The sequence below is a fragment of the Dendrobium catenatum genome, unplaced genomic scaffold, assembly GCF_001605985.2.
Source record: "Dendrobium catenatum unplaced genomic scaffold, ASM160598v2 fragScaff_scaffold_1564, whole genome shotgun sequence".
Classification (NCBI taxonomy): Eukaryota; Viridiplantae; Streptophyta; class Magnoliopsida; order Asparagales; family Orchidaceae; genus Dendrobium; species Dendrobium catenatum.
In genome coordinates, this window is record NW_021320026.1 from 161,823 (window position 1) to 230,133 (window position 68,311).

The 68,311-nt window shown below is 33.3% G+C and overlaps 1 protein-coding gene across 3 annotated transcripts; it reads left to right on the plus strand.

The window, feature by feature from the left end:
* Positions 1-13,783: 13,783 nt before the first annotated feature.
* On the plus strand, positions 13,784-44,504 carry LOC110102891. Of its 3 annotated transcripts, none has more exons than XM_028700638.1 (13): positions 13,784-14,000; positions 14,196-14,733; positions 17,622-17,947; positions 18,134-18,226; positions 18,324-18,414; positions 19,409-19,502; positions 20,475-20,572; positions 20,770-20,839; positions 21,735-21,838; positions 42,982-43,086; positions 43,199-43,275; positions 43,406-43,450; positions 43,545-44,504. In XM_028700638.1, exons 2-13 carry the CDS (start codon positions 14,401-14,403, stop codon positions 44,062-44,064), a joined length of 1,956 nt encoding a protein of 651 aa, XP_028556471.1. In that variant the 5' UTR covers positions 13,784-14,000; positions 14,196-14,400; the 3' UTR covers positions 44,065-44,504. The 3 variants fall into 3 exon arrangements, with proteins under 3 accessions (XP_028556471.1, XP_028556470.1, XP_020687057.1); XM_028700637.1 differs by having other exon boundaries at positions 20,770-20,830; positions 42,982-43,098; XM_020831398.2 differs by having other exon boundaries at positions 13,785-14,000; positions 42,982-43,098.
* The last annotated feature ends 23,807 nt before the right edge of the window (positions 44,505-68,311 follow it).

A 68,311-nucleotide genomic window follows, 5' to 3' on the forward strand; every position in this document is an offset into this window, starting at 1 on the left:
GAATCAGTCAATGAATCATGTTCCAAAATAATATATACAATATAGTCTTCATAGGATATAAAATAATATACATATACTAGATGAACTAAAAGAAAACTAAATTAATAGTGCAGAAAAGAAAAACTATACATGATGTCCAGTGCCTCATGCCATAAGGTGCTTACCCTTTTTTGAAATCATATAAAATTCACACAATGAGCAATAGCCTAGAAAGTACTAAAAATGTATAACCAAAATCAATTTAATGAAAAAAAGAAATAATATGATTTGAAACATATAAATAAATTTATATTACATCAATATCTATTAACTATGTTGTTATTATCTACCTCATAACCTATTCTAGTGACTTTGATGATAACAAACAAATTTTTGGATGTTCTAATTTGTCTACTAAGTATTTCATGTGTAATAATTTAATGGACGTGAATGATAATTACTTATATGTGACATACTTTGTACAACTCAAGTTCAATCAAAATTTGAACTAAATGAACTCAAGATGGACCAAGATGGATAGATTGATGGTTTTTATTTTAACATAGGAGCATTTTACAGGTCAATTGATATTTATTTGCATGGTTTGATTTGCTCAAAATCTAAATATATATTAAAATAATTTACATATTATTATTTAAGGATAATAAACCAAATTTTGAAATCTATAATATTTATTTATTAAATATATTTATATGCTTCATGATTACATAAATGTTATAAAATATAAAAAGATAAATAATAAGGAAAATTAAATATAATAAGTTTACATGGTAAAATTTTTATTATGAATAAATCTAGGTATATGTTAAAGTGAGTAAATTTAATATTAAATTATAAGTAGTAAGGTGATTGAAATTAAATTGTAAAAATCACCTCAAATATTTTGGTCATTTTTTTGCAGGATAAATTGAGATTGTATTATTACATCAAAAATATATTTTTCCTTTGCTTAATCTAAGCCATTTGACTTAATAAAATTTAAATTGTAAATAGATTGGGTTATACTCACCCGTGTAAAAGAGTACTTATGTGGTAAACAGCTTCTTTGGTTTAAAGAAATGGGGTTTGTAAGGCAAATCTAGGATTAGTAGATTTTTGCCCAAGCCTTGGCTAGCATGGAAGTAGACTGGATTATCCATGCCAAAGCACATAAAAATGTTGTGTATGTTATTTTCTTTTCTTGCATCTATTTTTGCTTTATCATTTTTATAAAAAAAAAATCTATGATAATTTATTCTTTGCCAAATATCATCAAAATAATTTTAACTACTTTCTTTTAATCAATTTTTTTTAAAAACTAATTCACTCCCCTTCTTGGGGTGCCATATTCATTCAACAATTGGTATTAGTGCCATAGAACCTTTTATTTTGGCTTAACAATCTATAGTAGGTCCACTTACACTACAGGAAAATGCTCTATTATCGGCGGACCAAATACGCCTATAACAATCAAAATCCGTCAGAAATTCCTTTTTTTGGAAAAAAATTAGTTGACGTTAATTTGCACGTAAAAAAAATATAAACCGATGAAGTTTTTTCAAAGGAAATGTTTCTAGTGGAGTTTCCAATGAAATTCAAGAGGAAAAATTATGGGAAAATGACGTCTTTCCATCAATATATTCTGGTGTTTAATCAGCTAGTATTTTCAGCAAAAAATGTATGTTAGAAATATCGACGGATAATGTGCCGCCTTAGTCCATCGCACTATTATCGATGGAGATTACCGTTAGAATATCCGTCGAAAATTTTGGCATAAAAGTATTTATGCAAAAACCTTTATACTCTAAGGTTGACCTACATAATTTAAGTTTACCTTCAACTCCCTCTCTACTATTATCAACAAGAAGAATATCATCAACAAAAAGAATGCACCAAGGTATATTCTCTTACAAATTATTAGCGAGAATATCCATAACTAAAGTAAAAAAGCATACACCAAAATACATTCTCTTGCAAATGACTAGTGAGAACATCCATAACAAAAGAAAAAAGCATACACTAAGCAAGGTGCATTCACTTGCAAATGTCTAGTGAGAACATCCATAACAAAGCAAAAAGCATACATCAAGGTACATTCTATTGCTAATGTCTAGTGAGAACATCCATAACTAAAGCAAAAAAACATACACCAAGATAGAATCTCTTGCAAATGTCTAGTGAGAACATCCATAACAAAAGCAAATTAAAAGCGTACACCAAGATACATTCTCTTACAGATGTCTTATAAGAACATCGATATCCATAACAAAAGGAAAAGCATACACCAAGGTTCATTCCCTTGCAAATGTCTAGTGAGAACATCCATAGCAAAAGCAAAAACTATTCACCAAGATACCTTCTCTTACAAATGTCTAGTGGGAACATCCATAACAAAAGCAAAAAAGCATACACCAATATACCTTCTGTTACAAATGTCTAGTGAGAAACATCCATAACAAAAGTAAAAAGCATACACTAAGATACATTCTCTTACAAATGTCTAGTGAGAACATCCATAAAAAATGCGTAAGCATACACTAAGGCTCATTCTCTTGCAAATGTCTTGTGAACACATCCATAACAAAAGCAAAAGGCATATACCAAGATACCTTTTATTACTAGAGGCAGCAACCTTTTCTTACTGAAAGCGACAAGTAGAGGCAACTGACGGAGATGAATGGTGCAATATGGTGGAAAAAGTTGGCGAGGTTCTGGTCATGTTCGGGGTATATCTCGGGTGAGAGTCAAACTAACCGAAGGAAGATGGAAAGAAATGAGAAGAAAGATGGTAGAGGGGTCAAAATAGGTCCCTTTCTGTCAAATATTATGGAGGATTATCCATTGATCATACTACCGATGAATAATACGTTAGGAACTATTAATCGAGTTTAAGTAAGTTAGCATAATTTATGTCGATAATTCCATCAGCAATAACCTGCAGAAATTGCGCTGAAATATTTTAAATACCGATGAAACAACCGACAAAATATACACCGGTACTCTAACGGTGGAAATTTTGCCAGAAATTGCACCGTTAATTTACTCGAGCATATTATGTCGGCTAGCCTACCTCTTTTCTAGCATATGTATATCCACCAAAAAGTTTGATGGTAATGGAAAATTTTGATGTAGTGTTATTAAATATGGCACGAGGTTTTCCTAAGGGTTCACTTCCCAAAAGATAATCCACTCATCAACCACCATTATTAGATCTTGTCCCTTTTAATTATTGAAAAAATATAATTAGTACATTCTTAAGAGGCCAATACTCATGTATGTGGCACAAGCTTACACATCAATATCATACAACCACTAAAGAAATTAATGGAAAAAAAATAAAAAATCTTTTGATGAATTCACTGCATTAGAGAGAGAATTAGATGAGTTAAATACTATAGCATGTAATACTTTACATTGTGCACTTATTCTAGATGATTACATGAAAATTTCCATGTTAAATTCAGCAAAAGAAATTTGGGATAAATTAATTATAACTTATGAAGTTACTATTAACGTTAGAGATGCTCACATAAATAAACTTATTCATGAATATGAATAATTTTGTATGCCTTCTTCTGAGTCTATTTTTGATATCTATACTAGATTTATGAAAATATTTAATTCATTACATTATCTTGGAAGAACATATAAGAATCAAGACTTAGTCTATAAGATTAGATGCCTTCCAAAAAAATGAGATGCTAAAGTAACAACAATTAGTGAGGCTAAAGATTTATCTACTTATCCACTCGATCAACTTTTGGGTTCTTTAATCATGAACATATTATAGCTAAAACAGATAAGTTCCTATAGCTCTTATAAGAAAAGAAAGAGAAAAGAAAAACCATTTCCTTATAGTTTGATGATAATAATGAACTTAGTTCTTCAAGCTCTAATGAAGATAACAATGAGGTGGCTATGCATTCAGGAAGACTTGAAAGCTTACTAAAGAAAAAAAATAAAGTTATAAGAAATCTAAAATTTATAAATTTCAAACTAAGAAATTTCCTATAGGATCAAGAATGGATTATTTCCTACCATTCCAAGAAACTTGGAAATATAAGAGGCGATTATCCATATCTTATTTATTCAAAAAAAAAAAGAGATGAATGTAGAGAGAAAAAGTGGCAAGAAAGAAAATAAGCATTTTAAGAAGAAGAAGAAGAAGAAGAAGAAGAAGAAGAAGAAGAAGGCTCTATGGACCAACCTAGATTCAAAGGAATTAAGCTCATCAAATCAAGAAGTGAACATTTATCTTATGGCAAGAGGAGAATCTAATTATGATTCTCAAGTGGTATGTATTGATATATCTTATGAAGATATCAAAAATGCATTTAAGGAATTAGTTGTTGAATATAAAAAATTAAAAATAAAATATAATATTTTAGAAAAAGAATATAAAATTTAAATATGCATTTTAATGATTTAAAAAAATGAATGTGATGATTTAAAAAATAAAAATAGTTCTTTATTAGATCGTTCGTTACTTATTTGTAAACTTGAAAGAGAAAATATTCTATTAAATGCAAGATTAGATTTATGCATGGAATCACAAGTTTATTATAAAGTTCCATTAAGTTCAACATCAAATAAAAGTTCATCTTATATGTCACATAGACATCAAGCAAAGCCTTATAAAAACTCTAATATTCGGTGTAATTATTGTGGTAGAAAATAATATATCTCATTTGATTACTATGCTCATAGATCACAAAATACTAAACAATCAACTTTTATATGCTTACCAAAAAATACAAGCGCTTTATTTACCATACAAAATAATATATCACATTTAGAATGTGGACCAAAAATATTTGGGTTTCAATGGTTAACATTTGATTTTCTTTTGTAGGAATGCCTTTAAAGTAAAATCAATGAAGGCATGTGGTACTTGGACAGTGGATGTTTTTACTATTTATAAACTTTACTACTACTAATTGTAAGTTTTTCAATTTATGAATTGATTCTTATTAATATGATTATTACTCTTATGAATTGGTTGATGACATGTATATTGCTTCTCTATTGTGCTTTGAATTCAGTTATATGATTGTAATAACCTATTGTAATGTTTAGCTAGTTATATGCAGTTTAAATAATTTCAAGTTAAGGCAAAGGATCAGGTGTATGAGATTGATCATATCAGGCTTCTCCAGGTTTATTGTTAGTTTTATTTTTCTTTTTATCTTTTAGCTATTCTTTTATACTAAGTACTGATGATGATATATTTTAATAGTATATTTTTTAAGTATTATATAAGATTTTTGGGTCAATGAATATAGATACATATGGATATTTTAATCAATATAAATTATTTTTATTGATATACAATTTTATTATTGATAAATAAAATTAGATAGTACTAATTATTATTTAATAAAAGATAAAAGAAAAATTTTTCTAAATTAGATTATGGGTCATGATAAACTTGGTATCAGAGAAATGTTATTGAAAGAAATGATTTTTATTAGATCTAGAAGAATTAATTATGAGTTGGGTAAGAGATTGGGTAGATTAAGATGCATTATCTGGAAATAAAGAAAAAAGGGAGAAAATAACTTACAGACATCCCATAAGTTGAAGCCTTTGTTATTAAAAAGAGTTGTAATACCTCGGACTATAAAAGACTAATTACTGAGGATAGAAAAGATCTTTGAAAAAATATAGTATTTAGAGAATGAAAATGTACCATTTATTGTGATCCACTTTGAAGGAGAGGCTGAGGATGAGATGGTGGGTTGGACAACAAAGAGAGAAATTTTAAGTGAAGATAAATACTGAGATCACTTGAAATGAGTTCACTACAGTATTCAAAATGTGGTTTATACTTCCCTTAATCTAATGATATATACAAGAAGCTTTTATCAATTTGGAGTAGAAACACAAGGCTATGTTGTATTATGAGTTTGTGTTTACTACATTGGTTAGGTACACTCTCCTTTTGAATAGGGAGTTGCAACATCTGTTAGTGTTTCTATGGATCAAAATTTTTTTGGGTTTGTGGAGCGAGATAGACTGATAGAGATAGTACCAGTATTGAGGTATGATGTAGGTTCTAGATATTATGTCAGTAGGACGTAGACTAGAGAGGATATAAGTAAGGACAGAGTAGTGTTAGTGATAAGAAAAGAAGATACAGTGATTTCAGGAGATCTAGATCGACAACATCTTCTATGTATCAAAATTTTTTTGAGTTAGTGGAACGAGCTAGACTGATAGAGATAGTACCAATATTGAGGTATGATGTAGGTTCTAGATATTATGTCAGTAGGACGTAGACTAGAGAGGATATAAGTAAGGACAGAGTAGTGTTAGTGATAAGAAAAGAAGATACAGTGATTTCAGGAGATCTAGATCGACAACATCTACCTACAACTATGATGAATATGTTCAATATGGATGAAGATATGCAGGTCAGTGCTACCTTCTTCTAATCTAATATTTTCAATGTGGATAATAAAGACACAAGGGAGCGGATTATCCATAGATAAAAAGAACTAATTTAAGTGCAAGACACTCAAGGCAGACTAAATGATAGAGGACTACAAGATTTAGAGTTTTTAGTGGAAGATCAATAAATAGGGCTGATGATAGAGTTATTAGTGGTAGTTAAATGGATTTTATTGCACAAGTATCAGCAATATCAATAGCACTGATAACACACCTATGCTAGTGATAATACGAGTTTACAACAATCAGTATGAGTTGGACCAGCAACAATCTAAGTTTGATTGGTATGAAATTAATTTTAAATGATTGACTTGCATGCCATTTTATTGCATAAATGAATGGAATGTTACTAAATGAGTTATATGATTGTATGCATAGGAATTAATTTCCTTTGATGAGATTTAGATTTAATTTTGACTTGACTTAGATTTTTATATGAATTTATTTTGAACATAATGTTTTGTCAATTTTATGCCAAATTCTTAAGGGAAAAATTAGGGATAACATTTTTCTAATGTGGGTAGATTATAAAAACTAAAAAATATATAAAGTAATGATTTAAAATTTTAAAAGGGTTAGATTTAAAATTTTGTTATTTTGACCACATTTACATGTGTTTGGAAGTATTTTAATGCTTTAAAATGATTGCATGTGTTATAGAAGAAGTCCCAAGGGTCTAGTGCAAATTTTGACAAAATTAAAAAATATTAATATTTTAGCAACCCAATGTTAGGTGTTCAAGCCCCTTAGCGTAGCTACAGTATTAAACACCAAATAGTGACATTGCAGCACTCTAGATTCTAGAATTTGATAAAATTAACTAGATTTGTAGTGCTAGGCTATTATCTACTTTTTTATATATTTAAAAATCCACTATTCCACTCATTCCAAGCGTTGTATGCAGCTAAATTAGAGAGAGGAATTTAGAGACATTTTTTAGAGAGATAGTCTATTTTGAGTGACATTGGATCATTTTTAGTAATTAGGCGAGTTAGAAAAGTTGTCTGAATTGAGGTAGGTCATATTATGCCTATGCCAATTTTTAAAAATTTGAAGTTTTTCTTAATTTTAAACTAAAATCTTATTTTATGTTGCAAAAAATATGGATAATTTTGCAGTAGAAAACTTTCATCGCATAACTTATATATATTATGGAGATTGAGATTATAAATATTTTCTAGAAATTTTATACTGGGTATATTAGAATTTGTATGATTTTAATTGAGTAGAAAATAATAGGACTCTAAAAAATAATGTCGTTGTACGATTAAAGTCTTGAAATGATGTTTTACATAATTCTTGATAATTGGTTATGTTTTAAAATTATGTATTTTATTTAATATTTATTTAATTAATGCAAGCATTGGGAATGTATATGAATATGTGGTTGTGCAATAGCTGATTATTATCTCTTTTATTATAATGTGTGTAAGAAAGTAAAGATTGATTGACCAGTTGGTTGAAGATTGATTGATCTATACATGATGGTGGGTCGATGGACTTTCTTTTAAATACTGTTGTTAGGTATTAATTTATATTGATTCATGTGATACAATGATTGAGAGTTATATGGAGTTATTATTGTACTGACAAGCAAAGAGTGACAACTCTATTTACTGAGCTAATGGTTACTAATTATTGATTACTAACTACTGAAAAATATCATGATAGCTAGAACTTATTACTTATTTAGTGTAACTAATGAAATATATGTTATGGAGTCATTATTACTACACAACTTTATTAATACTGCTCGATTTATTATCACGACATAGATTATTATTATAGCAATGATTTAATGTTACTGCCACTAAATTTACTTGTATAGATATGAACATTCTTAATGAACTAATACTAATATTACTTTTAATTCACTGTTACTATTAATATTTTTGATTTATTATAACGATTATTGATACTGAGCACGTGATATACTGAGCATATGATTTATATATTGATATAGACTAATTAAATAGTAGTTATAAATTATTATAAGATTTTATTGCATTGATCTCAATTTGATAATTCTTTAATGATGTTTTAGTTTTATTACTTTATATGATTGCTTTACAGATTGATATTATAAATATGATGACTATTTTATTGATTTGACACTCATACTATTTAATGTTTATAAAATCTTTGATTTCTGCATATGAGTTTTACTAATTCTGGACTGATTCCTAATCATATGACTGCTATTGTTATAAATTGACTAATGACATGCATATTGCTTTTCTATCATACTTAGAATTTATTGATAGGATTATATTGACATGCTCGATTATTTGACTTATTATATGTAGTTTAAATTATTTCATGCCAGGGCATGGAATTAGGTGTACGATAGTGATCAAATCATAATTCTCCAAGTTGATTGTTAGTTTATTTCTAACTATTTTTAGCTATTCTTTTGTATTTAGGACTGGTGATAATAGATTGTGATAATATGATTCCTAAGTACTTTATATGATTTTGGATCAATAAATATAAATGCATATGGTTGTTTTGATCAATAGAATTAACTTTCACTGATAAATGATTTTATTACGGATAAATAAAATTAGATAACTCTAATTGTTGTTTAATAAAAGATTAAAAAAAAAAGAAAATTTCTAAATTAGATTCTGGGGCATGACACTAAGGTTGTTCTTGTATGTACACTAAAGTTTCTTTATGCATATGTTGGTCTCTTTTTTTTTTCTTTTGTAGCCATGGTGTATTTATCATGATTTTTTTTTTGTACTGGTTGAGCTTTATGGCTATTATAAATATATTATTTTAGGCTTCAAATAATATAAATATTTAATGAATAGAAATACATTTATGTTTTTCCCTATTTATGCAATTCGTCAAGCTTGGGTTGATATGCAAAATATTTAGATTGATGTAATTCTTTTGACATTAGATCTTGGAGCGTCACATGATTACTGTGCAACATATATAATCTTAGGGGTGTCAATTTCGAGTTATGGGTCGGGTTCGGGTCGAACCTGAAACTGACCTGGTATTGTTTGACCCGACCCGAGCCCGACTCATTTTTGCAAACGGGTCAATTTTATGGACCCGAACCCAACCCGCTTTGGGTTCGGGTCAACCCAAACCATATCCGCCAAGTTGTTGTTCGACTTCATTATTCTACCTGTTAGCGTTGTTCGCTCCTTTCAGTAGGATCGGAAGTTACAACATTTTGATTGGAAGAAACGAGGGGAGCTCACAGTCGCTCACTGTGAAGGAGTTGCCGCTCCTTCGTTGCTGTTAGACTTCGCTCCTTGCCTCGATGATGTTCCCTTCCACTTTTCCAGTTGGAATTGGAAGTTAGAACGGAGCAAAGAGGGGAGCTCACAACTGCTCACTATGAAGGAGTCGCCGCTCCTTCGTTGCTGTTCGACTTTGCTACTTGACTCGATGACGTTCCCTTCCACTCTTCCAGTCGGAATCGAAAGTTAGAATGGAGCAACGAGGGGAGCTCACAGTCAGAATCGGAAGTTGGATCGAAAGCAACGATGGGAGTTCGATGACGTTGCTATTCGACTTCGCTCCTTTGGCAACGTTGCTGTTCGACTTCACTCCATGGAGGCACGGATGACGTTGATGTTCGACTTCACTTCACTCCACCAAGTTTGCTCGCTGTGAAGACTGAAGCATGGCCAAATCCCGTAAATACGCAAGACTATAGTAAAACGGCTCAGAGACGGGTCATTGTCGTGTTTCCGGGTCAACCCGAACCTGACCTGGAATTCAAAACGGGTCAAAAATCTAGCCCGAACCCGACCCATTTCGGGTTTGGATTGACCCGAATCCGAAATTTTCGTGTCGGGTTTGAGTCGGGTTTTCAGGTCGTGTCAAATATTGACACCCCTATATAATCTTAACTTCATTAGGATTACAATGAGCTCAATAGGGATGAGGAATTAATAATATTATGATTCTCAATTAAAATTTTGTAGACTAAATATGCATGAACATAATTACCAAATAAATTTATAAATTCAAATTCATGTTAAAATTAGAAAACGTTTAGAAAGCACTATACTTTTTATTTTACTGTTTTATAAAAATACCAACTTTTGGTAAAACAAATTGAGTGATATATAAAAATTAGTACGTAACTTATTAAGGATATCAACTGATTCCTCATAGGAATGATGCTTTCTTATCACTCAGGGCTTATTTGGTTGCATGAATAAGGAATATAGTGTAAAATGTGTGTAAAAGAAATATTTTTGAGTTGTTTGGATGAGTATAAAAGGAATGTTTGACTTAACTTTTTTTTTTTTGAAGTAAAATGAATACAAAGTAAAATATAAAAATATAAAAATGTTATGCTTGGGGTAGTCAGTGGTGGACAGTGGCCAGTAATGACGGCAATGGCGGTGTTTGGTGGTGGCGACAGTGGGATGCCGATGACAGTAGGCGGGTGGCAATGGCTGCGATGGGTGGCCCATGATAAATGTTGTGCTTGGGGTGGTGGTGGGTGGCTAATGGTGAAGGTTGTATCTGCAATGGTCGACGGTGGTCGGCGACCGGCATTGGAGGGTGGCTATGGTGGTAGCAGGTGGTGGCGGTGATCAGAGATTGTTGGAAGCAGTGACATTAGGCGGCGGTGGCCGGAACTGGGTGCTCGGTGATGGTGGTCAGTGGCAGAGGGGCGGCGGTGGCCAGTGGTGTGAACGATGGTGGACGTTGGTCGCTGATAGTCGATGGTGCCGATTGGCGGCCTACAACGGGGTGGCAGTGGAGTTGATGGCCATCGATGGTGGTCAAGCAACTTTTGGAGTTATGTAAATAGTTCTCTCTCAAAAATAGGTGAGATCGATTTACCTTAAAAGTGAATTAGAATGGAATAAACTTCATTCTCTTCACTTTACCATGGATTTACTTTTCATCCAACCAAAAACTGAACTTCTCAAACCCTTGCATTTACTTTATCTTATATGCACTTTACTTCCACACAACCCCTTAATTACTTAAAATGGCACATGCACTTGCATATCAACATTTCAACTAGTCATTACCCCTTATATAATTGGAGTTATTCATGTGTTCTTCATAACTTGAATTGTTTTTCTTAACCCTTAGATATATGAAGAAAAAGAAGACATCACCTTTTTATTAATTTTGAATAGCTTATAAAATGGGATTGTAATATGCAATTAATGCTTTAATACTGAAACATCAATAGGTGCACTATCGTTCATAGCATTTATTTTCATAATATCACCCACCTTTTGATGTTGTATGCCCACATCATGACTTATTTATGCATATGATATGTCCTTATTATCACCTTCAATAACAAAAGATGAACTAAATGATTTGATATTATCCTCATTTGTACAAAAAAATTGTAGTTGAAACCTTTTTGGCACAATAGATGCACATATTAAAAAATGGTGCTGAATAAATAGTAATATCTCATTTAAGTAAAAAAAATATTATAATTTGTAAGTAGACTAGCTCGAGGAATTAAAAATTTGGAATATCCTCCATAAAAGTAATACATTACCTCCAATTTGCGATAACATTCGTTATTATCGACATCTTTCATTTTATTTATAAGATCCATAGATATTTAATGAAAATATTTCTTCATACCATCAATTATTTGTTGCATTTTTATCTAATGTCTTACATAAATACTTTTCTTCTTTCTATTCCCCTTCATATAGTACAAAAATATTATTATTTTATTCATCTTAGAAAATAATTGGTCAATATAAATAAATTTACTTTTGTTCGAATATGAATCAAATAATATTTGAACATATTTGTACCCATGTTTGAACATGTTGCAACATGTTCAAACATGATTCAATCAATGCTCAATTAATGTTTGAGTTATGTTCAAACATTGCTTGAACTATACTAAAAAGTGATCAACCAAGATGAATCGAATATGATTGAAATATGAAACTTGGACATATATTCTCAGGGATCTCCAGATACTTAACAAGTTCTAATAAAAGGACCCATACATGATAGATGCTAACAACAATGATTCATCCAGGAATGATTGCTCTCAACCTTTACTATATGAAAAACTAAAGGATTTAGCCGAACTCGACAAAGTAACTCGAGGAAGATTGTTTGTAAGATGAATCCTAGGGGGTCAGACAGGAATCCCCAAACTTTGTGAATGGCCCCCTTCAGTAGGAGACACACTCTCAAAGCTACTTGTCATCACCGTTGTCGGCAAGCGATAAATGGAATTCCCCAACAAGGCGAAGGAGATGAGGAATGATCACCCCAAGAAAGATGTAACAGACTTCCTCGTGCTCACCCAACCATGAAATTCACTACCCCCATAGTTCACACAAACTCACCCTTCATTTTCAAATGCCCAAGAACTTTATCCAAGAGATTACCAGTGCGGCCAAACGAACTCGTCGATAGTAGTCATTCCAGCTCACCTAAGGACTCACCCCCAAATACTCGGCACAAGGGAACTAGTCCTAAGGCCGGAGAGCTAAGCTAGAGAATAGCTATCATACAAATCTTCTATTTAATTGAGACACATTTCCATGACAGTCTGTATTAAGTCTTATTTATTATTATTATTATTATTATTATTATTATTATTATTATTATTATTATTATTATTATTATTATGTACTCTTCCTTGTGGCGTTTAGACTCCTATAAAAAAGGAGAAGATGCACATTTTGTCTTTTGGCACATCTTTGAAGCATCATAGAGTTAGTAAAACATTTATAAAAAATACTCACAATTTTTCTTCTTCTTTCTTTCCTCGTTCATTATAAGCTCTCAAGTTCTAGTCTATTGAGCTTGCTTGCTATTAAGGTTGGCTGTCTTCTATAGATAAATTTGGATCTACTAAAACATATATTTAAACATATTTGAATTCATAATATCTTAACATAATTAGCATACATATTTTAAAATGGTTCGAAGCATATTCTTTGTTACGCTATTTAGTTTGATGCTAAGCTTAATTAAAATGTTCTAATATATGACATGATATAAATTAAAAAAAAGCATTTGTGTATGCTGAATTATCGATGAACAAAATATATGAAACTCCTTAGCAAAAAAAATGTCGAGCGAAAGTACAATGATAATAATAAAAGTGAAAAAAGGTAAATTAAAAATTTTAAGATATTGAAATTTTTATATTATGAGCTATAAACATAATAAAAATATTTTAATCTAAATTAAAATTTAAGACATTTTTTCAAAAAAAAAAAAAAAAAACACATTTCTCCAATTTCCCCGCACTACGTCTAATTACCGGTAAAATCAAATCCAGATCGCTGGCGTAACACGCTAAGGCTATCAAGTCTTCCGAAGTCCGAATCAAGATGCCCGCATAACACAATAAGCGCGGGTCTCAAGTCTGCCCTTTGACCAACTTTCAGACTTCTTTGCTCTCTGCGTGTCAATTTTATTTTCCCGGAGGGTAACTCGGCGCTCCATTACTTCTGGCGTTGAAGGGATAACTCTCTCTCTCTCTCTCCCTCTCTCTGTTCTTCATCGGAGCTTTTGGTTGATAGATCGATCCATCACCAGGGTCTCCTTTTCGGCCATCGGAAGCTGATCTCCACTCGAAGGTTTGACTGATACCACAGTTCTGTTTTCTTGAATTCTTTGGCTTAGAGCTCATGTTTTTTTTTATAATTCGCTTTTGGTCTATTTGGCGCGATTAACTCCGTTTTGAGTCAGTTAATCGTTTTTCCTGTTCAGTCCATTCTTCCTTCTGCCTCGCTCACTGCTTTCATCTTTTTTATTTTTTTCAAAAAATGCAGGGGTATTGTTGTATTGGAGCTCTTTCAATAGAGTATAAGCTAATTGGACTTCTCCGATTATCCTTGGCTTAGCAGGGACATGGATGTTTTTTGCTCAGAATCATTTTTTGTACAATTTGCGTTGAAATTTGGTGTTTGACTAATAGGTAAACTCTCTTGGAGACAAGGGGAAGGCATATTGGATCACTTAACTAGGGTCAGCAGTATGGGTGGCCTTTGCTCGAAGAGATCCGCTGTAGATAAATCTCCTAGTGACAGTACCCTAAATGTCGATTACCTTGGAGATCACGACCCCAGTTCAGATAATTCTCGTGTAAAGATTAAGAGTGAATCTGTTGCTCTTCCTGCTGGAGAAAATAAGGACAAGTGGTTGCCTCAACCTCCTCTATCTTTCTCAGATCGGTTGATGTCGACGTTTGAGCAAAACCCAGATGACGCTGTTGATTTGCAGGCGCCCCAGATATCTAGGGTCCATTCACAAAAGTTCATGTTAACAAAGTCAAAGCCTGCAGCTTCTGCAAAGACTGGAACGATCAAAGTAAGTCATCTTGGAAAATTTCTCTATTTATCCGCAATGAAACTATGGGATTTGTAGAATTTCGTAAACTTATGTATTTTTAGCATAATTTATTCTTTTTTCGACAAGGCATAGGAATCTCTCTCTCTCTCTCTCTCTATATATATATATATATATTGCATCCAACTAAAGAACTCAAACATTTAAAAAATACATATATTTCAATTACACTGTATATCCAAATTGCGTGCTTTTAAAAAATACCAATTGTGTGTGTACACACACACACTTGTATAATTTCTTATGCTTAAGGTAAATGATTCTAAAACTTTATAATGTGAGTAATTTAATCAAATAAAATGTTTTGGACATATATGCCCTGTAGAACAATTTCAATGGTTCATATATAATATATTAATTCTAAAAGAGAGAAAATTGCTCATCATATTAAAATTCTTAAGAGAAATTTGGATAATTGAGGATTTAAAAATTTTTTAATAAAATTTTGATGTTGCTTATAATTTAATAAATAAATAAATAATTATAAAAATGCAATTTAAAATCATTTTCTGAATCTTTTCATTGTCCACACCTTATTATTTACTAGGCTCATTTTTTAGTGATTGTTAATCTCATAAAAAGGAAATGGTAAGAATTAGAAATTATGTGATATATATTACCTTTTTATGCTAAAAACTTATCAGCATTCCTTTTGTTATGAAATTAAGCAGGACATTGAGGGTGTTTGGTGGTAAAAGTTAGTTAGTTGGGGTTTGTGTGTTGAGTTAGCATTATGTTCTATTAACCTCCCTAGTTAGGGAGGGTAAGGATATTCAATAAATAAATAAAAATTTCTATTTCTTATAATAGATCATTTTTTTTACTTTTAGGAGTTTGAGCAACTTGAAATGCTCAAATAGGATTTATGATCTTATCAAAGGGTGCTTTCATTGTATCATTCAACATATCATCTTCTTGTCAAGAAATTTTTTCGATGTCTTTGTGCCCTGTCGCTGATGTTAGATTCATGATCTTCACCATTCTAGTGTTCTTGTCCATGCCAAATTGCTTGAAGGATTCCTATGTCCTTCATGCCCCTATTGGCACTATTCCAGATGTTGAAGCAATACATCTATAGTGACTCCAAGTTCTCTATTAATTCCACCAGATCTCTGCTTGTGCTTTTCTCGATTATACCTATTATCAACTACACAATGTAGATTTTCCTCATTGTGATTCCACCAATGCCCTTCCCAAAATTCCACCTTATAGACCATACAGACAACTCCATGACTTATTTTCTCCAAATATTTCTTTTTCTATCACGGCTAACAACCATTTAGCTTCCCTACAAGAAATTGCCATCAATCTTTAAAGTACAATTCACCAATTTCCCCATTTCAAATCTTGTCGGCATCTCTACTTGTTATTCAGTTCTTGAGCTGTCATTGACCTTCCACTATCCTAAAGAAACTTATTTTGCCAACCTATCCTTCCCTTCACCATGTCTTCATTCCTCCAAGAAAATTGCCTAAATCCTCTCTCGTGTCAATATCTATTGTCAAGGACCACCATTTTGATCATCTCCAACTTACTAAAGCTTCCTGATCACACCTGTTAACATCCTCAAAATGCCAGACTTTTTGTGTTTTTGAGCGCCATGCTTTGAGAACATGCAATCCTCCAACTATGGCAACAAAATATTGTTCACAAGAATCTATAATGGCTCTCAATTTTTTTTGTTCAGCAGTAGTTGATTCATCAATTGATTCACTTTGCATTTTAATGAAGGGTGACATTGGTTTGATTGAGGAGTCTTATGTAAGACTCAATAATTTGGATTATAAATTACCCCCTACATTTGTTATATTGAGAGATATTAATTGGAAATAATGAATCTCTAAAAGCATTGACATCTCCTTTATTTTCTATATCCACTTCTCCTTCTGAAAATGTTTTAGATGAACTAATTCTAATATCTTTCAAGGAAATGATAAAAAGGAAATCTTTGAGTACACTTTGCGAGTCTCGGTACCAATTCAAGGATAGGCTCTCTTATGAAGTTTGTGCACTACTCTGGATGTGCTAATGATTGAAATGATTCTTGATGTTAGGCATGTGCAAGCCTCCATACATTATTAGTTTTAAGCATCGAGTACTCCCGTGCCCATCATTCAACATTTTCTTTTGCGACATTATTGTTGATTTAATGCAGAAGAAGGATCCCGCTCAAGATATTGTAGGTGAATGGATGGAGGATTGGCTTGAGGAGTTCAACCTTAAGGGTATTGTGGGATGGGGAGTGATGTTGTAAGTCTAATTGGGATATTAAGAAGGTTGTTTACTAGTAAAAAGCAGTTAGTTACTTGGGGTTACTGAGTAAAGTTAGCCTTGTATTATATAAATACCACTCTTTAGTGAGGTTGAGGATATGCAATAAACAAATAAAAAATTTATTCTTATATTATTTCTTTCTTTTCTTTATTTTGGGAGTTGGAGCAGTTTGAAATGTTTGAATAGGATTTAGGATGCTATTACGTTTAATGCAATAACTCTAAAACCCTTGTCATAAGAAGATTTGTAAGTGCATTCTGTACAATCCAACAGTTTTACCAATTTGTGTCAAAACAAAATGACTTGATATGATGCAACATGATGGCATGTTAAACTCTTATTCAACTTAGGATCTCTTTTTAAATCCGCTATGATGAAAACATCAGCAAAATCCTCTTTCCTTTCTTTTATAAAATCAACCAATTAATTACCTAGTATAATCCTTCCCTGATGTGTGAATTTCTTTGAGCATACTTTGCAATTATTCATTTATTCTGATATGTTGCGGTCAAACATGAGTCCATGAATATGATTCACTATTGTTCCTTTATGCCGAGGTTGCTCCCTATTAACAGGTTGCAGAAGTGAGCTCAATTTTAGGAAGGGCTGGTACTGTTGGTTTTGGGAAAGCAGTGGAGGTTTTGGACAATTTTGGTAGTAGCATGACAAGTTTGAATCTTAGTAGCAGCTTTGTACCAGGATCAACAACTAAAGGAGGAAAAATATTTATTTTATCCTTTGAGGTTGCCAACACAATAGTTAAAGGTGCCAATCTTTTGCAATCTCTTTCGGAAGAAAACATAAAACATTTGAAGGAGGTGTTGCTTCCATCAGAAGGTGTGCAACTTTTGGTATCTAAAGATATGGATGAACTACTACGGACAGCGGCTTCTGACAAGAGGTTTGGCGAGAATTTTTTTCATGTCATATCTTAACTTCGTTTGCTTGTGAGCTTTGGACTTGAAAATAGGTGTTTCAAGATGTTATTTTTATTATTAATTTCTCCATTTTAAAAAAAAAATTCTTAGGATATGTTTATGGCTTGCTTCTCGTGCATCTATTCATATGGAATTGTTGTGCTGAACAGGGAAGAACTAAAAGTGTTTTCAGGGGAGGTTGTTCGCTTTGGAAATCGTTGTAAAGATCCTCAGTGGCACAATCTGGATCGCTACTTTGAGAAGTAAAATTGATCTTTTATAGTTTTCACAGCATAACGTCAAGCATTTGGCAAATTTATCTAATTCTATATTTCCTGTTCGTTTTGTTACTAATGTTAGGCTTGGTTCAGAAAGAACATTTCAACCTCAGTTGAAGCAAGATGTGGATGTAGTTATGAAGCATTTAATGACAATGGCTCAGTGCACAGCTGTAAGAGTCGTAAGATTACTATTATATTTATTTGGTTATCTCTATATTCGGCAGTGTAGGTTGTGTTTCTGTGTTGATGTTGGTCTCAATGAACATTTACAATCTTAGACAGTAACTAGCATTGAAGGATCTATCTTTACATTCAAACCGGATTGATAATGGATGATGCTTGGACTCCTAGTTCAGATGTTTGAGTTCAGCTTTTCGGAAGTAGTTTTTTTTTAATTTCTTTTGATGTTTATTTTTTTGCTGTATTTTCTGCATTTTATTTGTGATCTTCCATTGTGGTATACCTTTAGTACTTGATATTTCTTTGACTTTCTTTCCAATAGAGATCATAATCTCTTAGGTCTATATTTTACTGTGACATTAGATTAATCGGAAGACATCTTATATTTCATTAACCGGAAGACATTTTATATTTCATACAAGTCTTTATCTTCTGGTATCCCCCAAATTATGAAATTTGAGCTTACAGTGTTGCATATTTATGGTCTCCTATATGTAGTTATATTCATTATGCTAGCACTCCCCTCTCATATTTAATTGCGTTAGATATTTCATGTCATAGCTTTCCGGAATGGTTCCAATGAATGGAATTTCTGTTGGTAATCTGTCATGTCATGTCATGTTACAAGATTTAATCCTCAAATAATTAGAAAAACCAGATTATACTTGTCCTGCGTAAAAGACTTATGTGGTTTAGTTTAGACGACAACACTTCAATTTATGGTGGCTAGGCCTTTTTTTTTTTATAATTTCGTATCTTTGCTTCCACTTTTTTATTTTATTTTTTTTTTTATTTTTTTTATTTTTTCACTTGATTGTCATATTGTATGCTGTTTTAATATTCAATTTTAGGGAAACTGTTGAATGTCCTATCTATAATACATTCCTATTTATACTTAATAGATATTTTTATACTGCATTTTGGCTCTGCTACTATTTTTGTTCATTATGCCTTAATGTTATATGAATTTGTTTTTTTTTTCAGGAATTGTACCATGAGCTCCATTCTTTGGACAGGTTTGAACAAGATTACAAGAGGAAACTTCAAGAAGAGGAGAATTTCACCGCAGCTCAGAGAGGTGAATTACTTTTGTAATTGAACATCAGGATATTTTTTATGTTTTGGGAGGTAAATGTACAGCGACCAGACGAGCACAATATAAATATCACCACACTATATGGGAGCGCTAGAGAGAAGTTAGAAGAAAATTAGGGCTCAAGCATTAGAAAATTCAGAAAACTCAGGTCCTTATTCAAAATAGTGCTCAAGCATCTGAATTGACTTTCTTTGTGTTTTCAATTTTAATTTTTATTCAACGCAGCAAATAATTTTAAACATCAAGAGCTTGTGACTTATAAATTTTGTGAACTTGTTGCATGATTTTGGACATCTTAAGCATACGCCTCATTAGAAAACCTAGACTCTGGCTGTTCCTGGATTTTTTTTGCCAGGATGGCTTGTTTTCCTTGGTTAATTTTACTTAAATGATGTAGATCTTTAAGCACATGAATGCTTGTTTTTGCTACTGAAATTAAATATTCTTGAAGCAATTTAGTATCTTAAAAAATGATGAATAAGTTCATGAATAATTGCATTTTTTAGTGACTTAATAATTTTTTTAAGCGTCTAGCAGTAAAGTCGTGTTTCAAAGCAGTAGACTGCAATAAATAAATGGTTACAAGTGCTTGGTGGATGTAGATTTCTGTGCAGGGGAGGTACGGAAGTATGAAAATTAAGCAGAGTGATGTGGCGGTTGATATCATAATCACTCAGTTATGGGAAAACAGTAAAACCAGTATTCTCTGCTCATTTTGGTTATAATGGTTTTAAAATTCCTTGTGTGGAGTCGGCATGGTCTTTCTTAAAATAAAAGCCAGTCTTATACTTACGGTTAGATTTATGGGGTTGTTACAGGTAGGCCAAGTACTGAATTATTGAAATGGAGATGGTAACCACTGTATGAAAATACTGTTTTGGAATTAACCATTTTTAGCATTGTTTTCTTCTAGCTTTTTTTTTTCTTTCTCAATGCCGTTTAATTGACGTGCAGGAGACAGCCTACAAATATTAAGGCAAGAGCTAAAGAGCCAAAAGAAACATGTCAAGAGCTTAATGAAAAAGTCTCTTTGGTCTAGAATTTTGGAAGAGGTACGTAGTTAGTGGTGCTGCATATTGCGCCTTCATGCTAAGAAGTTTGATTATGCGTCACCCATGAATGAGATCACTAATTAACTTATTAGCTTGATGTTCTCTTTTTATTCCATCCCTTTTTTTTTTTTTTTTCATTGATGGTTATTGGGTGCATCACTTATTTATTGCACAAGACTGATGTATATCTGTTATAGGTCATCGAGAAACTTGTAGATGTTGTTGACTTCTTGAATCTGGAGATCCATAATGCCTTTGGTAGTGCTGGTACTCATTTTGCATCTGTTTTTAAGTTTTCCAAGTTAATTTGATTCCATGCCGTGGAGTTAGCATGCAAGTAATATGTACCTATTTCCAAGAGTTTTGGCCTCACTGGAAGGTTTTTATTTTTAGTCTATCATTTTAAGATTATTTGATGATCATGTTTTAGTTTGATTGCTTAAACGGTAGTTTCAAGGTTGATTGTGCCATTATGATGAATGCTATGCGTACTGGCCATTGTACTAGTTGGCAGCATATCCTACACATATTCAAAAAGAATTAAAGAAAGTTTTTATAACTTTAAGAAATGCATACATGCATGTTTAAGGCACACGTGCTTGTTTATTAGTTTATCAGTTATTATGTTTCTTTGACATTGTGTTTCAGCACATTTTATTTTGTACTCATTGCTTAACTGTTAGCCTTGGATGTGCTGCAACGGCGTCATTCTTCATGTCGTAGCAACTGAAAGCTCATAATTCTTGTTGGCTTAGTGATGAAGTCTGATTGTAAGGCTTGCGGAGAAAGGAGTTTCTCTGGAATGATTTTTTCAGTGTTCCGTTCAGTATATTAATGGGATATTACTGTACACACAACTTGCTTCAACATTCCAGCACATCAACATTTAGATGAACGTTCTACATATATTAATTTGCTATGGTACCTTATATTACCGCTTTCAAAGTACTGGTGTGATATTGCTAATTATCATTTTTAGTGTGGAGCTTGTTTTACTTTGTGGCTTAATATATGCATTGAATTGGTTATCAAGTATTTAGTTAGTAATTGAATTTATGAAGCAACTTCTGAAGCCCTTTTGAACTAAGCTATTAGCTTTGATTGACTAGCTTTTGTTTTTCTCTATACTGATTATTTTTCATTGGATTCCATGAAACTACAGATGGGGACAAACCAGTGAAAGGATCTATTGCTAGTAATCGGAGATTGGGTTCAGCTGGTCTAGCGCTACACTATGCTAATATTATCACTCAGATTGACACACTTGTATGTTCTTTAAGTGTTTGTGCAGTTACTATTACTTCATTTTTTTATTCTTATCTTTTCCAACCTGCATGTTCTTCCCCATTGATTTGAATACTGTTCAATACTTTCTACAACATTCACCTAGCATTTTTATTCTCATAATTTTGAAAATTTGGTTTCAGAATGTCAATCCAATTCACATATAGATGCCACCACAACAACAACAACATCAAGCCTTTGTCCCACTACATGGGGTCGGCTACATGAATCCTTTTTCTCCATTGCGTCATGTTAAAAGTCAAATTCTCATTTAAATCTAATAAAGAAATATCATTTCTAATATTTTCTAACCAAGTTGTTTTAGGTCTACCTATACATTTCTTAACATAAGATCATTTTTATAGATGCTGATTAACGAAAATTGTGAGTTTTTAATTGGAAGGATAAGATGGATATTTTTTTTTATAGAATATGTAAGTTATGCAGCTGTTGGAGATGGTTTGGAGTGAATGAAAGATTATGAAGTTGTATTCTTTTGAGATGGTCAAGGGCTTTAGTTGGGTTTAGGCTAGTTTGAATTATTGTTGAGATTGTGGAGCTTGGGTGGATAATTCATTGGGCTTATGAAGGTATGAAGGTATTACTATTAGGATGTGAAGAGATGGTGGCAATAATGTTTTGGGGTGCTAACGGGCCTTGAGGTGTGTAGTTGTTGTGGGAATGCATGTGCTCAAATTTTGAACTATTTTGGGGAAGCTTACAAAGAAATAAAAATCTTTTGCATGGGAGTTAAGGGATTGAGAGAAAAGGCTACATAACATAAGAGGGGATGTAAATGATGGGAAAGCACCAAATAAAAGTGCCAAAATAAGAATATACAAGTAGATAATTCCAACCTCTCCAAAGGAATGGGAAGAGGAGAGCCAACAAGCCAACATCGTGGAAAAAGCCATCAAACTATTTCTAAAAGTAGATAACTCTTCAAGTTGTTTTCAATTTATAATAATTTGATTGTATATGTCATTCCTATGCATATGCATATCATTTGGATACATTTGATGCATAAGAAATCAAAATACATAATATTAAGAAGGGTTGACCAAGTGGATGTATATTGTTGTCGAAGTTTTACAGTGTATGCATGTATGTTTGAAAATTCAAAACACAATTCGTGCATGCATCAAAACATCGAAGGAGAAGCTTAGTGAAGGAGGGTTGTTCATTGACCATTTACTTGCATGGTGATGTGGAATTTTTATTCTGACTTGCTTGGGTGGACTAAAATTAGCTAGTTTACTTGGCTACATTTTGCATGGTTACATAATAAACTATTATATAATTTCTTTCATTAATAAAATAAGAATGCAATAATGCAAAATAAAATACAAAATAATATAAAAAAATTCATGAACTATGCTGCATCAGCTCCCTAAGTCCCCAATAATTCTTCCCTAAAGAGTTAGAAGCTAGGTAAGGTAGCAATGGTGCCTATTTGATGTCTGCCAGTGTTATTAAATGTCCTTAGCTGGAGGTAAACCTTTGAAAATTTGTAAATATTAAAGGAGACCTATATGTCTTGCAAGTGAATTATGTTTTTAGTCCCACTACTTAATGAATTTGTTAAGAGGTAAAGTATAAAATGCTATGAGAATTGAGAAGTGAAACATATCAGGAGGCAAATTTAGATGATAAGTAATGAATCCAAGGGTCCTATACACTTATCATGTAGAGACACTCAGGGAATGATGTAATAGAAAACATGTCCATCAATATACTGATAGGAAATACTTGAGTTTACAAGTAACCCTAAGGGAAATACTTGAGTTCGCAAGCAAATCTATCACTAATTGGCGAAAATAGTGAGAATAACGTAAAATCTGGACCAAAATCTGCCACCAACTTTGTATTGCAACACGGAAATCAAAGCCAAACAAACACGAAGCGATACAACATCCAACCAAAAACTGAACTTCTCAACCAAAAACACAAAGCGATACGTCATCCCCGCCCTCCCCCCCCCCCAATTCAAAATTTGAATTCAATTTGGCTAGTGGGGCTCACCCATGTGGGCGGCAAGAGCAAAGGAGGCGACATTAGTCCACCTCCTGTATACCCGAGTCGGCCCTTGGGCCGATTCAACATGAAAAATTGTATTCCCCAATTTACCTTGGTCTCCCCCAAGGTTTGCAGCCATTTCATCCCCAACATGACATCCATACTCCCCAATTCCAAGGGAAGAAAATCCTCTCTCACCTGTATCTCCTGAATGGTCAACACCACTCCCCTACAAACTCCTCTACCCATTTCTACATTTACGGTGCCCATCATCTCCACGTACCTTCCTGTATCCACTAGTTTCACCCCTAAGATCAACAATCTGTGTGAAGATGAAATTGTGGGTTGCCCCACTATCTATCAACACTACTACGTCCCTATCAGCTATCTCTCCCTTCACCTTCATAGTGTGATTCGGTGTGAATCCCACTACTGCGTTTAGGGAGACTTCTGCCACATCCAAATGCAACTTCTCCTCTTCTTCCGTCTCTAACCCGCTTCCACCTCCCTCTTCAACTTCCTCGTTATCACAGACAGTGAGAACCTGAAGAGTTCGGTCCTTACACCTATGCCCCGGCATATACCTCTCGTCACATTTAAAACACAACCCCTTTGCTCTTTTTTCTTGTATTTTCTTCTCCGTCAGCCTTTTGAAACTTCCCTCATTTCCCCCTCCTCTAGTTCTCTCTCTAGGCACCTCCTTTAGACTCCCTGGTGTCGCTCCCTTGGGAGCCAAGACTGTAGTTGTCGTCCTATATGACCCCCCCCCCCCCCCCCTTGATCCCCCTAGGTCCTCTCTCAAACTGCTTTTGATCCTCCACCAACTAGGTTAACTCCATGGCCTCCCCCAGATCTCTTGGCCTCATCAGTTTAACCGCTACTCGGATATCCTGTTTAAGTCCTTTCATAAAGTTCCCCTCCAGCACCATCTCTGAGAGCCGATCCAATCTGCTGGCCAAGTACTTGAACCTGTCACGGTCCCCTCTTGGGTCAGGGCAAAGAATTGCTCATAGAAGTCTCATCCTCTATAGGTTAGGAAATGTTCCAATAAGCACTCCTTGAACTCTCTCCAGCTCTTAATGGGTTGCCTCATGTCCCGTCATTGGTACTAAGCCAGTGCCTTACCCTCCAAGCATAGTCCTGTCACTGTCAACTTCTCTTCCTCTGTCAGCCCGTTGACAGAAAAATATTGTTCCACCTTGTAGATCCAACCATGCCTATCCTCGCCCTCGAAGATGGGCATCTTCAGCTTTCTCACCTTCGGGTCACCCCAATTGCTCCTGGATCCTCCAAATCCTCCGATGCCATGAATGGGAGGCGCTCCCCATCTGTCACGATCTTCCCTCCGGCGATCATAATCGTATTCATCATCAACTTCCCCTCTCCTTCTTTTAAATTCGGCACCTCAGTGGTGAAAATCCCCCTTTCCCACAAAACCAGCCCTCCTCTTTTCGTAGCCCATATTCATCTCCTCTCTAGAAAGTGGTTCTAGAGGTGGCATGCCGTCCTCTCCCTTAAGGATCTCCACTTTTGAATTTTTCCTCCTCCTAAACGGGTTCAGATTCCCCCCTATACCATGGCCGCCGGTGGTCTCCCTTGCTTCCGATGTCGTCGGATTGGTCTTCACCTCTAGTAATTTCTTCAACATCTCTTCCATCAAGTGAACTTCCCTTCCAACCTTTCGTTGTTGGAGAAGATTTGATTTTGAAAATCAAAGAATTTTTCCTCAAAATTGGATTTTAATTGTCCAATTTCACATTCCAACACTTCGACTTTCTTTCCGGTCATCTTTCTTCCCAAGGATCTCAAGAGAGCTTCTGGATGCGAAAAAACCGTTGAAATTTCAGAATTTCAGCCGCCAATGGTTCCAAGCTGATGCTCTGATACCAATTTGATAGAAAATACTTGAGTTCGCAAGTAACCCTAAGGGAAATACTTGAGTTCGCAAGCAAACCTATCACTAATTGGCGAAAACAGCGAGAATAACGTAAAATTTGGACCAAAATCAGCCACCAAACTTTGTATCGCAACACATAAATCAAAGCCATTTAAATTTGGACTTAAGTTAGAAGGTTAATTTGTATTAAATTATCTTTCCGAATTTAATTTGGCTTAGATTGGAAACTTATTTAATCCCCTTAATTCCGTACAATCTTCTTTAAAGCTTGTGGTCCCTCCCCTTCACCCCTTGGCCGCCCCTCTCTCATTCTCTCTCTCTCATTTATTTATTAGGCCCATTAATGCTCCTCAAATCAATCTATCAATTCCCAATTATTTCCTCCCTTTAACACTGAAATTAATTTCAGACTTTTGAATTTATTTCCCTCCCTATTCAAATTAAAAAATTTCCTGGAATTAAAATTCCCCTTATCCTCCTCGCTGTGGCCGGCCACTACCCCATCCACTCCCACTTAAACTAATCGACCAAACCCTAATTTCATCCTTCCCAGCATCAACTACTACAGGATTTCAACATCACAAGATTGCTTTATTGCATTCAAGAACTTGTCAATATGCTTTCCAGAAATTACAACACACAGTAGCTTGATATCCTGCTGTCAAGAACATTTGTATTGGTTGTCCAGACGTCCAACATACCTTCACTTGCTGTCCCGCCATCTAGAATACACTACTTTGCTGTCCAGACTTGTGAGAAGGCTTCCTATTGTTGTCCTCCTTCAGAAGCAACCACATAACGTCGCCGTTTGGGTAAACTCTTCCCCTTTCCCTTTTACCTACTTACTCTCCCTTGATTGTGACATTATATAGATTGTGAAAGCTTTCTCCGTAAGCCAAATTATTTCGAGTGTGAGTGAGTGGACCCAACTAGTGACTAATATCATTGTTAATTTAGGAATTTCTCGTTGAAAATCTTTCATGTATGTTATGCTTGAATAATTGATTATTTTGTGATATTAAATTCTAGTTTTGTGACTTGGCCTAAGCTAGTTTCACCCCTATCTCATTTTTGTTCATTGTTTAAAATCACTACATATTTAATATTTAATATTGCTCTCAAATAAAAGTGTGCAACTTCTTATTTAACATTGCCTAAGCATTTAAGTCCTACATCAATTTCACTAGCTGTCCAACATGGCCCTTAAATTTTACCCAATATTTTTGCCCCAACTAGCCACGCCAGATGTTGTTTCACATGGTACTAGTCTACCAACCGGCCCACTAGCTCCTCTTCCTACTTTATTTAGTTCATTGTCTCTCTTTGATTTAATTGCTCATGGATGCCACCTTATCAATCCATGCGGGCTATTTATTACAATTAATTGTATCACTAATTTTAGTCTTTGATTTTTTAGATTTTTTATTAGAAATCTTACAACGATTATATATGTGCTAAAAAAATATTAGAATTAAACATAATAAGTTCTCTCTAATTCTTGTCATACTATCAGAGGGTTATAGTTGGTCTCTTAGCATTTCTATAAGCTATAGCTGTAATTATTGTCTTATCTAAGTTTTCATTTTCCCTCTCACCTAATCCTCCCATTTGTAGCCTTCATTGTTCTAGTCCTATTTTTTTCCAAGAGAATTACAAAACATTTCTACGGCATTTTGTTTGAATGTAGAGAATTACCCGAAGTAGTTACAATTGGTTTGCACCTTCTCGAGAGAGGAGAAAAATTAGGTCTTTTAATTAGAGCCAAATCTTAGCAAGGATATCTTACATTTGATGCTTAGGATGACATGACTTTATGGAATTATAAAGCCATATCAAATTAAAAATTCAAACACTAAAAAATTGAGGATAGTAGCTATAAATTTATTTGCCTCAAGGCACTTGATTAAGGTGCACCACATTCTAGTGAGGCATACACCTCAAAATCCCAAGTGAGGCATATATTTCAATGTTATTTTACTACACCTTGGTCTGAGGTGTGCCTCATAATTAATGTTCAATCATGGCGTTACCTCTTAATATGCTATCCCGTTTTAACTTTGAGATTGAATGATGAATTAGAGGAGTGGGCTTTTAAGTGGAAGGATTAGAGAGAGATATTTTTCTTATTGTGTATGGATATTATTATCAAGCTTTTGGATGTAGTTTGCAGTTTTGAGTGAATGGAGATTTGTGAAAATACGTCTTGAGATATATCTGATAGCTCCGATTAGGTTTAGGCTTGTTTGGGCTCACGTTGAGAGTGTGGAGCTTATAGGGATGATTCATGGGGCTCAGGAAAGGATGAGGACTTGGCTACAATGAGTCTAAGATGTGGTGTGATAGTATAAATAAGAATTCGGGGTTGCTAAGGGGTGTTAAGATGTGTAGAGGTGATGGGAAAGCAAGTGGATGAATTTTAGACTATATTGAGGAAACTTAAAAAGAAATATAATTTCTTTTCATGGGGTGAAAGGTTTTTAAGATGGAGAACTTAATAACACAGTGGGGGATGTAAATGAAAGGGAAACATCATAAAATAGTGAAAAAATAATAATATGCAAGTTCATAAACTCAACTTCATCAAAGGAATGCGGAGAGAAGAGTCAGCAAGCCATCCTCAAGAAAATAGCCACCAAGATAATTCCAAAAGAAGATGAATCTTCAAATTGATTTCAATTCATAATAATTTGATACTGTATGTCTTTCTTATATATATATATATATGGTTGTATTGGATTAATAAAAAAAATCAAAAGACAACATTATAGAGGGTTGATCAAGGAGGAGCGTCTTGTATATTGATGTGGAAGCTTAATTCGATGTGGGTGGATTAAAGTTAGCTAGCTTGTACCACCACCTTTTACATGGTTACATAATAAATTATTGCATCATTTCTTTCACTATGTTATATTGATAACATCAAAATATAATCATCCAAAATAAAATAAATAGCATAAAGGTATTCATGATCTATGCGTGGTTAATTGTTTTTTACTTTTTTTTTTCTCAAGATTGGCTTCGAGTACTACAAATAATTTCTCGTTTTCCTAATGAAAATTATTCCCAAACATACTTAAAAGGCAATATCATTGATGTCCTAATATATTAGTCATAATTTTTAAAGTGTACTTCATGCGTAAGGTTTTTGCAAATACAAACTCAGAGATGTAATTATCTTCAAATATTTCAAGATTCTAACCTATGATGCTCTAGGTTAGAATGGGGCAACCTAACTATGCTATACAATCTCATTCTTTATTCTCTTCAATATCCTGAGTATTTTTAAGTTGTTAATTGATGATTATGGAGATCATGATCGGTATTGATGCAAGAGTTTAAATGAGCGTGTGATTGCACCATGATTGTCAGTATTATACCTGTAAAATTTTTGTGTTAATTTGTCTAGCACCAAATATCTCATTCTGACAAATAGTAGACCATAATTTTTCCATGTGAAAAATTGGCATATCATAATTTTTGAAGAAAATAAAATGTATTCTATTGAAAATATGTACTTACTAATATCAAAATATGAAATTTTGTAAATAACCATATTATGTGATTTTCAGTTGTGGATTGCTACTATCATTGATTGAAAAAAAAACATTGGTTTAATCTTTCTAATATGTCGTGCTACTGGATTCACTGATATTGATGCGACCCTTTCATACACATAGCCCAAAAGAAATCCATCCTTCGGCCCTTTTATCTCTATGTTGACCTCTGTATAAAAAGAAGAAGAAGAAGAAGTCAGGAATCCCTCATACCCGTTGAGTCCCCGGAATCAGGCCGGTTTTTCTCCTGAAATCGCGCTAGAACCTCTGCAAACGGCGCCGAACAGTCCGAGTATCCTGCGTAAATCCTGTAAACACCTCCTTTTCATGTCTATAAAACAAAGACGGAGAGGCTTCTCCCCGGCTCTCTCCCATTCGCTCCACACACAGAACTCCCGCTCCTACCGTGCTCCCGATCTGCTCTCTCGGTTCGTAAATCCCTCTCAAACTCCGATTCCCGCATCAAAATTGAGATCTCCAACTTCTTCTGCTCCCTGCTTCCCCTCTCTGCTGCTCTGACGCCTCTCACCACAGAGACCGAACCAAGTCCCTCCTTCCTCCGATCAAAACCAAAACCAAGCCTTTGCTCCTTCCGTCCCTGCCCTGTTCGCAACCCGTCGGCTGAGAGAGAGAGAGAGAGAGAGAGAGAGAGAGAGAGAGAGAGAGAGAGAGGTTATCATAATTATTAATAATTATAGTTATTGTTAATTATAATAATTATGTTATTATTATTACTATTATTAGGGATTATTTATAATTAATTTATAATTAATCTCAAATTAAATTCAAATAATTTATAATTAATTATAAGTTAAATTCAGTTAATTTCTAATTAATCTTAAATTAACTATAATTAATTATAATTAATTTTTAATTAATTATAAATTAAATCTAATTAATTTGTAATTAATTTTAAATTAAATATAATTAGTTTTAAATTAAATACAACTAATTATAATTAATTTATCATTAATTATAAATTTAATTTTCGCCCTGATATGTGTGTCAACCTCGTCATAGCCATTTGCAAAGGTATAAACTCATAAACCCTTAAACTCCGAGAACTCACTTTCGACGCTTGCAACGCGACAAAACGACCACCTATACACGCTTTGCATAGTGTGGTGGGAGGAAGTTCGTCGCGGTGCTCTCAAAGAATCGGGTGATCACCTAAAATCCCTTCTTCAGTATTCGTAGCGCACCGGAAAACCGCTTATACACACTTTTCTTAGCGTGGTGGGATGAGAACCCGATGCGATGTGTACGACGAAGTGGGGATACCCATAAGTACTCGCTTGCGGGGAAACAACTGATTTTCCTTTGCAACAGGTACTGAAGACCCATACACACTTTTCTTAGCGTGGTGTGGGATAAAAAAAAATGTGGTCGTGGTGTCCTCGTTCGAGGATGCTTTTCTTAGCGTGGTGGGAAGGCCCAGTTTCCAATAGTTTGCCCCTAAACGGAGGAGACGTTGGGAGGCTGCCGAAATTTTGGGTGAACATAAGACTACGCCCGGACCTGATTTAACTCAAAGGATAATAAAATTTGTGAACCTTTGAACAAAATTTGAACTAAACATACAAGTTGACTATATGAAACTATGCTCAGAACTCAAATCAAATTACTAAAAAAGGCTTGAACTTAAATAAATGAAATTGAATGAACCAAGCCTGATTCATATACAAAGGAGCTCAAACTCAAATGAACCAAATGCAGTGGACTTGAACTTAATTCAAACTCAAATAAGTTGTAAAATTTTGGACAGCTGGGGACTTGAACGAATGGAAGAGGTTCATCAAGAACCTGAACTATACTTGCACACCAAACTTGTGGACTCTTGGACAACATAAGACTTGATTGGAAAAGTCCACAAGGAGCTTGAACGTGTTTTAAACCTAGACTTAAACATCGAGTCTAAATAAAGTACAGAATGACATAAAATTCAAGCAACTAGTTAAGAACTGAATTTTGAATCATTAAATGCTTGGTCAAACATGCAGTTACTAGATGACAATCACGATTGTTCAAACAAGGATCGAAAGACTTATGTCTCTCTCACAAGCAACAATTCAAAGATCTTCAAACAAGTAGCCCCTTCGATCATTTAAATATATTAAAATCAATGTCACACATTCAAACAAGGATTCATGTATAAGTTGAACATAAACTCTGGCATTAAATTTTTGGATTATCATATGTGACTTGTAAGTGTCATGTGGATTAGAATAAAGAATCTAAGGATAATATCATGTTCCTAACATATTCTGTAAATCACCTTTGAAGGCCAATAATTCACAAGTGGGAATTTAGTTATAAATAACAAGAAGATTGTAAAGTTATGATATGGGGGCTATCAGAGCCTACAAGATCATTCACAAAATCAAACATGACTTGTCCCCCAGTAATAATCAGTAAGAATCATCACCTCTACTCAATGGTTATCGTACAAGAGCTCCAATGGATGATAGTATTGAATGAGTTATGAATGTAGTGATACATTTACAAATAATACATGGAGATATAACAACCTTTCTACGAGGTTAAATGGCAAGCACATGTATCAAATAACCAATGAGCCATAATGCACACAGTGGATAGCTCATGAATGTGGCGATCATGTAGAATGCACAATAAAGGTGTTAATCCATGAAGAAAGATTCATAAGTGTTGCAAATCTACAAAAGGAGCTACTAATGAAGATGTAAATGAATGTAATAGATCATCAATCAACTTGAAGGCATATAATGACAGGGGACAAAGATCTACAATATATATGGGCATCTACAAACAAATGTGGATGACCTTTCATGTATACAGTAGTCCATTTATGAAAATACAGAAAACCTTCAACAAACGCAAGTTCCTAAAACCCAAAATAGGAGATTCGTTAGTGCACTATGATCCACATGAAAAAAATAATAAATAGTGCACGACAGTCTACCTGTATAAAGCAGCAAACAATTCTATTCAGAAGCTGCTATAACATGTCACCGGATCTGCAACGTTCGTACAAGCAGACAAAAGACGTTTACAAATATTTTAAAATTGTCCCCCCCCGCACATGCACTGTAATTTGTATACACATACGTACACAAAAAGGTCAAGTACAATCATAAAACTCGCATAGGCCCCGATGAGCGTGTTATTGGTACACACGTGACGTCTAGGGATACTGCGCTGATTATTAAATTTGAACCCGATCCTCCTAAGAAGGTAAATATGAGTTGACAAGGTTCATCAATATAATCATAAAATGCCCCTAAACACCCGCATGGGCCCTAACGAGCGTGTTATTAGCACACAGGTGACGTCGAGGGATACTGCGCGAGTCAATAAGTGAATTCAAGTTCGAACCCGATCCTTTTATGTGGATTAATAGGAGTTGACAAGGTTCGAACCATCAAACAAATATACGGTGTTGGCGACCGATATATTTGTCTGAATACATTCATAGTAGGTCATCAAGACCTATAACATTGAGAATTCACTAACAAAGACGTAAAACTTACGAAACTTGATCCTCTGTCGATAACACGATGGAGTCGACAAAGTTCATCTATAAAATGCAAATGTTTTCAAATATAAATGACCCCAAACACCCGCATGGGCCATGGCGAGCGTGTTATTGGTACACATGTGACGTCTAAGGATGTTGCACGGGTCAATAAAGTCGAATCCGATCCTCCTAAGCAGGTAGGAGTCGACAAGGTTCAACAAATAATTATAAAATGGCCCCAAAGACCCGCATGGGCCCCGGCGAACGTGTCTTAAATACACACGTGATGTCTAGGGATGCTGCGCGGGTCAATAAGTAATTCAAGTTCGAACCTGATCATTCTATGCGGATCAATAAAAGTCGACATGGTTCGAACCATCAAATAAATATGCGGTTGTGGGGACCGATATATTTGTTTTAATACATTCATATTAGACCTTCAAGGCCTATAATTAAGAGAATTCAGTAACAAAGGTGTAAAGCCTACGAAATCTGATCCTATGTCGACATCTCGACAAAGTTGACAAGATTCAATCTATAAATACAATGGCCTCAAAGTACACCCCGATGATGGTCGTGTTGAATGTAAATCTCAACTGGATGGGTGATTCAAACATATTCCAATGCCACCTAGATTCCTACGAAATTCAAAGCTCCAAAGATTCAAAAAATTCCAAAATCCTAGATGTTTAAAATTGAAAATCAAACCATTAAACACTCAAAGTAAATATCCATGCACCCTCTGCAACAGTTTGCTAGGTAGATAAATTAAAATTTACTCTCACATAGAGCTAATGCCTAGTCAAAAATATCACTAAGATCCATTCTCAAACAATCTCCTGCCATTAAGGACGTGATATGTATCCTCTAACCGGCGGTTTTACTGCCAAATGGCACCGCAGGATTAACAGTTATGACCCGGGGCCCTCTGAACTGAGTGTTTTTGCCGCCAAATGGCACCACGAAATACCGGTTTTGGTCAGAGCCAATACGTTTCTTAATGATATCAAATCTTTGAGATATGAATCAATAAGTTATGATCGATAAGGCACAAAGTCCTCTGTTAGCTAAGTTGGATTCAAATTTGTCCCCTTAGACAAATACCCACCCCAGGTCTACAAGGTCCCCTTGGACGAAGCAACCCATGGCCGCCGACAAGGATCCTTCTGTCAGGTTGGGTCGACTACCTCCTCTGACTAAGTAGAATAGGGACCACGATGGCCCGGGACGACGGAACCATGGGATCTTGATCGGGTCCATCATCCATTCCCTCACCATCTGCTTTAAGTGCAAGATGGTGAAAATTTTTATTTTAAATACAAAATCTTTAAACTTCAAACCTAATTCTCAAATTCCAAACCCATGCTGCTACTATATGCCAGATAACACGTATCTTTATGTATCTGATTGACGACTAGCTTTTATTGAAAGTTCTCTCTCGTTACTGAGAGGGGTAATTAACTATAAGGGCTTGTGCCTATAGGAAACCAGAACTCAGATCATAAAGTCCTCGCAAAATGAGGGCGAAATCTCTGGGTAGTGTCTTATCTACAAATCCATCTGCCTTCCAAAATTTACCTCGAAACTTATTCCGTTAACACTCCCTCCCTGAAAAAAAGGCAAAAAACCAATCGGGCGGAGGCCGGGGCTGAATTTTCGAAGCCCACACTCTACTATCACAACCCTCCTTTCTTCCCTTTAAATTGGGCATGTGAAAATTTTCTATGTACATTTTCCAATTTTTTGTACTACTAAAGTGATTGAGTTACCACTATCTTTTGGCTTTTGTTCTACACACTTGGAAAAAATTAATTGTTTCTTTTAATAGTACACATCTCCGAGCTTAGGAAGCAATCAGAACCTATCAAAAAATAAGTATTTCTTATATTTGCATTTATGACCCTACCCAATATTGGCTTCTCCATTAGGGTATAAATGAGCCGAGTTTGAGTGAGCTTGCTTTGTGTTCACATTTGACTCATACAAATTTTTGTGCGTTCGTGTTTGGCTCATTTAGATTCAAGCCGATTTCAAAGATGTGGAAAATAAATAAATAATGAGCCCAATACGATAGAACCATTTTACTTGTCTACTAACTAATTAATAAATTTAAATAATACAAAATAAATAATAGATAATTTAATGTGTGTGTGTATTGTGTTCCTAGTAGCTAGTAATCGTGAAGGTTAGATTTGGTCTGCTTCTATATTTTTGGTTTTTGGGATGATATTGTTGATTGCAAATGAAGTTCTAATTGTTTAATGTGCAGTCTTAAGTAATCAAGTTGGTTTCTCTAATTTATAACATTAATCAATAGTTATCATTATGCTCAGTGATAAAATGACCGTATTTGAAAGGTACTTACTAATCATTATTTCTAACATATTTAATAATGGAGAAATAATCTTTTTTTAAGATTAAATTATTAAGCAAACTGAAAACAATGTTTTTTATGCAAGCATCCATCTCATACTACACTAAAGGTTAGAGTTTCCCTAATTTTAGGAAAGTTGCTTTCTCAGTTTTTAGGTGTTGCAGTATATTGTAGTGTACATGAAGTAGAATGGTGGCGGAAATAATGGAATGGTATGGTTTTATATTGTTGATATGAAAAAACTCCTAAAGCTCACCAAAGGAAAGTTGGATGAAATTCGCCAAGCCTTGAACCTCAAAATCAAGCCAGTAAGCAAAACACTTCTTTTAATTTTCATTTAACAATAGTTTCTATCATAGAAGTTTTTCACTGATTGGAACCGTTAAAATATCAAGGAAAAAAAACCTTAAGAGGGAAGGTGATTGACCAGTAGTTTTAATGGAATGGAGGTGGTGGATCCATGATTTGTTGAAGTGGTTCCTTAAGAATGGATGTGGAGTAGTCGTTAGTTTTTCATGATTTTTTTGCATGGTAATTGCACTCCATGGATATTCTTAGATATGTAACACGTGCAATTTTATTTAAACCCTTCATTGAATTGATTTTTTACCTTAGATGGGATGACTTTGCTTGGCTGACCCCTTGTTTGTCTTCCATGTACAAATAAATTGCATGACATCTGAATTCCACTTAATATAACATTAAATCCCTATAATTTCATTCTTAATTAATACTAAAGTCCACTTATTACAACCATAAACTTACAAACTACAACAATGATAACTTCGCATAAAATAGCATCACAAACACTAAATTATCGTAAATAGAATGAAAATATTATCAAAGAGCTTATTTTGATGTATTGCATCAACTCTCTCCCATTTGAAAGAACTTTACTCTGTAGGGTTGATGTAGCAAGCAAAGTAACACAAAGTTCCAACACCAAGTTCATAAGGGGGTAGGTAAAGTTGATGGAATTTTTGTGGGGGTAGGAGGATCTACAAATGGAAGCATGAGTGGTGGAATATTTTTGGGCATTTATAACACTACAAATAAGTACGACTGCAAAGTAGTATCTTTTCCACCAAAGGGTTAGAGCCAATTATCATGATTTGTATCTCATTTTAATAATAGCAAATCAAATTCTTTGAAAAGAGGATTAATAGTCATGACAATTGGCAAACCCAAATCAAAATCAAGTGGACCAATTTCTTTATATACCATATCGTAAGTGGTTGGGGTAAATTAAGGGATATGCACTAAAATCCTATTTATATGATTGTTCATCTTGCAACATAATTATAACATTTTCAATATTACTCGTGCACTTTGATATAGCACTACTAAATGAAGGTTATGCAAGTGTTGTGCTTGTGATAATGCAACATTTTCATTGGATGATGATGCATGTCATCTAGGTCATTTAGGTGAGGTGATATTTGGAATAAGCCATTTAGAGAGAGACATGCACATCATGGTGGTTTTTGAAGTTTATGAGTTTAGATATTGGAGATTTAAAGGAATGGTCAATGATGAGCTAGGGATCACATGAAATGGGTGTCTTAATTGACTGGTCTTTAGAGTACATACCAATGGATATTTCAGATGAAAAGTCATATAGGGGTATCTGATGGTGGCTCATACACTCTTGTGGGGTGATTAAAAGGGGTGTTTCTGCATCATTTACAAAAGTTCGAGTGACATCACAACAAGCATTCAAGCCAAATGAATCATCAGAGGGATTAGGTGCATCCTTGTTTTCACTAATGATAGGTTTAAGGTTTGAGCTAGTCTGGTGTGGTGCCTTTGTGGCTCCTTTTCTATTGATTGGGATGAAAATAACTTGAGTATGTTGCCTTTATATTTAAAGACAGGTGTGATCCTGATACTTATTAGGTGCATCCTTGTTTTTCAGTGGTGATAAGCTTAAGGTCTGAGTAAAAAAAAAAAAAAAGGAAAAAAAAAAAAAAGAAGAAGAAAAGGAAAGCTTAAGGTCTGAGCTAGTATGGCTGGTGGCTTTAGGGTTCCTTTCTCTATTAGTTGGGATGGAAATAGCTTGAGTATGTTGCCTTTATATTTAAAGACATTGGTGAAATTCAAATTATTAATCCAAAGTTTACCAAGAATGATATGGATCTTATCCATGGAAGGAAATCACTTTAAAATAGTTTCTTATAACTACCTAGTTTAATGGAGGCTAGGCACCTACTAGTTACATTATAGGATGTTTTATTACCCCAACTAGGAAAAGCTCTGGATGAAGTTCAGATTTAGGTTGGCTCACAAAATTATGCGAGTGATATAGCATTCAATGTTTTATTATTTTCTATAGGCATCCTATATATTTTTCAATTACAAATTTTATATGCTTGGAATATGTTGTTTGCATTCCTGGGAATCAAAAGCAGATTTCATATTAGATTAGTGTGTGGTCTCTTGAGTTCTTGGGCCGGTAATATTGAGCTTATTGGTCACCATTTCTAACATTTTAGCTATACTCTTGATCCATCATCGCAAGTTCAAATAATGTGATGCAAACACCAATCTAAAAAAGTTTTTTTTTTTTATACAACAACAACAACATCAAGCTTTGTCCCACTACGTGGGGTCGGCTACATGAATCCTTTTTTGCCATTATGTCCGGTTAAAAGTTAAATTCTCATTTAAATCTAATAAAGAAATATCATTTCTAATATTTTCCAACCAAGTCTTTTTAGGTCTATCTCTACCTTTCTTAATATAAGTCAAATCTAATACCTCAACTTTCCTAACCGAGTCATCTGAAGGCCTCCGTTTCATGTGACCAAACCATCTAAGATGATTCTCTCTAATCTTATCTTCCACTGAAGCTACTCCAACCTTTTCACCTATATGCTCATTTCGTATCCTATCTCTAAGGGTTAAGCCACTCATCCACCTAAGCATCCTCATCTTTGCAACACTTAACTTAGTATTATGCTTCTCTTTTAATGGCCAACATTCGGCACCATAAAGCATTGTAGGTCTCACCACCATCTTATAGAATTTTCCCTTAAGTTTGAGGGAGACTTTTCTATTGCACAACAAGCCTGATGCATTCCTCCACTTCAACCATCCAACTTGAATTCTGCTGATAATATCCCCATCAATTTCACCATCACTCTGAACAAGAGATCCAAGATATCTAAAACGTGTACTCTTATTAATGACTTGATCGCCTAAAGTCACAATCCCATCACTAGGTATATTGCTACTAAAATTATACTCCATATATTCAGTTTTAGATCTACTCAAGCGGAAACCTTTAGAATCTAAAGTTGACCTCCATAATTCGAGTTTACCTTCAACTCCCTCTCTAGTCTTATCAACAAGAAGAATATCATCAGCAAAAAGCATACACCAAGGTACATCCTCTTGCATGCAAATGTCTAGTGAGAACATCCATGACTAAAGCAAAAAGATATGGACTTAAGGTTGATCCTTGATGTAATCCAACCGAAATAGGAAAATACTTGGTCAAACCACCTTGTGTTTGAACACAAGTAATAGCTCCTGCATACATATCTTTAATGATTTGAATATAAGCATTATTAACTTATTTCTTTTTTTTCATCTTCTAAAAAAAGTATTTTTTTATCTTAATCCTTAATACACTTCACTTGAACTAAATCCTTACTACTACTATCTCTTTGTTTATCTAACTTATACATATATCATTCTCCCTTCTTAGTATCTAATCTATTATATAAATCATTAAAAACTAATCTCTTTTCATCATAAATAGCTTTCTTAGATTTCCTACGAGCCTCTTTATTTCTTTCTCAATTATCAGAATTTTTACATCTAAACCAATTTTTATAACAAATCTTCTTATTTTTTATCTTTTTTGGCACATTTGAATTCCACCACCAACTATTTTTACTATTATGAGCTTTTTCCTTCGAAATTTTAAGTACATCTTTTGCAATATTCTTAATATGACAAGTCACTTTTAATGAGTACATCGATTAAAGGTTCAAACATGTGTATCGTCGGAAGCATCGCAGATCGATGGCCACGATTCAGAGTTTATATTTCTACTTGTTTATGCATTTTATTTTCTTTATGTCTTCCTACATGTTGGGGCCCTGAGGGCAATTTGGTCTTTATTTCTTCTTGTATGTCGAGACCTATATATATGTGTCATTTCTTTTGTAATGGGTTAATGAATATTGGAATGAAAATCTTGTTTGTTAGCTTTTTCTTCTTCTTCTTGTGGTGCACTAGAGAGGAGAACGAGAGCCCAAGGTGAGGGTGAAAGCAATACCCACCAGTCATTGGAAGAGTCAGTGACTCGTGGTCTATCCCCATCATTCCGACCCCTTCCTCCCCCCCAACCCGCCGGCCCTAATCCTCTCTTGGCCGTCGACTACCCCACCTCTCGTTCCCAAGCCTCTCCACCACCGGTCTCCTCCCCCATCCCCACTTGTTCGAATTTTGAAAATTCAAAATTAATTGAGTTCTAAAATTTCCAAGTTTGGCAAAGCCAAATTAGGAAAGTTTTCAAATTCAAATCAATTTGAAATTCAAATTGAAGTGGATTGCAAAATCAAGCCTTCTAATGCAAACAAGCAAATTTGGAAGGTTCGTAACTTGCTCCCTCCTCCTCCCCTCTCCCTCTTGAACCCGCCGACCTCACATGGCTTTCCCCTTCATTAATTGCCACATTAAACCCCTCCCCCATTTGAAATTAAAATTACTTTCAAATAAATCTACCTCCCAAATTTCAAATTCTGAAATTAATTTCAGGATTTATTTAAAACTCCTCCTCCCTCTCTCTTCATAACCGCTGGCCTCCCCTCTTGGCTCCCCTCTTTAATTCCCCCATTTAATACATTAATACCTATGATTTGAAATTCAAAATTCAAGTCATTTCCCTTCCAATCTAATCAAAACAGAAATTAAAATTCAGATTTTGATTAATCCCCTAAATACTCCACTAAACCTAATTTTCTCCAAACGCTAGCCCATCCCACTTGCACCCGCCGGCCTCTCCCTTTCCCCTTGGGAATCCCGCCGCCCCTCTCCTCTTCTTTTTCCCCTTCCTTCACAATCTACAAGTGCTCTCCCTCACCACTACATATTTCCTCCCTTCTCATTGGAATATTCTCCAACGTCAAGCATGCATGGCGGATCCTGAATTTGAGTGGGGACTTGTGTTCGACGCCGACGGAAATCTCAACATCCTACGATCTCCGTTCTTTGACGTAGGATTTGAAGACGACGCCACCGTTGGGGATTATTTGGATCGAGTTGTCGCTACGCTTGCAAGCGTCATCGACCGTCGACTTCCAAACTACGATTGGAGCATCGATAGTCAATCACTCCTGCCATCCTTGCCACCGTCAACCTTTCCGTGGTTCCAGGCCATTGGGGTTGCTACCGTCCTCGTGGCGTCGTTGGGTATACTAAAGACCTTCTTCCGCTAAGCCTAGTGTAGTTGAGTGATCCATCCCCAAGGTGAAAATTCTCATTATTAAGTTGCAGATTGTTGATTAATAGCTTTTGATATTGCTACTATCTTTGGTTACCTAGGAGTTTTGGTTAATCTATGTGTACTTCTTCGCCTAAGCTAGTTGAAGATTAAAGTTCTTTGATGAATTTGCTTGTTATTTCAATAAGTTATTAATTGATATTTAATTGTCAACTATTCTTAAAATTTCTTAAACAAGCTCCTTTGCACATGGTTTTATATCAACTTTTTTCCACATAATATTGGCAAAAAAGTGACTTGTGAAATAGACTTTTTCCAAGCACTTTTTTTTTTTATATTTATGGAAATTATGAGCATTAAGTAATATTGAAATAGATGCATAAAAAGTTTTGGTAAGCCTCTAAACAAAGTTGCGGCAAGCAATTTTTATATGCAATAATATTGTGTAATTAATTTTACGAACAATTATCAAGTGAATATGCTTCACGTGTTGAAATTTTTATCCACAAAAGATTATTAGGTATCTAATTTTGAGTATATCTCTCTTTTTCTAATCAGTAACTCAAGATAAAAAGTAGTTTTGGTTTAGTTCACTTATGATTAGTTTGGTCAAGTTGTAGTGCTTAGTATATTTGACTACACAAATCATCTCATAAGCTTGCTAATTATTATAACATCATCTAATGTATCAAGTGCAATAAACTTACAGTAAATTAAGGAATTAAAAGGTGAGAATGTAGAGGTTATCCTATGGAGAAAATAGTTTTCACACATGTTGTGATGCCATCTTGAAGAAACCTTGATGTGATTGCCTTGATACCCTTCTTTCCAATCTCTAATATATAGGCTTTTAGCTTTGATATTTTAGAATTGATGGGGAATTGGGCCTTGAGCTAAACAAGAATATTCTAGCTCTCCTGCCTGCTATGTTGAATGGATGAGTGGATGGTGGCGAATGCCTTTGGAGTGGTGTTGTTGAAGTGGTGTAAAAGAGGAGAGGAATTGCTATGGTAATCGAGAGGTGTTGCTTGGTTACAAAATTTTTAGTGGACTTAGTGGTGTTGGGGTTCGATCAAAACCTGTATGGTGCAAATAAGAGTAGTCGGAATGTGATTGAGTGATTAGTAAGGGTCGGATAGGGTGTGGAGGCTTGGGAAATGGGGTGTTTGAATACGCCAGGCACAACGCAGGTAATATGAGAAATAAATTTGCACGACATGTAGATATATCACTTAATACATATTTGCATAAAATATCTTGGTCAGCTATTCCTTTTTTAGTTGAAATATAAAATTAAGTTAATGTTAATTTCAATTTTAGATGTCATGTTAACTTTAATATCATATAAAATTACACCTATTCCACAAATGGGCTGCTGAATTTTGTGTTTGTTGGGCATGGGGGCGTCTACTTTTAATCCTCTCCTCTCCACATGGCTTAAAACTTTTAGACCTATCTATGATGTCTGCGAAGTCGTCCAGATGGATTAAAGAAATGATAAAAAATGAGAAAGATAGATGTGTGATGATAGGAATCTAGTAAAATTTTAATATTAATTAGATAAACATTGAGAGTAGCACTTACTATAGAGAATGTAGCAGAAAGCAATACTTGTTGGAGTATGTGTAATAGAAGATATAGTTATGATAAGGCTTGTGATAATGATTCTTTTGAACTAAAAAATTTCTCATTAGTGCGTGTTTTGGGAAAGCTCTTGCAAGCACCATCATTAAATTCCTATATACATTCTTCCCTTTTGCAAGATTGTGTGCACGTTTATATGTTCTGGCGAAAGTCTGGTAAGCATCATCGTTACCTCCGGTTTCTTCCTTCCTCTTACCTGTTTAAGCAAAGCTCTAGCAATTATCATTACTACTTTCATTTTGTTAACGGGAGAGAAACCAGGCTGTACTAGGAGTTGAGTGGAACCATGTTAAAGGTTTCTGAAAAAATAAAATAAAATAAAATCCGCTTTTTGGTTTTATTGATCTATGAAATCTCAAGCATCCCTGGTTATTTTAATTGAATATTTGAGGATCTGATTCCAGGATAATATATGAAGAGATGAGTTCAATTGTAAAATGTACACTCTCAATAAATGATATAATATTGCATCTTAGGGAGGTTTTCTAGCATAATATTCGGACTATTCGGGACTCTGTCCTCGTTATAATTTTGTTGTGGTCATATGTTCTCTTACGATATTTTTCTTGCATATCAGTATTCATTTACCTTTTTGTATCCTTCGATTTAGGATTCAAAACTGTTGTACCCAATTTATCATGATCATATTTAATAGGATCTCTTGGTCTTTGCTGATCTATGTTTATTTCCAGGTATCTCGATCAAGTTCTGTGCCTCCAAATATGCGGGACACTTTATATCAAGGATTACCGCCAAGCATAAAAAATGCCTTACGTGCAAAGTTGCACTCCCTTCAGGTAGAAGAAGAGGTAAAACTCTACTCCAGTTTTATATCAAATCATTGTACAAGTTTCATGCAGATTTAGTTATTTATTAAAAAACATGTCTCAGCCTTGAATCCTTCTACAGATCACAGTTGAACAGATCAAAGCTGAGATGGACAAAACTCTACGATGGCTTGTTCCAATTGCCAATAACACAACCAAGTAATTTATATTACCTATAGCTGGTCTAAATTTTTTTCCCGTCTTCTGATCGGATCTTGTATCTTTAGCTGACAGCCTAATAAAATCTAATTATGCTTTATATGTTTGACATTATAATTTATTATAACAGAGCTCACCATGGTTTTGGCTGGGTCGGAGAGTGGGCAAATACAGGGTACCTCTCTTTCCACTACATTATCCATGAATCAAGATGTAATGACATTAAAATGGTGGTCCATTAACTGTTTCCATGTATTTACTTGTTTTAGGACTGATTTGAATCGGAAGCCAGGTGGACAAGCTGACTTGATTAAGATACAGACTCTTCACCACGCCGATAAAGTCAAAACTGAATCATACATACTGGAGCTAATTGTGTTGCTCCACCAACTCATAATTCATTCAAAACCAGAAAATGGAGGTTTAAGATCTCCCATAAAGTCCCCTATTCGTTCTCCGACAAAAAGAAGCTTGACTATAACTTTGCCTGAAAGCATATCCACCACCTCTACTTTGCTCTCCAAGGAGGATCAAGAGATGCTGCGTTATGTCAACTTCAGAAAGCTGATTCCTGGTATTAGCAAAAGCCAGGAGTTTGACACTAACAGGTCTAAGCCAGACAAACATAGCAGGTTGAGTAAAAGCAACAGTCATTCACCAACAACTGCAAGCAAGAAAGACTTCTATCCTTTGAGAAGGCCATCTCTACTACCTGTTATTGATTTTAACATTGATAAGATGAAAGCTCTTGATCTAATTGATAGAGTTGATACATTAAGAAAATTATGAAATTGAATAAACACAGCAGTGTATACTTCTTATATAGATACACATGCCGGTTAGCTCTAAGCGGCCTTGTAAGATAAGAATGAGCAGTGATGGGTGGTTTTGTATGTGATAAAGGGGTTGGAGCTTGATATTTTGTAATATATATGAAGCATTGTTTGCAACATAATACGAGGAAAAAAAATGGTGCAGCCTCAGTTTCTACTTTTATTAGCTGCTCCAAGTTTTCCAGAAGTGCGAGGTCTCAGGATGATTTAGAGATCAGTGAGTAATCTTGATAAGCGAAAGGTTTTTCTTTTTTTCTGCATAATGTACAGCTTCACCAGGATTGATTTGGTTTTTCCTTGCAATTTTCGCAATGTGTTAGAACTTTCCATTAATCGCTTGTGAAATTGTTAGCTCAGCTTGGCTGCCTATAGAGGTTTTTTGCTTCAGTGGAACTATCTCTAGAGTTGTGGAATGTGTTGTTGTGGAGCTGCACTTTTTATCTCAGAAGTAAAATATGCTATGCAGATTTAATTTTGAGTTTAATTTTACAGTTTTTTTATTAATGCCATTTTAAAAGTTTTATTATAAATATTTTATTGGCATTTTTGTTTATTACAAAGGAGTAACATCTAAATGCTTTATTAGTTAATGATACATTTTTTTATATGATTAAATTATAATAAAATATATAGCGGTGGTAGTAGGATTTTATGTTTTTGTTGATTTTTTTAATTATTATTTTCACTATTTTCTCTCAATATTTGAGTTGAGTTTAGTCTATTTTTTAAAATAATGAAATGTTGATAGAGGGCCATGATGTAATTTACATTTTTATTTTGGGGATTAAAATAAGATTGGAAGTGCATAAACCGTTCTTATTACTCGACTCTCTTACGAATCACACATGAATATGTGATAAAACTTGAAAGGATAAATTGAGGAATAAATGCTTTTAAGAAAATGCTAAAAGTGATATATGTTCTAGACAAGAATTGAAAAAAAAAATGTAAAGCTTTATTTGGGGAGAAATTATTCTGTGTGGTCACTGAACGCCGTTCGGCGGCGAATCAGGATGCGCCACGCCACTTTTTGTTATATATCGGTGTTGTGTATCTTTGTGTACAAGGAGATAGCGCATTCTGATTCGTCTCCAGACCATCCGGTTACCACAAAGAATAAATTTTATGTACTAAAATTTTGCTTTAAGAAGCAGTAAAAAAACAGTTCCAAACGAAACCTAAATGACATAACTATGTATAATAACTGATGAATTTGGCCTTATTTGTCAAGTTAAGAAAATTAATTTTAGAAGATAAAGAAAAATATTTTTTAAACTTAATGATTACATAAATAGATTTAAAATAATTTATTAAGTGGTTTTTATGTTATGAAAATTAATGCAAAGCTATCTCTACCAATTATTTTTATGCTTCCAATTTCCAAGGCTTTCCTTGTATTGGCCAACATGTGAATCAATGCAATGGGCTATAGCTTATTTCAAGGTAGACTAGGGCATAAATTATTCTATCCTATTATCTATTAACATATGCCCCTACACCCATCTTCATCTTGCCTGTTATAGCCCATTTTTACTTCGTGCTGTGTCGGTGGATTGAGCCCTTTGTTTAATTCTCCATTTGAGGAAATTAAAGTAAAATTTCTCACATAATATTTTCTTTTACTTTTATGTTAAATTTCTCACATAATATTGTCTTTTACTTTTATGTTTAGTTTAGTCGAATTGTTCAAAACTCATCTACATACTAATATAATGAACTCAGATTTAAATGTGTTGCATGTTAGAACAATAACAACCACATAGATAAAGAGAATTCTTTATCTAAATATTTTGAACGAAGATCCAACATAAGGGAGAAGTGCAAGAATTGTAAGAGATACTAGAATTTTTATATTACAATCCTTTTGAGAAAGAGAAATATCATTAGTTTGGCCTAGATAAAATGTTTTATCTAGTTCTTATCATTGATTATAAAAAAGCTCTTTTTTGGTTGAAGACATTGATTCAATATACTAAATATACAAGTGATATAACATATTGCATGGTTGAAATTGGAAGAGCTTTGTGGCAATGGAGTTATCTTTACGAATCATGTTCTTTTGAGAGGGGGAGAACAATGACCAAGAAGTTTAGTGTAAATCCTAATATTGAAATTGAGAGTTAGAATGAGAGTTGATGACATGCATAGAGATTATTTGCGGTGATGGGTGCTAAAGCTAATGGGCATTGATGTAGCCTGGTAATAATGGCCAGAAGGCTATATGATAGAGGACCATAATCAAGTGATGGTGCTCCTGCTATTCTTGCTTCATAATTGGTTCTTCCACCATGTCCTTTATGTGGACAATCTATTACCTTTTGTCCTTGTTGTCCACATCAAAAACATCATCCCATCAAAAGGTAGCATTGTCCTGAATGTCTCCTTTCATAATGAATGCAATCATTGTAGCTGCTGGTAGGGACTATCGATCCTCTCATTGAATCACCAGACCTGCTTCTCTTATCACTAACACATTCCTTAACCATGCTTGATTCATCTCTTGTCCTTCTCCCGCTCAGTTCATACCTTAATGCAGGTATTGCCAAAATAAAGTATATCAATCTAGCACTTTCCATCAGCTCAATGAACTACTGAATCCATAAAAGTACTAATGCATTCCTCAATTCCCTATTCAATCATTATAGAAATCTCTAATATTTTCCTTCAATATTGGAGATCAAATGAGGAGCGTACCTAGCCAATGCCGTAAACTCAACTTTATATTGCATCATTGTCTTGCATCCTTGTTCCAATCTTATGAAGGCTTCTTGCATTTGCCTTCGGGCTAAGAGAGGAACAAACCACATTTTGAACACTATAGTAAACTCTTATAAAGCAATCTCTGTATTAGTTTCCCTTTAAAATATCTCTCACTGTTGTTCTATCTACCATCTTTCAACTACACTTTCAAATAGAATGACAGCTAACGGTACCTTCTAATTCTCCAGGCTCTGCATAATAACAAAGTTTTTCTCTATCTTAAGTAATCAATTTCTATAATATGAGATTTTATAGCTCCTTTGAATAGTGGCTGTTTCAACTTATGAAATTTCTATAAAAGCTTATCCTCAATTTCTTCCTTACTTCTAGCTCGCTTGCTTTGTATATCCCTCATTACCTGTGCCATACCACTAGATAGCTGCATAACCCTGACTGATGATACTGAAGTTGCACTATATTATTCAATATGTATATTTTGCTCTGGTATAAAATTGTCTGAATAATACACACATATAAGCAATTACCTAAATCTACCCAAACCCTACCCGATTTACAATCAATTTATATAACTCTAATAACATTCATTTCTTCCAAAAACCATACTATGATACCATATTTTTTCATGCCCTAGAATTAAAATTAAAAAATTATACATCTTTTATGTTTTTGTAGAAATAACAAGAATTATCTAATTTTTTCAATATAAAATACGAGTAGAAATAAATTTAGTGATCAAAATATCAATATACATATGCATTCATTACACTACCAATCATTTACAAAAGTCAGGATTCATATAAATACAACATACTGTTTGCTCACTTTAGAGCTCAAAAGAATGACTAAAAGACAAAAAAATAATAAAACTTGAAGATTTATGTATCTGATCATCCTCACACTCACGAACCTCTTTCATGACCTGAAATCATTAACTACATATAATATGCTTATGAAACCCAGCATGTCACAAAAGCTCTAAAATTGAACTCGAAGCATGGAAAATAAACATTATGCATGAATTAATTTAATTCAAAACAATAGTAGTTAACATGATTATGAATATATGCATGAACAGTAAAACACATACAACAATCTTAAATCCTATAAAATAGTATAGTACAAATGTCAAAATAATAATGATATAAACCATTATTCTTAAACTAACTATCATTGAAATATTATCCAAACAATAAGAAAATTAAATAAATAATTAAAAAAGTATTTATAAAAACTATCAAAAATCTATAACAGCATAGTATTATTAAGGGATCATGTAAGAAAGTACATAATGGTTAGTTATTCTTAATTAGTAACAAATCAATATATAAATCATATATTTTGTAATGGTAAATTGGTTGTAGTAAATATCAGCATTTAATATGCATGTTCAATTAGTGATTTTAAATAAGTAAGAATTTCTAGATTGCATGGTATTTTTCTTATAAATAGCCTAGTAACAGCAAACTTGCAACAACTGGCTTTCAGTATTAGAGTCGTTACTCTTACCCATTGGCACAATTATAGCTCTAAATAAGTAAATTACATGAATCAAAGGATAACACTATAAATAATAATATTTAAAGAAAAGCTCACCAGACCAGCATCGTGTATAGGTATAAAATAGTCTCTAGCAACCCTCATTAATAAACTAGTCTTTCTTATTTTTATACACATAAATTATAAAAGTAATATATAGCTAATCTTCATTCACATGCTTATATTCAATCACAATGCTTACATTAATAGTATAATCTTATCAAAAATCCAAAATCACTATTCATATACAATTCATACAAAATGTAATAATTTCAATTTTAACTGATGAAAATACAAAAATAACTAGTCAAAATGACTTGAATTAATAATACTACAACATACAAAAAGTTATTCTGTAGCAACTATCATGCCCTAGAATCTAATTTGAAAGAATAATTTTTTGGTATCTTTGAATAACAATAATAACTAGAGCTATCCAATTTCTTTTATCAATAGTATAAATATCAACATAAATGAAGATATTGTTCAAATCATTAATATAGATCTATATTCATACTATAAAAATTATATACAACACCTAGGAGTTATACAAATATAACACCCCTCTTTTCACTCCTCAGTACAAAAGAACATTTGAAGATAAAAAGAAGCAAATAATGGAAAAACCTAGGAAATCCTATAATTAGTCAATCTCACACTACCAATTATCTTCCCTAGCATAAAATCATTTAAACTGTATATAATGAGCTAGAAAGCCCAACTGTCACTAAATCCTATAATTGAACTCAAAGCATAACAAAGAAGAAGTATACATATGATTATGTATCTATATAGAAACAACAAATCATATACAATTGTAATAAACCTATAAAGTAATAGAAAAGTGCAATATAAAATCTAATAAAATAGTATAATAAGGAAACAAGAAAAAAATCTAAACTACTAAACTAGTACGAATGCCAATTTAATAAATAAGTCATCATAGCAGTACTATCAAATTAATAAAAAAATTATATAAATCAATAAAAGTAAAACATCTATAAAGACTATTAGAATTATATCAATGGACTAAAATTATATAAAAGTAGACACAAAATATTTAACTATTCTATATCAATATCAAATTAGCATTTTATATCACATGCTTGATAATAGGAATTAATAATAGTAATAGTAAAAGTGAATCAATAGTAGTATCAGTAATAATATCAATATCATCAATAATAATATCAATATGCATAAAAATAATGACAAAATAATAAAATAATACATTAATAATAATCAGCATAATGATAAAATAGTACAATGGCAACATTGCATTAACAATAAATTAGTGCAGTAATATGTATTCCGATAATTACAATAAATAAGGAGTTTTGTCTAACAAGGTATTTTTTTAGTAGTTAGTAAGTCAGTAATTAGTAACTGTTGCCTCAGTAAATAGAGTTATCACTCTTTATCCATTAAAGTAGAAAGAACTCCTTATACTCTCAATCAATGAATCATGTGAATCAGTACAACCGAACCACGCAATTTAAAAGAAAGTTCGTCGGCCCACCATCATGTACAAGCCAACCAATCTTAACCCAACGTAAGAAAATCATGAGCCTTCGCTTATTTTCACACATTATTATTATAATATTATAAGTGTAATAACAATCAACTATTAACCCATCACATACCCATATTTATTTGCAATGCTTATATTAAAATACAAAAAAATTATTCTTTGTAAATTATTCAAAATAGAATAATTTTTATTTTACATGATGAAATTATATAATCAACTAGTTAAAATATCTAGAATAATCAATACTATAAGATACAAAAAATTATGGTGAAGAAATTCACTAAATTTGGAGAAAATAAACCAATATTATTTGGGAAGAAATTGAATGGTTGAAATCTAAATATTTTAAAACAGGAATAGGATAAAAGTCACCCATGATCTGAGTAATTTTTATAAAAGTGATGAAGCAAAACAATAACCAAAAATCTAAATTTTATCTTTCCCTCGCCAAAGTTGTTACAATAAAAAATATTCTGTAAAAGTCAAGTTAAGATAAACCAAATGATAAAACTCAAAATCTTTAAAAATAAGAGTCTTTTAGAAGTTTCCTATAATGATCCGAGAAAATTTCATAAAAGTAGTAAAAGGAACTAGAAACAAAAAATTTCATAAAATTGTGCTTGAGATATGAATATAAATATGCCCTTGAGGATATAGTCAAAATCACCTCCTAGTCCTAATTTGTTTCTCATATGGATGATAGGAAGAATGTCATTTTTTCTTATAATATTTATGTGTAGGGAATTACTTGTTTAATTTGTAAACGATGCTTCCCCTAGTCTTGATATACTTCTTGAAAGTTGGTGAAATAGTAGATGGAGAGAGATTGCCCTACTATATATGTATATAGGATGTTGACTTTTTGAGGTTATAACAAAAGCTATTCTAATTAAGAATTAAAAGCACTCATGATAATAGATCTATAGAGAGTTTTTTCCTTAATTTTTTTATGGAGATCCAACATACACCTACATAAAGAGAGAAGAAAAATAGTTGTAAGAAATACTAAAGTTTTTACATGAAAAACCCAAGAAAGGGAAAAATCATGAAACATAACCAAGCTAAAATTATTTCACTATAGAAAATTATTACTTACAAATAATACCCTTCCTGAAGAGAAGGCATTAATTTAATGTAATAAATATAAAATATATAGAAGATATTATGTGGTTGAAATTTGAAGACCCCTGTGGTATGTAAGCTATCATTGAGAGAATATTTATTTGTTTATTTTACCATGCTCCTTTGAAAAGAGGATTTAATAAACCCAAAGACCAACATAAATCCCAATATTGGTTTTCAGAGTTAGAGTTGATCTCGATGGCATGCATTGATCTTATAAATGATGAAATACTTTGACATTATTAAAGATGGTTGGTGTTGAAGTTAATGGATGTTAGTGTAATAATGTGACAATTATTGATAGAATGTATGATATATGACCATAGTTGAACAATAATAAATAAAAGGCTATAATCAGGTGATGAATGATGGAGGATGGTAGTCGAATAATAATGGTCAGAGGATAAGAGTTTGAGATGATAATAGTTGGTGGTTGAAGGACTATAGTCAGGTGATCGTTCTTAGAGGGTCATAATTAGATGACATTGGTTGGAGTGCCCTAATTGAGTGATAGTGGTTAGAAGACATAATTATGTGATGGAGTTGAATGATTGTAGTCAAGTCAAGGGGATTGGAGGTTCATAGTCTGACGATTGTGGTTAGAGGATCATAGCAAGATGATAGAGAGTGGAGTACCATAGTTGAATGATAATAATTCAAGGATCATAGTCGAGTGATGATAGTAGGATGTTAGAGGAATGTAGCTAGAGGATGAAGGTTAGAAAACCATAATCAAGCAATGATCGTTGGAGGGATAAAGTCACTCAATAGTGTTGTAAATTTAATCCAAGCACTATGATTTTGATGATAACAAATATTATGGTGTCTGTTATTACTTTCTCCTGATTCTATGATATTCTAGTTTGTTTTGTGTGTACTAACAATTTAGGAAATCAGTCCAACATTCACTTGCAATTTTGATCAGCTCAAGACTAGGTACACTATGGTTACATTATATATTTTAAATTTTTTATGTATTATTTCCTTTCTTTAGCCCTATCATATAATTTGGTGGATATTAATATTGAGTAACCTTGCACACAGATAGGGGAAGAGAGAAAAATGTTTTGAGAGATTTCTTCTTAGCAAATTATATTGTACAACTTTGGATCATACTATATGGCTTTAGTTCATACTATACTACTTTATTTCATACTATAATATCTATTATGATATGTCCTAATTATAGTCGTCAATGGTTAAGAAAGATACTTATTTTATACTGATTGTATGGTACAATTTGGTTTTTATTACACACCCTAATAAATATGTTTCTTAATTAATCCCTCAAAATTAAAAAAATCAAATCATGACATTTATAATTAGCAGATCGTATTGTATAATATTATTTATATAATATGACTGACAGTGTAATACTTGGGTCGTCTGAGAGGTCATACTAAAAAAATTAATAATTTAATACTGATTGTACAATATGATATCCATAGTGCTGGATGATAAAAAATGTACAAAATTGGTCATCCTAGTGATCATACCAAATGAAACCTATGATTTTTGCACTAATTATATTGTACGATGTCCATAATGTTAGACGATATGTCGTGTAAAAATATGGCTATCCAAGAAGTCGCCTTAAAAACATAGAAGGAATTTCTATAGTTTAACCCAATGATCTAATGATTGTATGGTATGAAGTGTTATGAATTCTAAACAATTCGTATGAATGACCAGTGGTTGAACCAAGTATTGTACTAATCTTACTGTATGATGCTTGTATCATACGATATGAATATAAGATGGAACTCTTGAAAATTAGGTTTCTTAAAGCCCACCACTTAACCTTTTTCTAATACTCTTATTAGAAAATCTTTGGATGTGTAGACTTCGAGAGAGAGAGCCTTGAGGGAGAGAAGAAGGAGAGTTTGTGAGAGAAGAGAGGGAGATTTTTTTGAGGGAAAAGTTCTGAGCATATGCACAAGGTTTATTCAAGCAAGAATCTTGCCTAATATCAACAAGTATTTATTTAGATTTTTTGTGGCTCAGAAGAAGAAGTTCTTTAGCAAAGATCGTGGTTCTCTAAATGTCACTTGGAGGGTGAAAATAGAGTTGTGATTCTCTGACCATAACATGGAGGGTGAAAATAGAGTTGAGGTTCTTTGCTTGTGAATGAGTCACAGTTTTCTGCCACATCGGGTTGGTGAAACAGTGTCTGTACATGCTTTTCCACCTTGCTATGAGAGAAAAAGGAGAGTTACTACTATTTAGTGCAATAGTTGGAGAGGGAGTCTCCAAGGAGTGGACGTAGGTCAAGTTGACGAAACCAGTATAAATTTTGATGTGTTTATTTTGATTATTTCATGCACTTTATTTCTCTGTAATTATGTGTCATTGAAAAATCCAATTTATTTTATTATTGTGAAATTTTCTTATTTCCACATCTGCTCTATTGATTATCGTGTTTGGGTGTGAAAACTTTTTAAGAAATTTCTTTTTATATAAAGAATTTGTTAAATATCCAATTCACACCTCCTCTTAGTTAGGCTCGGGCTAGTTCATAAAGGTTTAACAACCTTTACGAACTTTCAAGTGGAATCAGTGCAAGATTCAAAAATTAATTTTTAAATAACTTGTAAAAAATGATCAATGGATAACTTTAAAAATTGTAATACTATAGAAGGATGTTCAATCACACGACTATCTTTATTTGATAATATTCCTTTTGATTTCTGAAAAATTTTATTGGAATATATCGATTATCACATGTAGATGTTAGTCCAGCAAGGATATTCTGCACCTTCATGTTAAGTAAATGAAGTTAAAATTGAAATATCTTTTTTGAATAGAGTACAAATGATTGAGATTTAGCCAAATGTAATGCTTAATGCCTTAAATATTTCTTTTGTGCTTTGAAATCTAAAGATTACATGTGTGTATGTACTTGTACTACTGGTAAAAAAAAAAGGGATAGATTATGCATTTCTTATGAAGGAACAAGTGAAGTGAAATAATCTGGATTAAATTTTTTTCTCCATCATTATGAACACTTTTACATGAAACTTAGTGAATCAATATTTAAAATGTATGCTAGGATTACACAAATCATCACATCCCTTCATGCATTAGATAAAAAATTATCAAATTCTAAAACATTCAATAAGATCTTGCATTGTCTACCTAGTTCATATGATGCAAAAATAACTACTATTTTAGAATCAAAGGATTTAAATGTTTATTCTATTGATAACTTACTTGGATCTCTAATAGCCTATGAATAAGGCATAAGTCAAAGGAATTTGGATCAAGAAGAAAGAAACAAAGAGAAAATTATAGTCTTAAAGGCTAATGATTTGGACAGTTCCTCTAAAGAAGGAGAGGAAGATATCTCAATGATGACTCAACTGTTCAGAAATTTTCTAAATAAAAAATAAAAGCATCATCAGTAGTGGAGCAAAGGTAAGAATTATAAAAATTTTAAAGCTTCTTATGATATTATCTATTATGAATGCAGGAGACTAGGGCATATTTAAACTAATTTCCCAGATCTTAAAAGTCACCAAAGTAAGGAGGAGGTCAAAGAAAAAGCTAAGTTTAATAAAGATAAGGAAAGATCTCATAAAGCTTTTTTTAGCCAACACAGCTTCTGATTCATCTGGAATAGAAGCAAAAGAGGAAGTGCCAAATCTATGCTTAATGGAAAATAATTATCTTGATCAGTCTGATCAAGATGTGGTACGTCAACTTTCATATAATGAATTACTTGCTATTTCAGAAAAGATTCATTATTCCATCATGAATTTAAAATAGAATCATGTTAGCTTGAAAATTGAATGCTTAGTTCTACCAAATGTAAATGAAATTCTAAGAAAAGATTGTTCTGATTTAGGTAAGGTTCATATGACTTTACTGGATGAGTTTGAAGAATTGAATAAGAATTATACAACTTTATCTAAAACATATGATTCTTTGAAAGCATTACATCTTGATTTAAAATAAAATATTTAAAGTTTTAGAAGCATATGTTAACATTTTGGATCTTAGTGAACTCTCTTTAAAAATTGAAATATCTGCTCTTCAGAGTGCTAATAAAACTTATTTAAAAAAAGTAAATGCTTTTCAAAATAAACCTACTCTTAAGCACTCATCATGTTATGCATCTCATAAACCTAAGATGAGGAGTAATAAGTATCATAGGTTAGTTAACCCTTTTCCTGATGTTAGATTTTATTCCTATGGCATGTTAGGACACATTGGCCGCACTTGCACAATACACCATAGAACACATTTAGTATGAAGGCCTAAATAGCATCATCCATAGCATGACATGCATTATAAAGATTTATCCAAGTCTAGGAAGGGACCCAAACTCACCTGGGTTCCTAAAATTTGTTAACCATGATCATTTGATTTAAGGGCTATCACAAAACACATTATGAGAGCATGTGGCTTTTGGGCTCGATATCTTAAACTTATTAATTGAAATCAACCATTCTTGATCTTCTCAATTTATGTGATTTTTTATATTTTTTTGTGATTTTATTTCTCATTTTAATCCTTAATTATTTTTTGGTGATTTAATTTCATTTTTTGTACTTCTATTTGTGTTTTTTTTTTCTTTCTTTTCTAATTATCATTCTTTATAATTTTGTTATGATCATCACGTAAATCACTTCACCGAACCTCACTTTTATTCTTTCAAATCAAAAAATGTTCCATCATCTATTGCATTGTACGAATCACCATCGCATTGTATGAATCACCATTATATTGTACGATATACACAATAGTGCTTTGGTGATAACCCTTAGCTTAATGGACAATCCATATTTTTTTTTATCATTTATAATTGTACTGTATGAGTTCATGTTTGTCTAGAAGATACACGTGTCAATCTAGATTGGGATGGATTCATTTTGGTTAGTATTATATTTATTATTGGTCATACTGTACGAGTCGTTTAGTCAAGGGTTGTACTTCCTAACTCCTCAGGATGATCTCCCTATCTCTAATCATCTGGTATGATGTCTTATCATACTATACGATTAGAAAACCTTTTTTACTTTCATCTGACTGAATTAATTTCACATAATCATCCAGTACGATCTCATTATCATCCTATATAATTTCATGACCATACTATACGATCTTATGGAATTCAATTTAAATAGACCCAATTCATTTAATTTCTTCACACAATCCTTCTAATCCTTACCTCTTGAATTTTTTTTCTTGTAATGGCTAGTGGTGGAAAATGTAATCGTCAAACCCAAGGTGGTTCCTCCTCTTGCAATCTTACCAATGACCATTTTTTATAGCTTCTAGTTATGCTGCCTACCGCAAATTCAAAGAAGCCAAAATCACTCCTTCTAGGATTCTCAACCAACAGGCCTTAAACTATATGGTAGTGAATCTTTTTAACTTCATTTCACACCAATTCTTTCCCATCTTAGCCTATCCTTTCCATTCTAAAATCCTCTATGAGTACCTAACCAATCTTAGGATCAGTAGAGATGCCATTGTAATGGCCTCCCATGTCTGTAGTTAAAATAATGAAATAACCAAAGAAGACATAGAGATTCTTCTACAACTAAACACCCAAGGAATTAGACATCTTGCTATAGCCTCTAAATATGATTTTGATTGGTGTGCTGTAAATCTCTTGCTTAGAAATGCTTCTTTGAACTATCAATAACCTATGTTTGTACTCTTAATTAAAATTCTAGGGTTATCTATCACGTTCTCAAAACATCAATCATCCCTAAAGCTAGAGATCGAGTAAACATTACCCCCTAACTTTTATTTATCACTTACATCATCATGTCAAACACCCAAATGAACAAAGCTCAAATGTTGATCGATTACATCCAAAATCTTACTTATATTTGACTCCCATCCACTAGAAGAAAACAAAACATTGCTCTAGGACATGTCATTGGGTACATCCTAAACAAAAAAAATATAATCTCTCATATCGTGCTCCTCCTGACTATAACCTAATCTTCTTCATGTATGCCTCTTTTTGTATGCTTTTTTTATAAAGAATAGGAGCCAAAAGAACTACTATTTGATGAAGAAGGAGATGATGCCTTTGTAGTTGATCCTACAACTATACAACCTCCTCATCACTACCCATATAAGGTGTTGATTTAACATTTTGATAGGCTTGAGTTTCACCTAGATCAGCACCTAACCTAACATTAGAACGAACTGGGTTGGTTTAGGGAGCAATTTGGAACTATCTAACAGTAGTACACCTCTTTTCAATAGAAGTATGATAGCATAAGTTAGTTCTTCCAACCACATCCACATCCACCATATGATCATGATCCACCTTTGTTCTAATTTGTTCAAGTTATACTTTTCTATTTATGTATATTAATTGGTTTTTTTTGTTATCTTTTACATTATGTATCACATTTTCTTTTTAATATCTTTTTGAGTTGTAATTTGTCTTATTGTCATCTATTGTACTTTTTTTAATTAAAACAATTTTGTTTATTTTTACTATCAAATGGTATTTTTCTTTCAAGTGGGTTCTTGTAATTTCTTCAATAGTGATTTATTTTTTATGTTTTTGCTTAAGAAATCTTTAGACAAAGAAATATGTTTTTTCTGTGTCTTATTATACGAATGCACTTGTATTGTATGAATGAATTTGGATTGTACAATTGAACTTTGATAATGGTGCTCTTTTCTTTTTGTAATAAAAATACTTATATTCTTACTTAAAAGTTTAAATAATTAATTACTAACTTATTTAAAACTAAAAGGATAAAAAATTCATGAATTTACATATTTCTTTTATTTTATTTGCATGTTAATTCCTTGTGTGAACTTAAAAATATAAATCAAATTTGAATTGAGATAGTTAAAATAAAAACATATTTACTCTATTACACTTTTATATCATGGATGTATTCAATAATTTTGCAAATAAGATTCATGATTTTTCTAAATTAGGCTATTTATTCCTATTACAAAGATCGGGTTTCTTTTTAAATTATTCTCCCTATATAAGAGAGTGAATTATTCTTCTCTTATATTAAGAAGATAATTTTTACAGCTGAGATTTTTAAATATTTAAAAGGAAGCAATTTAAAAAAATAAAAAAAGGCACAAAATGAGCCCGAAATCAAAATATACGTAATGATACCAAAAGTAAAAGATACACTTAGTGTATCAAAATTAAAAGATGCAAAAGCACCAAAATTCATAAAGGGGAACAAAATGAGCCCAACTTAAATTATTTTTTTATTTCAGCTAAATCTTAGAAAATCTTTGTATTTTATAATATGTTTAATACTTTATTTTGGAAAATCTTTGTTTTTCATGCATCACTTTTATAGTATTCTATTCTATATATTTCATACTAACAGTCTAAAAAGTTTAAGTTTCCCAATTTAATTATTATCCTTGAATTATATTTTTTATTTAAATAAAGGTCTTTAGCTTGTAAAGATTTTAAGTTGGGTGTACAAACTCTAGAATCCAAATCTTTTAGTTGCAATAAAGTCAACACTTATCTTATTTTGTCCTTTCTAGTTGTAGAGTAAGTTTATTATATTTTTTAAGAATGCCCATGAGTGTTATCATAGCTGTGATGTTCTTTCTTTTCCTGGAGTTGTTAGTCCTTTTGAATCTATTTGTTTTTTATTTTTATTCCTATTTCTATTTTTTCCTTTGTGTTTTGCCTCCTCCTTTTTGTGATGTTAAAAGGGGAAGTAGTATTTTGTTGTTTGTTATTATTTTCATATTAAATAAAAAAAAATTTACACACCTTTTTTTCTTACATATGGTTATCATCTAAGGGGGAGTTTAGAGGAAAGCAACTTTTAAAAATCCATAAACAATAATGTTTGTCATCGTAAAAAGGGGAGATTGTTACAAATCTGATATATGCACTATAATTTTGATGATAACAAAAATTTTAATGTGTATGTTATTTCTTTCTCTAAATTCTATGATATTCTCGTTTATTTTATGAGTATTAATGTTTCAAGAAATTAGTTCATCATTATTGTAATTCTGATCAGCTCAAGACTGTGAAGACTAGGGTTACACCCTGTATTTTTAATTTGTTATATATTTTTTCCTTTCTTAAGTCATATCATGTAATTTAGTGGATATCATTATTGAGTAACCATACACACACATAGGGGGAGAGAGAAAAATGTTTTGAGAGATTTTTTCTTAGCAAATTGTACTGTATAACTTTAGATCATTTTGTTTTACCTTGGGTTATACTATACAACTTTTATTCATACTATACAATCTGTTATGCTATGTCAAAACCCTAGTTACTAGGGTTTAAGAAAGATACATATTTTATACTGATCATACGATATGATTAGGATCATACTATACCGTTATTAATATCTTTATTAATTAATCCCTCAAAATTAGACAATGAAATCATGATATTTATGATCACCCGATCATATTGTATGATAACATTCATATAATATGATTAATAGTGTATGACTTTGGTCAGCCAAGAGGTCTTACTAAATGAAAGCAATGAGCTTGTACTGATTGTAAAGTATGATGTCCATAGTGCTAGATGATTAATAATGTAGGAAATTAGTTATCTCAGAGATCATACCAAACAAAAGCCATGATTTTTGAACTAATTGTAATGTACAATGTCCACATGCTGGATGATCGACAATGTATGAAATTGGTAATCCCAAAAGTTTTCCCATAAAAATAAAAGGAATTTATATAGTTTATACCAAATGATCTTATGATCGTACGGTATGAAGTGTTCTGAGTTCTGAACAGTTCATCTGAATGACCACAAGATGAACCTAGCTTTGTAGTGATCATACTGCATGATGCTTGTATCGTATGATAAGAACAAAAGATAGAATTCTTGAAAATTAGGGTTTTTAAAGCCCACTACATATGGTTTTCTAATACTGTTATTAGAAAATATTTGCCTATGTAGACTTTAAGAGAGAAAACCTTGAGGGGGAGAAGGAGATATTTGTGAGAAAAGATTGGGAGAGTTTTGTAGGGAGAAGTTGTGAGGGGATTCACAAGGTTGCTCCAAGTAACAACCTTGCCTAAAATCTACAAGCGTCTATCTGGATTCTCTATGGCTTCGCAGAAGAAGTTCTTCAATATAAATCATAGTTCTCTAACCATCACCTTAAGGGTGAAAATAGAGTTGTGGTTCTCTGACCAACACTTGAATTGTGTAAATAGAGTTGTAGTTCTCTGGCCATCACTTGGAGGTTTAAAATAGAGCTGAGGTTCTTTGGGTGTAAAAGAGTCACAGTTCTCTATCGCACTGGGTTTGTGAAATATCGTATGTATGGGCTTCTCTATCTTGCCATGAGAGCAAAATGGGAGTCACTACTATTAGGTATAATACTTGGAGAGGGAGTCTCCAAGGAGTTGACATAGGTCAGGTTGCCCTAACCATTATAGGTTACGAGGTATTCATTTTGATTATTTTCCACACACTATTTTTTGCAATTATATGTGTTGTTGAAAATTGTGATTTATTTCATTATTGTTAAATTTGCTTACTTTTGCATCCGTTGCATCGATTATTGCATGTGGGTGTGAAAAGTTTTTTAAAGAATTTTTTTCCTAAAGGATCTTTTAAATATCTAATTTACCCCCCTCCCCCCTCTCTTTGTTAGCCTTAAACTATTTCATAAAGGTTTAACAACATACATGAACTTTCAAATAGAGGTTGGCGGATTATAGTTAGGCAACCAGAGGTCGGAAGCTAAAGGTTCATAGTTGAGTGATTTGAGAGTTCATGAAGGCTGTTAAAACTTTATGAATTAGCCTGAGGCTAACTAAGTGGGGGTGAATTGGTTATTTAAATTTTTATTAAGGAAAAAGAAAATCTTTTTGAAATCTTTTTAAATATTTTAAAATAAATAATTTATACAAAAACAAAAATAATTTCATAATGAATAAAATCAGAGATTTCAACCACATAATAAATCACAGAATAATGCATAAATTAAACACAAAAAAAGTAAATAGAATGAACACATCAGAATTATAATGGTTAGATCAACTTGACTTACGTCGACTCCCCAGAAACCTCCTTTCTAGGTATTGCACTGAAAGTAATATTTCTCCTTTTCGCCCATAGCATGGTGGAGAAGCTCTTACAAAATCCTTTCACCATCTCGGTGTGGCAGGGTAAAATTTTTATGAGATAACTACACATTTGAACAATAATGTTTGGAATCATCAAAACTACATAAGTTGCAAAAATGTAAAGCATGCAAATAGCAACTATCTTAACATCAACCACAGAATAAATCACAGAATAATGCATAAATTAAACGCAAAAAAAGTAAATAGAATGAATACATCATAATTATAATGGTTAGATCAACTTGACTTACGTCGACTCCCCAGAAACCTCCTTTCTAGGTATTGCACTGAAAGTAATATTTCTCCTTTTCGCCCATAGCATGGTGGAGAAGCTCTTACAAAATCCTTTCACCATCTCGGTGTGGCAGGGTAACTTGAATCCTATTACTCCCTCCTAGAGTAGGAAGAGAACTTAAAAATCCTTTTAATCCCTCCCAAAGTAGGTAGAGCACCTTAGAAATGCTTTTACTCCCTCCTGGAGTAGGCAGAGAATATTAGAATCCTTTTACTTCTTCTTGGTGTAGGTAGAGAACCTTGGAATCCTTTTACTCCCTCTTGGAGTAGGCAGAGAACTTTGGATCCGATGCTGATGAAAGTATTCCTAGAGCACCAAAGAACTAAGAAAAAATCTTAACGAAGATGGTGGAAACCTTGCGTGGAGCAATCTTTGTGAATCCCTCATAACTCCCCCTCTTAAAGATCTCTCTATCTCTCTAAAATCATTCCACTCTTCCTTCTCTAAGCTCTCCCTTAGGTCAACCCAATAGCAAAAGATAAATCTAGGATAATATGAGAGCTTAAATACAAAGCCATAAAAAAGTCCTAATTTTCAATCTAGCGGCGCTGATCGTGCAGTACGATCAAACGATCATTCTGTATGATTAGTTCAAAATAGCCCTTTTAGCAAGTATGAATTATATTGCCCTATATGATTAGTTCAAGAGGAATAGATGGATCATCCTGGATGATTATAATATCAACCTAGATATTTAGTATAATACTATTGAGCTTTGTCTAATATGATACTCGGTGATGCCTTATCATCCCACGTTTATGAGGCGATGGAGGCAGTACTGTCAGGGGGGCCCTAGTTTGTCAATGATCACATTATAGGCATGGAAAAATGTAATCCAAATTTTTCAACATCATCTATGAAGGGTCGCCAATTTGGATCAAGATGCCACAGCTTCCTCTACATTGCTGGAATGAACAAAACATTGCAATTATTGCATCCAGGATTGGCAATCCTCTTATATTGGATTGTAACTTATTCCAATGGGGGAGAAGAGAATTTGCTAGAATTTGTGTAAGGGTGAAGATTGACCAAAGGCTTCCGTTAGGTGTTTGGGTTGATTGTATTTTGGGAAGATTTTTTTAAAGAGTTGAATATGAAAAAATTTCATCCTTTTGTTTCCATTATGGAAGGATTGGTCATGAGGAAGAGGATTGCAATAAGAATAGTAATGTTCATTTGAAGAAGAAGGTGGACAACATTGAAGGTGGAGTGGAAGATGGTTTTGATAAAGAGGCTGAGGTAATGGACTCTACCTCTTACGATCCTTGGGTTATGGTAAATCGAAAGAGAGGTAGAGGGTTCAAAAAATAAAAAATTATTGCTGACAATCCTAAAACAAATTGTGTAATGAATAAGAGATATCTTAAAAAGATTTATCAGCCAGTTCAGAAGTTTGTCATCCCAGAGAGAGAAATTGCTGTTATAGGGAAGAAAGTAAACCAAAAATCTAATGAAGATAAAAGCTTGGCTGCTAATAACATGGAGGAGCTGCTGTAAAAATGCTTAACAACAAGAGTGGGTTGGAAGTGAATAACAAACTGGCTCAAGGAACGAATTTGTTGGTACTTGATTGTAATAACAAGGTGGTTGTTTCTGGATATAATACAGTAGATGCAAATGTTACCACTGATGGTAGCCAATTTTCAGCAATTAAACTTACTGTGGTGGGTTTCATGCGAACTCAAGCAGATCCTGATGGATTGCTTGCGAACTCAGGTATTCCCTATTCTATTTCTGATAGCTTATAGATTGTGGATAGTGAGGTTGCTGATAAAGATAATTCATGAGTAGAGGCCATATGAAAGGAAGAAGGTACTGAGGAAGGGGAAATTGTGGACAAAGAGTGGGGCAGCAATGGTCACTTAGACCTTCCAGCTTATGAGTAGCCAGTGATGAGGAAGGAATAAAAGAAGGAACCTTCAACAGAATCCTCTGGGAAAAAAAAAAGACAAAGCTGCTGAAAGAACTTAAATCACTTGGTTCTTCAAATATTATTGTTCAAAGTAGGAAGTTGGAAGGAGGAAAACCTTAGAAGATTGGGGGTCCCACCCTCATTCTTAAATAATGACTTCCTTGGCTTTTTGGAATTGTAGAGTGGCTAAGAAAGTGGAGGCCACTCTATATCTCAAGGAGTTGGTAAAAGAAAACAATGCTTTTTTTGTAGGCTTGCTAGAAACAAAGTTGAGTTCGGTAGATAACTCTCATATTCTAAATTTGCTAGGAAAGAATTGGGAGTCCTTTGTGGTACCTTCTGAAGGTCTCTCCAGTGGATTGATGGTATTATGGAGAAAGGATGTAGTTGAATTCTCGGTGATTGAACACTTTTCACAAATGATTATTAGAAATTTAATAATCCTTAATAAGGGTTGCTGGAAGGTGGCATCAGTCTATGCAAGTCCAAAATCTGTAATAAGGAAAGGATTATGGGAATGTTTAGAGAGACATTATTCTGTTGACTGTCATATGGTGGTTGGAGGTGACTTTAACTGTGTGCTTTCTCAGGAAGAAAAAAGAGGGGGAAATAAATTCATCATGTCTCAAGGCTCTATGGATATGAAGAATTTCATGATTCATAATGATCTACATGAGGTGAAGTCTATGGGTCCCAAATACATTTGGTGCAATAATAAATCTGGAGGAGCTCGTATTTTAGAGAAATTGGATAGATGTCTTATTAATTCTACTGCTTTGAATGCTATTCATGTGGCCTAAGTAAAACACCTCTCAAGGATAGCCTCGGATCATTGTCCTATTCTTTTAGAAATCTTTAAACCACTGGAGACTTATAGTAGAGGAATTCATTATGAAGATGTGTGGGCTTCCTACCATGGGGCTGCTGCTTTGGTGAATAAAGTATGGAATAAGGATAGTGGTATGGATCCAGTCAATTCTCTCAACTTGAAATTTAAAAGAGCCCTTAGAGCTATTTTCTTTTGGAGTAGAGCTAAGTTTAAAAATATGAACTTAGTAAGGGATAAGTTGAAGAAGGATATATTGGAAATTCAATTGGAAGAAGATGAAAGAGGTCTATCTATAGAAAAACTGTACATGCTTTGATTTAAAGTCAATGAACTCAATGTTACATTGGCTCGACTCAATACTTGGTGGAGGCAACGTGCTAAAGCAAAACAAATGGAACATGGTGACACCAATTCTTCTTTTTTTCATGCGTTTGCTAACTCTAGAAGAAATCAGAATTGGATTTGTCATATCAAAACACAAGAAGGTTTAACTACTGAAGAATTGGCTGAAATCCAGAAAACTTTCTCAGATTTTTTTACTCAAAAGTGGAAGTATAGGAAATGCTTATTTGAAGGCTGGCCGAATCCTTCTAATACATTGGGGGAAGATGATTGCAAAAAGCTGGAAGCAGAATTTACTATGGAAGAATTGCAGGAGGTGGTGGTCAAGGCCGGTTCAAACATTTCACCAGATTTGGACGGGATCACCTTCTCCTTTGTCAAAGACTTTTGGATAATTGTTAAGAAGGATGTTTGGTAAGCAGTAAGTCAGTTTCTTTCTTTCGAGATTATGCACCATTCATGGAAGGAAACATTCATTGTCTTAATCCCTAAAATCAAAGATCCTCACGTGGTTTCTAATTTTAGGCCAATTAGCCTTTGCATGACTATTTATAAAGTTGTGGCAAAGATGCTTTTGAATAGAATGGAGAGTGCTATTCACAAAATCATTTCTACAGAACAAGATGCTTTTATCAGAGGCAGATCATTATCGAAACATGTTCTTCTGGCTCAGGAAGTCTTCAACAAATTCCGGTATTCTAAAGCTAAGAAAGGACTCTAGGCTATCAAGTTGGACATGGAGCAAGCTTATGACAGCATGGGGTGGCAAACTCTAAGGCAAGTGCTTATACATTTTAATTTTCCTAATAAGTTTAGGGATTTTTTAATGCAATGCATTTTTGATCTAAAATATTTCATTTTAATTAATGGAAAAAAATCGGATTGGATCATTGGCAAATGTAGTTTTAGACAAGGTTGTCCCTCGTCTCCATATTTATTTATCATTTGTTCCAAAATTTTGTCGGATGCTATAAACCAAAAGATGAATTATTTTGGTATTTCTATCACTACTAATGCACCCAATATTTCACACTTGCTTTATGCCGATGATGTGTTACTTTTCTCGGAAGCTTATGTGAAGAAGATTAAGGATTTGAAGAAAATTATTTCCTTATATTGCAAGTGGTCGGGTCAACGAGTCAATCATTCCAAATCTATGTTAATATTTGGTAAACACACAAGAATTGGAATTAAGAAGAAAATTGGTAGAATTCTCAAGTACAAAGTTGTTAATGAGATAACATATCTTGGTGTGAACCTAACCTTAAGGAGATTAGTTGTTTCTGACTTCCAAAACTTGATGGAATATGCTGCCAATAAACTGAACACCTGGGGGAAGCATTGTATTTCTTTGGAGGGAAAATTTATTTTGGTTAAATCTGCGTTTCTAACTCTCCCAATGTTCTTATCCTCTCTTACCATGTATCCTTTGAGTATTCTTAAAGAATTTGACAAGATTTGTAGAGAATTCTTGTGGAATAAAAAAAATAGTACTGGGCTGCACTATGCTTCTTGGGAGCTTCTTTGCAAGCCAAAAGATGAAGGAGGACGTGGGCTGTTTTCTGCGGTTTCAAAGGTTGGACCTCTTCGAGAAAAATTTGCTTGGGACTTCTTCATAAAGAATGACTCGTTGCTATGCAAGATACTTAGAATCAAATATGGAAATGATATTTGGAATGATCCGATGAAGAGTGCGTGCTCTACTACTTGGAAGATTATTACCACAGGAGCTTTCTTTCTTAGGAACATTGTGAGGTGGAATATCTCTAATGGAAAATCCATTAACTGGATGCTTGACTCTTTGGTCCTTGACAAAAGTTTCTCTAAATGGCCTACATTTGTAAATAACATAGACCCTTCCTATTACAATTTATGTAATTTTATTATGGATGGAGGGTGGAATATAAATCTATTACAGGTATTCTTTGGAGAACAACTGGTGGAACTTATCAGTCAAATTCTGATTGTAACTGACAGCAACAATGATAAATTGGAACTAAAAACAAAGAATTCAGGGAAATCTATTGCAACATTATCATTTGAAGCCTTGTTGGAACGGAGTACAGAGATTAACCATTGGACATGGATGAAGAAATTGAAATTGAGACCGAGAGTAGAACTCTTTTGGTGGAGGCTTTATAATGAAGCAATTCCTTCGAACGCTTTTCTGGTAAAAGGAAAATTGTGTGGAGATACAACTTGTCCGAGAGGATGTCACGTAGAAGAAGACTGTTGGCATTTAGTGGGGGGCTGTATTAAAATTCAGAAAGTTATAAGGTTGTTGAACGGATGGGGATTTCAAATTCCATTATTCAAATATTTCAAAAACTGCTTGGATGAGCTAAAGAGGTATGCAAATCACAAATCCTTTATAGCTAATCTATATTGTACAACTATTTTCCTGGTTTGGAAAAGTAGATGTAAGCTGATACATGAAGGAGTGGAAGACTCAGATATTACCATAGCTACATACTCTATTTCTTTGACTACGGTGAGCAACTTTATCAATCGTCACTCGGACAACTAGGATGTCAACCAGCGTGAGCTGTCTAATTCTTGGCATCCTCCTCCTCCCGGGTGGATTAAGATTAATGTAGATGCTACACTGAAATGTAACAACTTGGCTGGGATTGGAGGCATGGTTAGGGATGATAAGGGTCGGTTTTTGTGCTGAATATGTGTATTGGGATATTGCTCAAGTGGAGTTAATGGCTGTTTACTGCCTAAAGAACATTATGCAAGATTGGATGTACGAATATCAAGGTATGATGATAGAAGGTGATAACTTCAATATTATTAAATTACTCCAAAATAATTTGAAGAAGTGGAAAAGAAAGGAAGAATATATGATAACTTGTCTTTCTTGCAAAATTTCAACCAAGTTTTGTTTTCTTTTTGTTGTAGAGAATGTAACAAATTAGCATATATTTGTACTAATTTGGGAGTGTATAATTCCTTTATTTGGTTTGATCTTTTTGATGTTAAGATTCCTCCTTCATTCTTGTATTGCTTGAAGGAGGAATGTGATGCTTTAGGTTCTTTTTGAGTAGGTTGTAATTTTTTTCTTTTACCTTTTAATGCAATAGCATTATTCTCAAAAAAAAAAAATAAATAAAGGGGGGTTTTTATGATTTTACTCCAAATGAATTCCAAACTCCTTGAAATCAATTCCAAATGTCAGGACTGACCTAAGGAGTGATTCCCAAGTGTTTGGGAATTTTTTGAAATTTTTATTTATTATTAATTAATTAAATTAATTAAATATTCAAATCCACTTAAAATTAAATTAAGCTTTAATTTTCTGTCAAATCAAATTGGTTTTAATTTTTGTTGATTACGGGCTTGATTTTGGTCTATTAGAGGTCTTATACATATTTTTTGAATTTAAAAATGATTTATTAGATTTTTTGGAAGGTTTTAAGGCTTAATTAATGAATTAATTAATTAAATATTTTAATTAATCCTAAAATCATAGAAAATGTCTCTAAAGGCTGAAAATATCACTATGTTTGAAGTGTTTAAGTTTCAAGTTTAAATGAGGTGTATCCTAATCACAATGAATTTTCTAAGTTATCTAACCAAAGTTCTTAATTATTGTCCTTAATGACCCTAGGTTTAATAGGTTTGAAACAATGTCTTAACTAACCCTTAAAAAAATACATGTTATACATACACAAGCACATTCAATTCTTAAATCTAGGAGAGCCTAAGGCTAGGTGCAAATGCGTGCATCCTAAGCATGCAAGATACAAAGTTAATTAACATGGAAAAAAGATATTGATTAGTGAATAGTTGGAAAATAACTATTCATATTGCGGATCTATGGTTTATG

Excerpts from the sequence above, each read along its gene's own strand:
- LOC110102891 (XM_020831398.2), top strand. The coding sequence starts at position 14,401 with ATGGGTGGCCTTTGCTCGAAGAGATCCGCTGTAGATAAATCTCCTAGT. Across the intron at positions 17,948-18,133 it reads ACAGCGGCTTCTGACAAGAG|GGAAGAACTAAAAGTGTTTT; the intron begins GTTTGGCGAGAA and ends TGTGCTGAACAG. Across the intron at positions 21,839-42,981 it reads TCACTCAGATTGACACACTT|GTATCTCGATCAAGTTCTGT; the intron begins GTATGTTCTTTA and ends GTTTATTTCCAG.